Source organism: Triticum urartu, chromosome 5A (assembly GCF_056163025.1).
Source record: "Triticum urartu cultivar PI428250 chromosome 5A, HENAU_Tu73, whole genome shotgun sequence".
In the NCBI taxonomy this organism is placed as follows: Eukaryota; Viridiplantae; Streptophyta; class Magnoliopsida; order Poales; family Poaceae; genus Triticum; species Triticum urartu.
This window is the reverse complement of record NC_141877.1, coordinates 9,707,036-9,779,124: the sequence shown is the minus strand read 5'-3', so window position 1 is coordinate 9,779,124 and position 72,089 is coordinate 9,707,036. Positions and strand designations below refer to the sequence as shown.

The 72,089-nt window shown below is 44.4% G+C and overlaps 3 protein-coding genes across 3 annotated transcripts; all 3 read right to left on the bottom strand.

The window, feature by feature from the left end:
* Window positions 1–16,927: 16,927 nt before the first annotated feature.
* Window positions 16,928–17,911, bottom strand: LOC147967444 (uncharacterized). Its single transcript, XM_087522471.1, has 3 exons — window positions 17,828–17,911; window positions 17,456–17,738; window positions 16,928–17,363 (listed from the first exon to the last, which is right to left on the bottom strand). The coding sequence occupies exons 1-3, from the start codon at window positions 17,888–17,890 to the stop codon at window positions 16,945–16,947; spliced, it is 765 nt and encodes a 254-aa protein (XP_087378597.1). The 5' UTR covers window positions 17,891–17,911; the 3' UTR covers window positions 16,928–16,944.
* A 1,794-nt stretch (window positions 17,912–19,705) lies between these two features.
* LOC147967443 (uncharacterized) lies at window positions 19,706–21,712 on the bottom strand. Its single transcript, XM_087522470.1, has 3 exons — window positions 20,805–21,712; window positions 20,613–20,703; window positions 19,706–20,524 (listed from the first exon to the last, which is right to left on the bottom strand). Exons 1-3 carry the CDS (start codon window positions 21,710–21,712, stop codon window positions 19,706–19,708), a joined length of 1,818 nt encoding a protein of 605 aa, XP_087378596.1.
* Window positions 21,713–41,247: 19,535 nt separating this feature from the next.
* Window positions 41,248–50,395, bottom strand: LOC147967442 (uncharacterized). The gene is made up of 12 exons (XM_087522469.1): window positions 50,072–50,395; window positions 49,824–49,979; window positions 49,595–49,747; window positions 49,342–49,508; window positions 48,663–48,941; window positions 48,442–48,572; window positions 48,187–48,304; window positions 47,980–48,072; window positions 42,286–42,363; window positions 42,095–42,182; window positions 41,942–42,010; window positions 41,248–41,679 (listed from the first exon to the last, which is right to left on the bottom strand). Exons 1-11 carry the CDS (start codon window positions 50,277–50,279, stop codon window positions 41,967–41,969), a joined length of 1,515 nt encoding a protein of 504 aa, XP_087378595.1. The 5' UTR covers window positions 50,280–50,395; the 3' UTR covers window positions 41,248–41,679; window positions 41,942–41,966.
* Window positions 50,396–72,089: the final 21,694 nt, after the last annotated feature.

The window sequence follows — 72,089 nt, the reverse complement described above, 5'->3', positions numbered from 1 at the left end:
CATTTTGAGAAAAGTTTTATCTATTTAGGAAGAAAGAAGAGAAGGAACAAGGAAGAAGAAGAAGAAAAAGTTTTATATATGCAAAAGTTACCTTTTTAGAAATGTTTTATATATATAGCTAGGAAAGGAAAGAAGAAGAAAAAGAATGAGAGGAAAAAGGGAAAGAAGAAGAGGAAGAAAGGAGAAGAAGAGGAGAAATAAATAAGAAGAGGAAAAAAGAAGAAAAAAAGAGAAGAAGAAGACAGGAATAGAGGAGAAGAAGAGAAAATAGAATATTTTCTATTTTCTCTTCTTCTCCTCTATTCCTTTCTTCTTCTCCTCTTTTTTTTCTTTTTTTTCTTTGTTGTCGATATACCCTGTCCCAATAACTTCGTTTTGTTTTAGGATTATTTTAGTTTATGTTTAGTTTAGGAAGAAGGAAAAGAAAAAGGAGAATAAGAGGAGAGGAAGAAGAGGAGAAATAAATAAGAAGAGGAAAAAAGGAAAAAAAAAAAGAGGAGAAGAAGAAATGCATAGAGGAGAAGAAGAAAAAATAGAATATTTTTCTATTTTCTCTTCTTCTCCTCTATTCCTTTCTTCTTCTCCTCTTTTTTTTCTTCTTTGTTTTTCTTCGATCTTCTCCTCTATTTCTTTCTTCTTCTCCTCTTTTTATTTCTTCTTTGTCTTCTTATTTTCTATCGGGTATGTCGTTGTCGATACACCCCGTCCCGATAACTTCGTTTAGTTTTAGGATTATTTTAGTTTATGTTTAGTTTAGGAAGATGGAAAAGGAGAAGAAGAGGAGAGGAAGAAGAGGAGAAATAAATAAGAAGAGGGAAAAAGGAAAAAAAAGAGGAGAAGAAGAAAGGAATAGAGGTCCTCTCGCTCGACCAAAACTCTCGAGGACACCCAAACCCTAAAAAAACGATGTCGGTCTCCTACCCCCTCCCGCCGAGCCCCTACCCGACAAACTCTCTCGAGGCCACCCAAATTTACCAAGTTAAAAGAGTGTTGTCCTTGAGGCCACCCCAAACCCTTGAAGCGTTGCTGAGGCCACCCCAAACCCTAGAGAAGCAGCGTCAAGGCCACTAATATGATTCCTTGTTGTGATTAGCTAGCTAGTTCTACGTTTGCCACTAATATATCCATCTGTCATGTTTGAATAATAATTGCCATGTTGTAAATATTTGCAGAAACTATGGAGCACCCCCGAGACGAAGCAATAGAAGCGGTGTTGGGGGACATAATCGCACAAGGAAGTGATGTCGTTATGTCGTTTCTCAACGAAACTGATGGTCTGGAAGGACAGGGTGAAGAAGCATGCTATGATTATGATGGCTCCGGTGACACAATGCCGGTGCAAGAAGGAGACCTTGATGACGGCTTTGGTGACCCAATGCCGGTGCAAGAAGGAGACCGTGATGACGGCTCCGGTGACCGAACCGAGTCCGGCCAGGTATATATAATACTTAAGCCAGTGCTGACTAGCTAATTGATGCATTCATTGTTTTGGTATATGTACACATATTAATTAACTCTCGTCTTTCTTCTTTTTTTTAGCCCTCCGGATTGAGCACAACTTCGGTAAAGAGACGAGACCCGAAGAAAAAGTTGCGCTCGGATGAAAGGTTTGAGATCACAGCAATCGCGCGCGATGGAATGCCGACTGAACCCATCCGGACAAAGGAAGCATTTGCTGCTCAGTGCGGGGTTCTTGTTAGGGATAAGATCCCGATCAGTATCCACCAATGGTTAAATCCTAAGAATGAAGACCTTGAGGTGTCTTATGTCTCCGATATGCAAAAAGATGATCTTTGGACTGCGCTGAAGGCAAATTTCACCCTACCGGCAGAGGAGGATCCAAAGAAGCCAGTTAAAGAGCAATTGATCAAGTCTCATGCTCTTAAGAAGATGGCAGAACTATTCAGGAGGTGGAAGAATGAGCTGAAAACATCGTTTGTTGACAAAGACAAGACACCAGAATTCACCGGCCGGTATGAGAAGATTAGAGATCACTGGCCCGCATTTGTGGTCCGCAAGACATCGGACAAGAGTAAGAAGATGTCAGTGAAAAACAAGAAAAATGCTGCAAAGAAGAAGCATCACCATCGCACGGGGTCAGGTGGCTACCTCAAAGCCCGACCGTTGTGGGCCAAGGCTGAGAATGACCTGCTTGATAAAAGGGTCGAACCAGAGACATTGCACTGGCCAAACCGTTGCCGGACTTGGTTCTTCGGGGTTGGCGGAAGCTTGGACCCTGTAACAGGGAAGTGCGTTTGGACGAACGAGCAACTTCGAATACCCATCATGAAGCTTCAGGAGTATATCGCCGCAGCGCAGAAGGGAACGTTCGTTCCAGACAGAGAGAACGACGAGCTCACAATGGCCCTCGGGAATCCTGAGCACCCTGTACGGGCACGAGGCACGCCAGGCTCCGTTTCGTGGAAGGATGGCTTTCCGGACGCAGGCGGTTACAAATGCCAGGAGAGGAGGAAGAAAGTGGAGCAGATCCAAATTCAGGCGCTGCACGCAAGGGTACAAGCGATAGAGCAACGAGAAGCAGATCGCAACTAGCGACCTGCCGAAGCTTCCCCCGAAGCTACCTCACCATCTCAGCGGAGAAGTAGCGTGGCTTCCATCGAGCTATAGCATCTGGATCCTGTCTTCACGGCTCCTACTAGCTACCCCATGGACTTAATCACGGAGTCTCAAAATTTCCACCTTATGACGCAATGGAAGAATTTCAAAGTCAAGGCGGCTGTTGGCTCTGTTGCACCTCCTGAACCTGGCGCAACTTTTCGCTGCCGGCCGATTCCAGAAGGATATGCTAGGGTGATGGTGGATGAAATAATGGACGGATTTCAGGACCTTGAGCTTGACCACCCTACCGGTGAAGGGGAGACTCGGCTGGGTTCTTCTCTGAAGACTCCATGTGTCGTGGGTTTGTCACGGAAGATGTCCTTGTGAAAGGACTTAGTCATGGAGCCATCGCTACAGGTTAGCTTAAAGGGGTTAAACCGTACAAGGGGACACGGGGAGTTTTATACTAGTTCGGCCCCTTTGAGGAAGGTAAAAGCCTACGTCTAGTTGTGATTGGTATTGCTAGGGTTTCGAAGGCCAGGGAGCGAATCCGCTTTGTCTGGCTCTCGAGTTGTTGTCTATCCCTAAACCGCTGCCGGGTCATCCCTTTATATACATAGGTTGACGCCCGCCGGTTTACAGAGTCTCGAAGCCGAATCATAAATGTACAAGTTACATGACTAAGCCGGTTTACAGTTACAGGCTTTAACCCGCCTTTGGGCCTTGGGCCCCCATGAAGCGCGATCATCCCTGCATCTTTATGGGCTTCTAATCTTCAAGGAGTCAACCCGGCTACATAAGGCCTGAGGGAGTCCTGGATTAGGGGGTGTCTGGATAGCCGGACTATACCTTCAGCCAGACTCCAGGATTATGAAGATACAAGATTGAAGACTCCGGCCCGTGTCCGGAAGGGACTTTCCTTGGCGTGGAAGGCAAGCTTGGCGATACGGATATTTAGATCTCCTACCCTTGTAACCGACTTTATGTAACCCTAACCCTATCCGGTGTCTATATAAACCGGGGGGCTCTAGTCCGTAGGACAACATACACATCAACAATCATACCATAGGCTAGCTTCTAGGGTTTAGCCTCCTCGATCTCGTGGTAGATCTACTCTTGTACTACCCATATCATCAATATTAATCAAGCAGGACGTAGGGTTTTACCTCCATCGAGAGGGCCCGAACCTGGGTAAAACTTCGTGTCCCTTGCCTCCTGTTACCATCCAGCCTAGACGCACAGTTCGGGACCCCCTACCCGAGATCTGCCAGTTTTGACACCGACATTGGTGCTTTCATTGAGAGTTCCTCTGTGTCGTCGCCATCAGGAAGGATGCCTCGCCTCGTCTTTAAATACGGCACCGTTGCTAAGGGAGCTTTGGCTGTCGGCCAAACCCTCCGGCTAGGTGGTTTTCTTATGACCGCCTGTTCGGCCTCTGCGTCGACGATGACCTCTCTAGCCATCGAAAACAATCTTCATGTCGGTTTGGAACTTGCCGAGCAGTTAGATCCAATGGAGCTTTCTTCCATAAACGAGCTCTTGGATCGCTTCGCCGCCCTGGGAGTCGCCAAGGATTACGACAAGATTGGGCCTAAAACCGATCTGAGAGAGATTAACTCCCCCCAAGTCACCCATCACGTTGCCGTGGTAGAGGGACAGTGCAGCGACCCTTCGTCTATCTTAAGGACTCGCTACATCCAGATTCCCGATCCCTCCAAGCCGGATACCCGCGGAGGGGAGGATATCACTCAAGACCTGAACTTAGAGTCAGGCGACGGACTGGATTGATTGGACAACACCCAGGGGTCCAATTTTTCGAGTTCAGAAATTCCTCGGCCTCTGAGCATCAGATGGGGTGAGGCTCCGGATTTAACTCCACCCGCCCTCCCCAACATAAGTGATCTATCCAAAATCAGGCAAGAGCCCGACGAAACAGTACATCATTACTGGGCCAGATTCCTCCTGGTTAAGAACAGCCTAAGGGACTGCCGCGAGGAAGACGCAATCTCAATCTTCTGCAATAATTGCACGGACAAGGGAATACTCAACGCCATAAGTCGCCGTGATATTACATGCTTCGCTGACTTGGCATCCATTGTACGAAAGTACTGTGCGATGCAAAGCGCCTGGAAAACCAAAATAAAATTTTGGGACAATCCGGCCCTAAATACAAACCCAGTCCGAAATAAAAGGGTGCAGCATAACCAGACACCCAGGTCAAATACCAAAAAGCAAAAACCCTCTATAGGGCATGCAACCATACTGGAAGGATGGCTTAACGGACCCTGTAAAATTCATAGTACAGAGGACGCCACACCAACTCACAGCCTTAGAGCATGTTGGATACTCCGGCAGGTGGCCAAAATTGGCGAAAACCTCCTAATCCCGGAGGCCACAGAAAGCCACCCCAGAGACACCCATACGGTATTAACAGTCTTCAAGACTTTCGCATTAAATAATATGCGAAAAAGGACACTCTGCAGCCTTGCCAAAGTCTACCAAGTAGCAACAATAAACCCATGGAGTGACACGGCTATTACCTTTAACGCCAGTGATGAACCTAAATTCCGAACAGCCTGAGCACCAGCCACATTGGTCCTCAGCCCAATAGTGGATGGCTTTCGTCTTACCAAGGTACTCATGGACGGCGGCAGCGGATTGAACCTCATTTACGAGGAAACCCTTCAAAAAATGGAAATAGACTGGAACCGCATTGAGCGAAGCAACACAACCTTTAGAGGAATAATCCCCAGTCGGGAAGCGCGCTGTACAAGAAAAATCACGCTAGATATGGTGTTCGGCACGCCGGATAATTACAGGTCCGAAGAGATCACGTTCCATGTGGCTCCGTTCAGCAGTGGTTATCACGCTCTGCTAGGGCGGGAAACATTTACAATCTTCCAAGCAATACCCCACTACGGGTACATGAAGCTCAAAATGCCCGGTCCTAACGAGATCATCACTCTCTCTAGTGATCCGGACATAGCACTCCGCGCCGAAAACAAGACAGCCGCACTGGCCCTCGAGGCACTATCCGAAGCCCTAGCAGCTGAGGAACTGACTGCGCTGCGCTCTACGGTGAATAGGGACGATGTGGTACTCGACAAAAGATCCAAGTCCACCTCCTTTAAACCGGCGAACGAAATAGTCAAATTCCAAGTCCATCCAACGAACCCAAATAAAACAGCTTCCATCGAGGCACAGTTAAACCCTGATGTAGACGCCACACTGCGAGAGTTCCTACGAGAAAACTGGGACATTTTCGCCTGGCACCCTTCAGACATGCCAGGAATCCCACGCAGGCTGGCCGAGCACAGCTTAAATATCCAAACAGGATTCAAACTTGTCAAACAGGCTCTTCGGCGTTTTTCCGAACCTAAGAGACAGGCTATGGGAGAGGTGCTAGCAAAGCTATTGGAGGCCGGATTCATCAGAGATATAAAACATCCGGACTGGCTGGCAAACCTGGTGATGGTACCAAAGAAGGACAAATCCTGGCGCCTGTGCGTTGATTTTAAAGACCTTAACAAGGCTTACCCAAAGGATCCCTTCCCCCTCCCCGCATCGATCAAATTATCGACGCTACCGCAGGACATGATTCGTTGTGTTTCCTCGACGCATATTCCGGCTACCATCAAATCAAGATGGCAGAATCAGACCAATCCGCAACGACATTTGTCACTCCATACGACCCATTTTGCTTCAACACAATGCCCTTCGGGCTCAAAAATGCCGGCGCAACATATCAGCGCATGATTCAGACATGTCTGGCAAGCAAGATCGGCAAAACAGTGGAGGCATATGTAGATGATGTGGTCGTCAAAACAAGACATGTCGAATCTCTAGTAGATGACTTGAGGCTCACATTTGATAACCTCCGAACATACGACATCAAGCTCAACCTGGAAAAATGCGTTTTCGGCGTTCCAGCCGGAAAACTCTTGGGCTTCATTGTATCCGGTAGAGGAATCAAAGCAAATCCATCCAAGATCCGAGCTCTGTCGCAACTGGATATCCCAAAGGACCTCAAACAAATACAAAAGTTAACCGGATGTGTGGCGGCTCTAAGCCGCTTTATCTCCCGCTTGGGAGAAAAGGCCCTACCCCTTTATCGCCTCCTTCGGCGCACCGAACACTTCGAATGGACGGATGCAGCCACGGCCGGACTCGAGGAAATAAAAGCCATACTTGCAACAAACCCAGTCCTGGCCGCGCCAAATATTGGCGAACCGATGCTATTATACATTGCAGCAACACATCACGTTGTAAGCGCAGTGCTCGTCGTCGAACGAGAAGCGGACGGACACAGATTCCCCCTTCAAAAGCCGGTCTATTATGTGTCCACTGTCCTCACTCATTGCAAATCACGGTACCCGCATTATCAAAAGATCGTGTATGCGGTATTCATGGCATCCCGGAAGCTACGACACTACTTTCAAGAGTGTTCAATAACAGTAGCCTCGGAAGTACCACTTAACGATATTATAAACAACCATGACGCAACGGGCCGGATTGCAAAATGGGCCATTGAGCTCCTCCCGTTCGACATAACTTATAAGCCACGGCGAGCCATGAAGTCGCAAGTCTTGGCCGACTTCGTCGCAGAATGGACGGAGGCCGAACTCCCTAAAGAGTATGGCACATATTCAAATTGGATCATGCATTTCGACGGCTCCAAGATGTTGGCCAGACTGGGCGCTGGCGTCGTTTTGATGTCCCCCACAGGAGACACAGTTCAATACGTACTCCAGATTATGTACACGGACTCCAACAATGCAGCCGAATATGAGGCCCTTTTGCATGGTCTCCAGATGGCAGTATCCATGGGCATTCAACGCCTAGAGGTGCGCGGGGACTCGAACCTCGCAATATCCGAAATAAATGGAGACTTCGATGCCAAGGATCCAAAAATGGCAGCTTACCATAACGCCGTCCTAAAAATGTCAGCTCGGTTTGAGGGGCTTGAATTTCACCATATAGCTGTTGGAAATATGCCCTAGAGGCAATAATAAAATGGTTATTATTATATTTCTTTGTTCATGATAATTGTCTATTGTTCATGTTATAATTGTGTTATCCGGAAATCATAATACATGTGTGAATACATAGACCACAACACGTTCCTAGTGAGCCTCTAGTTGACTAGCTCGTTGATCAAAGGATAGTCATGGTTTCCTGACTATGGACATTAGATGTCATTGATAACGGGATCACATCATTAGGAGAATGATGTGATGGACGAGACCCAATCCTAAGCATAGCTCAAAGATCGTGTAGTTCGTCTGCTGTAGCTTTTCTGAATGTCAAGTATCATTTCCTTAGACCATGAGATTGTGCAACTCCCGGATACCGTAGGAGTGCCTTGGGTGTGCCAAACGTCACAACGTAACTGGGTGACTATAAAGGTACATTACAGGTATCTCCGAAAGTGTCTGTTGGGTTGGCACGAATCGAGACTGGGATTTGTCACTCCGTATGACGGAGAGGTATCTCTGGGCCCACTCGGTAATGCATCATCATAATGAGCTCAATGTGATCAAGTGGTTGATCACGGGATCATGCATTACGGTACGAGTAAAGTGACTTGCCAGTAACGAGACTGAACAAGGTATTGGGATACCGACGATCGAGTCTCGGGAAAGTAACGTACCGATTGACAAAGGGAATTGTATACGGATTGATTGAATCCTCGACATCGTGGTTCATCCGATGAGATCATCGTGGAGCATGTGGGAGCCAACATGGGTATCCAGATCCCGCTGTTGGTTATTGACCAGAGAGTCGTCTCGGTCATGTCTGCATGTCTCCCGAACCTGTAGGGTCTACACACTTAAGGTTCGGTGATGCTAGGGTTGTTAGGAAGACTTGTATGTGATTACTGAATGTTGTTCGGAGTCCCAGATGGGATCCCAGACGTCACGAGGAGTTCCGGAATGGTCCAGAGGTAAAGATTTATATATGGGAAGTTGTCATACGATCACCGGAGGGGTTCAGGGGGTCCACCGGGAGGGGCCACCTCTTCCGAAGGGCCTTATGGGCTGTATGGAGACGGGAACCAGCCCAAGTGGGCTGGGGCGTCACACCCCCCTAGGGCCCATGTGCCTAGGGTTGGGGGAACCCTAAGGGGGGGGGGGCGCCCCCTTGCTTGGGTTGCAAGCCCCCCTCCCCTTGGTCGCCCCCCCTCTAGATCTCATCTAGAGCGGGCCGACCCCCTTCCCCTTCCCCTATAAATAGAGGGGTGAGGGGAGGGCTGCATAGAACATCCAAGGCGCAGCCCCTCCCCTCCCCAACACATCTCCTCCTCCATAAGAGCTTGGCGAAGCCCTGCCGAAGTACTGCAGCTTCACCACCACCATGCCGTCGTGCTGCTGTTGGAGCCTTCTTCCTCAACCTCTCCCTCCTCCTTGCTGGATCAAGGCGTGGGAGACGTCCTTGCTCTGTACGTGTGTTGAACACGGAGGTGCCGTCCGTTCGGCGCTAGGATCTTCGGTGACTTGGATCACGACGAGTACGACTCCATCAACCCCGTTCTCTTGAACGCTTCCGCTCGCGATCTACAAGGGTATGTAGATGCACTCCTCTCTCCCTCGTTGCTAGATGACTCCATAGATTGATCTTGGTGATGCGTAGAAAATTTTAAAATTCTGCTACGTTCCCGAACAATAGCCCGGGAAAATAATCAGGCAGCAGATGTCCTGGCACGCATCGGCGCAAAACGCGATGTAGTCCCCCCCAACATCTTCTTGGAAAGGCTGTTCAAGCCATCCGTAGTATGGGAAGGGGAGCCGAACAATAACACCTCGGACCCAACCGCACTGCCCGACACTGAACATTCTGACACAATCGGGGGCTCTGCCAATGAAATAACACCTTCAGCCCACGTAATAATGGCCGTCATTGCCCCGTGGACAGAACCATTTCTCGCCTACCTCACTAGGCAGGAACTCCCCGAGGACCAAAATGAGGCACGCTGCATAGTGCGACGATCCAAAGCCTACAGAGTCCACGAGGGAGAGCTTTATAAGAAAAGCACTACCGGAGTCCTTCAAAGGTGCATCTCCGAAGAGGAGGGGCGGAACCTCCTGGCTGAAATTCATGCCGGACTGGGCGGTCATCACGCTGCAGCTCGGTCCCTTGTAAGCAAGGCCTTCCGTACAGGCTTTTATTGGCCGACGGCCCGGGCAGATGCTCAGGACTTAGTCCAACGATGCACCGGTTGCCAGCTCTTTGCAAACCAAAGCCATATGCCACCCACCGCCCTCTGAACTATCCCCATTACTTGGCCCTTCGCGGTCTGGGGGCTTGACATGGTTGGACCCCTTAAAGGCGGAACCCACAAGCAAAAACACTTACTGGTCATGGTGGATAAATTCACCAAATGGATAGAAGCCAAGCCTGTTAAGACGACCGAATCCGAACCGGTGATAGACTTTATATCCGGGGTCGTACACCGTTACGGCGTTCCCCACAGCATCATCACTAATAACGGCACGAACTTCACGGCCGATGAGGTAAAACTCTGGTGCAAAAACATGGGCATCAAGCTCGATTATGCTTCCGTCTATCACCCACAAACTAATGGCCAGGTCGAACGTGCAAATGGTCTTATCATGAGCGGCATTAAACCCAGATTAGTGCGGTCCCTCAAGGAATCTAACACGCACTGGGTAGAGGAGCTCGACTCTGTACTCTGGGGGCTGTAGACCACGCCGAATCGCACCACCGGATACACACCATTCTTTATGGTGTACGGCACAGAGGCAGTTCTGCCCTGCGACATAATTCAGACTCACCTCAAGTGCGCATGTATGAAGAAAGAGAAGCCGAGCTCGATCGGCAGGACAGCTTAGATGCATTGGAGGAGGAGCGTGATGTGGCAAAAGCCCGTTCCGCATTCTATCAACAGCAGGCTCGAAGATACCAAAGCAGAAAAGTACGGGCCAAAAACTACAACGTTGGCAAATTAGTTCTACGACTACCGGACAAGAAAAAGGACAAACTCAAGCCCAAGTGGGAAGGTCCCTTCATAATTGACCAAGTCCTAACTGGAGGAGCATACCGCTTGCGAGATGCATCGGATAACCGACTCGAGCCGAACCCATGGAACGCAGCCCGTCTTCGAAGATTCTATGCCTAGCGCCGGACTCTATGTTCGTGTCCTTCCTCTGTCCATTTTTTTTATATTTCCTGTCTTACATTTCTCTTCTTCTCTCTCCCTCTCTTTCTTATAGCCTTTAAAGGCTCATAAAGTGACGCGCTATCTGCGCTCATTAAACCTGGGGGCTTCTTTAAACAGAAGTTTTTTATACGGGCTTCATACCCAACACACCTGTCACACTTCCGCATGTACCTTTTATTCACCATTATATGCATCAATATGACTGGAGTTTTGGCCAAGCTGGGTTGCCTGGCTCCTGTGCTTACCCCTACGTTCCCGATTGTTCGGCTAGGTGGTAAAGGGAGCACCTCTGCGATTGTTACTACCGGGTCAGCCGGATGTGTACCTCAGACTGGGTGAAGCCGAAAGCTAGCGTTCTTAAGGGAATATTCGGTCGGTGAACTAAAGATGATCTTTTTTATTTTATTTATCTATATGACCCCAGATGTTTTTCCTGCGTTTCTTTTCGCAGCATGGACATGCACTTTAGGGCATGCCTCCCAGGGAAAGGAACCCCTAACGGAACTATTCTCCCTGGAAGATGTTTCTTACTAACCATGTAATATAACATAACTAGTCGGGCACTTGTCTGTTCACGCACTAATGACCCCTACGCCTGGTCTCCATGCATTCCCCGGTTCGTATATAACCGCATGGGAATTCGGACACACTCCGGACCGTCAGGTCCCGAGGCTGAAGCGAAAAGGTCGGCCATGACAAACGATCTACAATCAGGCTAGAAGGCATCATAAATGTCAATTACATTACATAGTCATTTTGACTGATTGTATTCCTCTTCAATACCATCTAGCAGGCTGTCTAATTTACAGTCCTGCTGGGAATACTTCGCGGCCAACTCTACTTGGCCATATACTAAGCTTACAGTGATCTCCTTCCCATCGGGCCCTACAGGACTGACCTCAGCCATATGGTTGGGGTCAGCCTTTGCGTATCGCGTCTTCACCATGGCCCAGGCCTCCCTAGCGCCATGACAGCAGGCTGATATCTTCCACAATCAGAAGCGCCGCCGTGCTCCCTTTAACTTCTCCGCAAGCTCTCCAAGACCTTCGGGCATGGAAACGGATGGCCACAGGGCCTGGGCGACGCCTCGCATCGCCTGCCAAACTCGATCGAGCAGTTGCGAGAGCTCGCGAAGAAGGTCACCCGTAGAACCGGGCATCTCCTCTGCAGGACGACCTATCAGCACACCTACAGACATTGCTCTGTTAGTCGACTTCCCCGCCAAACTTTCTTTCAAAAGGTTCGTTCAAGCACTTACTAAATATGCCGCGCCGAAGCCGCTGATTCTCCTTCACGGAGTCTGACAGCTGGGCACGAACATCCTTCATCTCGACGCCCAGCTTGGTGTTGGCATCTCGGAGATCGTTCTTCTCCCCCATCACCTTTAACATCACCCTCTCACCAGCCTTTAGCTGGCGTAGGAGGTGTTGCCTTTACGGATTCAATCTGGCGCCATCTGCAATTTCATTTGTCAGATTCGCACCAAAGCCGTGCTTTGCAAAATACTTATCTTTTGAAGTGTATATTACCAGAGGGGGTCTCCTTAGGCTCCCTTGCCGCGGCTAGAGCGGCCTCAAGTTGGGCTTTGCACTCTTCCAGCTCCTTAGACAGTAGGGAATTCTTTTCTGTAAGAACCTGCATAACAAATGATCCTTAAATCAGTTATTTTAACTGTTTCAAGTCTCGGTGGCTACTGCTATATATACAATTACCAAAATTTTCTTACCCGTATGTCTTTTACATATTGCTCTATGGCTCTGGTGAGACCATTTTGAGCGGCTGGGAGGTACGCATATCCCGACTTAAAGGCATCTAACGCCTCTTGGGAGAAACAAGTGTCGCGAAGAATTGTCCGGCGACGCCTGTGGTAAATGGCACTCTCCACCTCAGAGTTGGTGGCAGACAATCTGTCCACATCCTCCATCGGAGGAGCGTCCGGTGCGCGCCTTGTGTTCGGCCCCGCTTCCGGGCCAGGCTTTGGAGCCTGGCTGGTGGAGGCGCGATTGGCGGTCTCTCCGAATATAGCTCGGCGAGGTCTTTTTGTCCTGAAGAGAGCACAAGTGTTAATATGCCCTGAAAGTACGACACCTGGGATAAGGGGGTGCGCCATACCTTTGCGCTGACGCCCCGGTCCGGACTGCACCTCTTTTCTGCCCACGGGGCCCTGCGGCCCCTCGTTGGCTTGTCGCCGCAGGTTCGGCCCCCCTGTTTATGGGAGGCCGGGATTAGCCCTGGATAATCGGCCGTAATGGCCACCAGGGCGTTGTCCTTGCTCAATTGATAGAACACTCCATCAATCAGATCCACCGAAAACTCCGAATCCTCTTGCGAGTCCGGGTCGAGGGACCGTCCTGGGTCCTCGGGTTGTGGAGGAGAGCTGTTTATTTCTTTAACAGCCTGGCGCAGTTCCTGCGTCGAAATCACTAAGATTAAATATTTAAAAGTGGGGATATAAAACGGATGGGGAAGATGTGATCACTCACCCAGCTTGGAGGATTGTACATGGAAAATCCACCCTTTGGGTCAACGTAGAGAGAATCCTCCTCTTCTCCCTTGTACAAAGCGGACAAGGTCTTTATTAGAGCCGCAGCCGAATCCAGCCCCTTACGGCCATAGCGGGTGGTGTCGTCCTCCCCGTTGAAATCCCACATGGGGTGGCCTCTATACTGTAGCGGCTGCACCCCTCGCATGATGCATGCAGCCATGACCCCGATCATGGTTAGTCCGGAATGAGCTAACAATCTTATCCGGCCCATCAGGTAAACAACGCCCCTGTCACTTTCCCTCTGAGGGCTCCGTGGGCGCCAGCTTAGGCGCTTCTTTAAGGGAGCACTGTTGAATTCAGGGAGGCCGATCCGGACAGGATCCGGTAGCGGGACGTCTTCTATGTAAAACCATTCCGAGGGCCAGTCTTCGGACGCTTTCTTTGGGGTTTCGGACAGATAGCCGGTCCCAGCGATGCGCCATACTTTGGCTCCACCTACTTGATACATAGACCCCTTCTTGGAACGGGGCACGAGGCAAAATAGCTCCCTCCACATTCCGAAATGAGATTCAACACCCAAGAACAGCTCGCAGAGGGCTACAAAGCCCGCGATATGCAATACTGAGGCAGGCGTGAGATGATGTAGCTAGAGGCCGTAGAACTCCAGCAGCCCCCGGAGAAATGGATGGATTGGAAATCCGAGCCCCTTATTAAATAAGGGATGAGGCACACCCGCTCTCCTTTGGAGGGATTAGGGGCGCTCTCCGCTTGCTCTCCGCCGTTGTAGACGGTAAGACTGTCTCGAACCGGGATCATATAGGCCGGGGGGAGAAATCCCTTGGTCTGCAGTGTCACTAACTCGCTATGCGGGACGGAGCATCTTTCCCAATATCCAGGCTTAGGGCTGGAAGGGCGGGAGGAGGAGTCGCGACGGCTGGCCATGGTGGAATGGATCTTTGTCGAATGCGCTCTGATGAACACTCGCGGAGGGGGAAGGTGTGGTTTGGATCTAAATCCTCGTCTCCTTAAATAGGTCAGCTTGTTTGCGCGGCTAGGGGTGTGAATGTAAAAACGCTCAGACCTTTTATATTCATTTGACACGTGGGGAGCGACCATTATTGGGCGCAGAAGCCAAGGAGCGCAACATCTACAAGAAACCGGACATTATTCAACAGGTACATGGAATTTGGAGGAGAACCCGCCTTGCAATGCCAAAGACAATCTGCTCGCCGAACTCATCGTCATTGAAGCCTGGTTCGGGGGCTACTGAGGGAGTCCTGGATTAGGGGGTGTCCGGATGGCCGGACTATACCTTCAGCCGGACTCCAGGATTATGAAGATACAAGATTGAAGACTCCGGCTCGTGTCCAGAATGGACTTTCCTTGGCGTGGAAGGCAAGCTTGGCGATACGGATATTTAGATCTCCTACCCTTGTAACCGACTTTATGTAACCCTAACCCTATCCGGTGTCTATATAAACCGGAGGGCTCTAGTCCGTAGGACAACATACACATCAACAATCATACCATAGGCTAGCTTCTAGGGTTTAGCCTCCTCGATCTCGTGGTAGATCTACTCTTGTACTACCCATATCATCAATATTAATCAAGTAGGACGTAGGGTTTTACCTCCATCGAGAGGGCCCGAACCTGGGTAAAAGTTCGTGTCCCTTGCCTCCTGTTACCATCCAGCCTAGACGCACAGTTCGGGACCCCCTACCCGAGATCCACCGGTTTTGACAAGGCCGGTTTACCTCCAGTAGTAATATCCCCAACATTAGGCCCCAGATTGGTTTGAACTCGTTCATGTCAATCTTCTATAGTTAGAAAAATTCTTCCCTCATATCTTCACCTCGATCCTGTAAACCACCGTGACGTCACACTTCAAGATTATGATAAACCGTCCTGATGTCATCCATCCGTTGATGTCGAAGATTACCTTCATTTAATATGTCTTCAGCCATCGAGGCGACACCCTTATTAACTTATCCATTTTTGGGCTCCTCGATTCCCGCACTTGCCATTTCATCTCTTCGCCTTATAAATAGGGACAGCGGACCCCTTTCCTTTTCTTTCCTCTACCCATTCATCTCTTCTTCTTCCTCTCGACGACCCCGCACCCGAGCGCCGCCATCATCTTTGAACTCCGCCTCTGCTTCGCCGTTGGCCGCTGCATCAACCTGTTCGCACCAGAGTTCCACAGCGCCCTTCCGCTGCTTCCGCCATCGCAGTAAGTCTTTTCCCCTTTTTTTCTTAGATCCATTAGGGTTTCCTTGTTCTTCGCTATTCTTGAGGTTCATCAGAGCTTTCAGTGTTGCTCTTTCATGGCCTTTAGGTGAATACTTCGTATCTGATGGACTCCTTGCCGTAGCTAACCTTCCATTGTCACCACAAACCCTTATGCGCAAAGAACTGATCTAGTCCTTCATAAGTTGCTTCGATTCTGCACCCCTTCTAGATCCAATTATTTTTACTTTTCTATCTTATCTTAGATCCGAAAATTTCATATGTCACTATGAGATCTGTTCCTCCTTACGCCAACATAGGCGGTTTAACCTTGTATAAGTAGTCTATGCCATTAGCCCTCTGATAAACCGGAGGAGCATTTTACCTTCATAATTATGCTCCAGTTTAACAATGTCTGAGTAATCCTGCGCTAGTATTACCTTTTTCCCTTATTGCATTAGTCTCCGGTTTACACCATTTCACATATCAATATGTTTCTTACTCCCTTGTATCTTGCATATAATCATGCGTAATTTATAAAACGGCCTTTCATTTTCAGCTTGTTTGTTTCGCAATGGCCAAACAATTCATTGCCTGCAACTGGGCTCGTTCCTGGGTTACTGAGACTCAGTTGAATGAGATGGTTACCATCGGCTCCCTGCCTAAGAAAACTGAAATCAAATGGCGAGTTCCAGGAACAGAAAATCCTCCAACCCCAAGGCAAGGCGAGGTGGTGGTCTTTGTTGACCATATAGGCCGTGGCTTCAAACTGCCAGGGTCAAAGTTTTATCGAGATGTGCTTGCCAGCTTCCAACTTCATCCGCAAGATATTGGTCCCAACTCGGTTTCCAATTTATGCAACTTCCAGGTCTTCTGTGAAGTATATTTACAAGAAGAACCAACTGCAGAACTCTTCCGGGATTTCTTTCACTTAAACCGGCGCACAGAGTTTGTAAATGGCCCGAACACAGAACTTGGTGGTGTCTCGATTCAAAAGTGGAAAGAAGTTGAATTTCCTCATGCCAAACATCATAGCCACCCAAAGGAATGGAATCAAACTTGGTTTTACTGCAGAGACACTTCGCCTGAAGATGAAAATCCCCTCCCCGGCTTTCATGATCACAGACTATCCAATACTCACCCAATGCCACAACGCCTGAGCTCTTCAGAAAGGGCGAAATACGCTCCTCAACTCGCCAAACTCCGGGCCTTTATGGCAAACGGTTTAACATGCATGGACTTTGTGCACTGTTGGATATCCTGGAGTATCTTGCCGCTAAGCCGGTGTCCCGGTTTAATGTGTGAATATACCGGTGAGGTTGACGACCCTCAACGCCATTGCAACATCCAATTATCTGAGGAAGAAGTCACTGAAGGCGTAAAGAAGATTCTGAATGAGTCGGAACTGATCTGTAGTCAAACCGGTCTGAGTCCCTTCTATGCCAAGAACAAACCGCCTGCTGTAAGCATTATGCTGAACACCTTCTTAACACCTTCACTCCTCCTTCTTCTCCTTCATCAACCTGATGCGCTCAGAGTGGCGAATCCCAACGCGGATGTACTCCTCTACCACAATTGGCATGGTCCTGTCGCCAAGCTGTGGGATTGCAGGCGCCGCCACCATCACGAGGTCGTCGTCCGCCACCACCATCGCGAGGTTGTCATCCGCCACCACCATCGCGAGGTCGTCGTCCGCAACCACCATCGCGAGGTCTTCATCCGCCACCACCATAGCAAGGTCGTCATCCGCCACCAACATAGCAGGGTCGTCGTCAGCCACCACCCTAGCATGTTCGTCGTCAGCCAGAATAGGCTGCTCCTCGTCATCCCCGCTCTGCTCCTCGTCATCCCCGCTCTGCTCCCCGTCGTCATCCCCGCTCTGCTCCTCGTCATCCCCGCTGCTGCTCCCATTGCCTGGCCAAATGCAACAAAGTGTGAACATGGTGTTGTCATCGTGCAGGTAGAGGAAGCCAAAAGGACAGGAAGAAGAGAGGCAGAGAGCTTACTGGCATCGTCGTCGTGCTGGTAGTACATGCGGCACATGGTGTTGTCGAACATCTTCACGGTGAACATGGTGTCGCCGTCGTAGCGGAAGACAAGGAAGTACCCGAGCTGTAGCTCATGGGCGCGGGCGGAATGCTCCCAGCCGGGCCCTAGGTACATGTGGCCTTCACCATCAAACACCACCAACACTTTCCACAGCTTATGAAGCCCGCTGTCGGCCTCCCGCAGCTTCACTTTGTGGGGCTCACGGCCCGCGAGCATCTTCGCAAACTTGTCAGGCAGCCTCTGCAGCGAGGGTCAAGCAGTGGTTAATTGTGGCAATCAAGCACTAGACAGCAGAGTGATGATAAAGAAATGAGTGATGATAAATATACCTGCCTACTGCAAGATTTCTCAATTATGATCTCGAAGAACTCAAAACCTTCCAAGCCAGCCATCTCACTTCTACTCTAAACAAGCAATAGTAAATTAAACAACATGACTGGACAGAAATAGGAAACAAGCAGCATTGTAAACCTTCCATACTTGAGCATGTTCAGTTTAAAAGAATATAAACAAGCAAGAATGCATGCATGCATATCAAATGTTGGCATCTACTGCTGCTACTACTCTGCCCATATTCATGCAGGTCACTACACCTGCATATGCATGAATCCCACTGCAGCACAAGACTTGTCAACAAGAATAACCACAACAGCATGTTCAACCACAGAATTCAACAGCAACAGAATTCAACAGCATGTTCTGGCAACAGTAACAGCATGTTCACCATAGAATTCAACAGCAACAGAATTCGGTTAATTCAGTTAATTAACCACAGAATTCAACAGCAACAGAACAGCATGTCTACCACACTACCTACCACAGCAACAGTTAATTGCTGTCAGGTGACTACCAACAGAGCATAGATCCACCAACCACACTACCTACCACAACAACATAGTAATCAAACAGCAATTCAACCACACTAGATCCACCAACAGAGCATACTAAATCCACCAAGAACAATATGCCTAAATCCACCAATAGATGCCTAGTATGCATAACAAATCCTAGATTCTCAAACCCTAGAGCAGAAGAGAAAGGAGAGAGGATATGAAGCGAATGCCTTACCGCGGCGGAGTCCGAGAAGAAGTGGTCGCCGGCGGCGTAGGGCAAGCTGCGCGGGAGGCGTCGGACCAGCAGAGGCGCCGGGGAGGCGTCACCGTCACCCTAAAAAACATCCTAATCAAACCCTAATCCGGCGGCAAGAACCCTAATCTATCATAAAAGTAGATAGGAAGAGGAAGAGGAAGCGGATTCATACCCACGGTGACGGAGAGTCGGCGACGGAGAGAAAGAAGCTGGCGGCGGCGGTGGGAGAGGAAGAAGCCGGTGGCGGCGGAGAGGAGGAGCGGGTCGAGTGGTAGGAGGAGTGGAGAGGGGGAGTGGGGAAAAGAGTGGATAGGAGGAGGAGCGGGCCCAAATGTCAGCGAGTTGTTTGATACATTGAAAAGGGTGGGCATAGAGTACAAAACCAACAACCTCTTCCTAGCCCAGTGGTAGAAACCAAGTGAACTAAGCGCACGGTCGTGGGTTCGAGCCCCCGCGCGCGCATATTTTTTGGCCACGCGCATATTTTTGGTAGCTTTGGTACAATAGCAAAATGGCCCACTTGTCAGTGAGTGGGTCGAGTGGCCCACTTGTTAGTGAGGTGTGTGCTTGATACTTGACTAGTTTGATATAGTCAAAAGGGTTGGCATAGAGTACAAAACCAACAGCCTCTTCCTAGCCCAGTGGTAGAAACATAGTGAAAAAAGCGTATGGTCGTGGGTTCGAGTCCCGGCTGGCGGATATCTTTTTGCTCACAATGAAATGGGTTCAGTTGAAGCAAAATTCAGTTAAAATAGCCCAAAATTCAGTTAAAATTCAGTTGAAGCAAAACCAGACATCATCCACTTCAGTTCAAAAAAACTACTACAGCCATCAGGATCACCAATATCTAGATGATCATTTTGCAATCTTTTGCATTACAGGACAACATTTTGACAACATTCTGAGCACAACTTCATTTTGCCATCAGCTCCATGCTATAAGACCACACCACTACAGCCATCAGGATCACACCACTACAGCCATTAGGATCTTCAAGCATTTTGCTACCTGGAGATAATTGTAGTACATCAGGATCACCATGCATATGCACAAGAAGGAAAACTACAGAGAGTTAAAAGGATCACCAAGGAGACCAAATTTACCTTCATGTCCATTCGCTACTCATCGTCGTCGATACGAAAACAAGGAACTCTATGCCCACTCCTGTTTTCCTCATCATCACTACAATATTGCAGCATAGTATGATCAGTCCGGTTTTCCTCATCCTCGCTTTCATGTCCATCCTCTACCACCTTTCTTATTTTCTTGATGCCTTCAACTGTTGCAGCACCAATGATCACACGTTCCCGGTCCCTTCGCACTCTGCTTTGCACCGGAACTTCCATAGAGTCATCATCATCTTGCAACAGAACTTCCGTAGAGTCATCATCTTGGTATGTTAGTCCACCATCACCGGGGCCCTTTTCCACTTCAGTTTCAGTCACACTCCACAAGTGTCTGTGCTGAAAGTTTTGCACAACTCGCCATTTTCCGTGCAAAAGAGTGTCTAGCAGATAAAACACCATTGTTGCTTGTGTTGTTAGAATAAAGGGATCACTCTTATACCAGCACCTTGCAGTGTTGATGCTTTTGAAGTGGCCATCATATTTGACAAAAGAGTCTCTCCTCTTCTTGCTACCAAGCTCAAACCAGTCATAGCGAAATAAGACAACCGAGCGATGGATGCCTCCACTAGAGTTGTACTGCAACTCTACGATGCTTCTCAACTGACCATAGAAGTCAATGATCTCACCATCATGTGACCCCTCAGTGACGATTCCACTATTCTGTGTCTTCCTTTTTTCCTCGCGGTCAACGGTGTGGTACCGGACACCGTCAGCAATGCATGCTGAATACACTCTCACTCGCTTATCCGGTAAGCATGCCAAAGCAAATAGATTATCACTGACCTTCTTCTCCTCATGCAACTTTCCAATCTGCACAAATAAAACATTTAGCAAACAATGGTATTTAACAATGGGTGAATAACACAGAAAACATAAAACATGTGGCTAAAGATCTCACATGATTCTTAAACCACTTAGCAAACACCTTGGCAACCCTTTTATCAACATTGATATTGCTTTCTTCCTGATTTAACTCTTCCTTGCATTTCCTACAATGCCAACAAAACATGTGAATTAAAACATTAGGCTGGTGCCAACCCAAGCAAAATATATATATATATATATAATGAGTGCACAAGATATAACGTACTCGATATATGGTAGAACCTCGGCGCAATTGCTGAGCACAAACAAAACCATCTTGTCATACTCATCACCAGCCTCCAAGTATTGTGAGGCTCCAAGAAAGTTCACACCATGGTTGAAAACAGAGACATCACCACTTTGCGAATCAGACCGCTCTCTATTTCTGCCCGGCCGGTTCCATCTTGTTTCCACATCACCAAAGTATCTAGAGCAAAAAGTCAAGCACTCGTCAACGACATATGCTTCAGCAATAGAACCTTCAGGTCTTGCCGTGTTTCGCACATAACGCTTACAAGTAAGCAGCCTTCTTTCGATTGGGTACATCCAACCGTATTGCACAGGGCCTCTAAGCATTGCCTCTTTGGGTAAGTGCACCGCCAAATGGACCATCACGGTGAAGAAAGCTGGAGGGAAAATCTTCTCGAGCTTGCAAAGAATAATTGGGATTTCTTTTTCAAGTCTTTCCAAGACAGTTAACTTGAGGGTTTTGCAGCACAGTTCTCTAAAGAAATTTCCCAGCTCAGCAACCGCTTCATATATATCCTTGTGCATGATTCCTCGGAGGCCCGCCGGTAAAATCCTTTGGAGGAGGATGTGACAATCATGGGTTTTCAGTATTGAAAGCTTGAATCCATCAGAAGTAACACACTTTGCTAGGTTAGCAGCATAACCATCTGGAAATTTCACCGCTCTTAGGAATTCATAGAATGCAAGCTTTTGTTCTTTATTCATTGTATACCATGCTCGTGGAATTTCAAATGAATCTTCATCTTCATTGTGCTGTAGATGCAAATGTTCTCTTATGCCCATGTCCTCCAAATCAAGCCTAGAACTAACCGTGTCCTTTGTCTTCCCTTCAATGTTCAGAAACGTCCCTAGCAGATTCTCGCATATGTTTTTCTCAATGTGCATTACATCGAGATTATGCCTTAATTTCAGATCAGCCCAGTATGGCAGGTCCCACAAACAAGACCTCCGGTCCCAACATTGACCTTCCTCACGTTTTCTTTTCTTCGCCAGCTTTCCTGGTCTCACATCTTTCACCTTTTCAAGTTGCTACTCCAGCTCTTCTTTAGTGAATTCAGCTGGCTTGTCACGGGTTTCATTCTCACCATTAAAATCTTTGCTTCTTCGCCAGCGATGGTTTCGGGGAAGAAAGCGGCGGTGCCCAATATAGCATATCTTGCTCCTTATTCTCTTTGAGCAAGGGTCTTTGTCACAATGGACACAAGCCTGATAACCCGCTGTGATCCTCCCAGACAGAGTGCGCAGAGCCGGGAAATCATGGATGGACCATATGATCGCAGCACGTAGATTGAACTTTTCTTCCGGACTCAAGGCATCGTATGTAGGTACACCAGTCCAAAGCTGGAGCAGTTCTTCTACGAGGGGCTCCATAAAGACATCAAAATCCTTTCCTGGAGAATCTGGACCCGGGATAAGCAATGACATCATGAAGTTGGACTGATCCATGCATGCCCATGGTGGCAGGTTGTACGGCACCACAAAAACTGGCCACATGCTATAAGACATGCTCATGTTCCCAAACGGATTAAACCCATATGTGGCAATGCCAAGTTTTATGTTCCTTGGATCTGCAGCAAAATCAAAATGTATACGGTCAAACTCTTTCCATGCCTCTCCATCCGCTGGATGGCTCAGCTCATTGTCCACAGGTTGCCGCTTCAGCTTGTGCCACTATACCTCACGTGATGATTTCTTCGAGATGAACATCCACTGCAGCCTTGGTATCAAGGGAAAGTGCCTCAGTACCTTCTCCGGTATTGACTTCTTCCCATCAGCATCTTTCCACCTAGATGCATTGCATTTTGGACAATTGTCATGCTTTGCTAAATCCTTCCGAAACAAGACACAGTTATTTGGGCACACATGTATTGAAACATAACCTAACCCCAACCTGCGGATTATGCTCAATGCTTCATCATAAGATCTGGGAACACAACTATTAGGGAATTTCAAGCTCAAAAGACGGAGTATTGCACTGAATGCGGCATTGCTAATCCGGTAGAAAGACTTGATGTGGAGTAACTTCACGGTGAAGGTAAATCTTGAAAATTTACCCCCTTCATGAGCTGCGCGCTTCGCCTCCTATAACACCTCAGCAAACAACGATTTCTGTCCATCAGCACGATCTTAAGCATCGTACAAATCCTTCAATAGGTCAGGAATCCTATCATCTTCATGCCCATCCTCTTCCTCCAAAACAGCATTATCTCGCAAAACCTTTTCCATGAAATCAATGCCAGCATCACCACCACCCATCATATGAGGAGCCTCTGTATCAGCTTCAAAATGTTGAGGTTGTCTATCTAAAGGTTCTCCATGATATATCCATCTATCATATGTGCTGGACATCCCATTAAGAAGCAGATGATCTTCCACTCTTCCTTGAGCCATTCTTGAACGGTTGAGCCATTCTTGAACGGTTGAGGCATTCATGTCATTTCGAGATATAAAAAAGGTACTTCCTTCACAATGCTTCTAGGTGGACAAAAACTTTGGAAATTTGCCGAGGAAGATTTGCTAGGCAAATGGAGCTGAATTTTGTCATGCGGTAATGATTTGGATAGAAAAGAGTGCCCAAAAATTCCTAGGGCAATCAAGAATATATAAATAGCACTTCTTTCATAAAGTGTTGTTGTGAACAGAATAGGAAAATGAATATTGTTGAATTAGTTTTGAACGAGGCAAGGAAGGACTTTTACATATTTGATGAAGATATGACCCAAAGAATTTATGAGATTTTTTTGGGAATTTTGGGAATGACAGAAATATAGGTTGCTTTACAACCTAGGGCAAAAACTGCCACATGGACATGACACATAGGCAAAACTGATGAGGTGGCGCCTAGTCATAGCAACCCACCATAATTTACAAGGTTATGACCATCTATATTGGTCATGATCAGCTAGAAATAAGGCATCGGACTAGTGTTGTTTGCTTTATGACCATTTCGTGTAAGGAAACTACGACCTTTCTGACCAAAATGGTCGCAATGGTTTAGGGTTTGGAGCCCCCCGAACAGCTTTTGACCAATTGGTCTAAAATGGTCATAGATTTATGACCAATTCTTCCAGGGTCACTGACAGAAGGTCATAAGTTGACATATTTCTTGTAGTGAAATGGCTGGTAATTCCAATACTCGCGAGGAATTGTGTTGATAGTATGGCACCGCTTGAATTACTTTAGAAAGAGCAACTTATCCTTGAGAAAAGTTGGGAATAGGCCTTTGGTGCATTTGGTCGCCAACTTGTCCAGAGTCCCCTCCTCACCGGCTGCCCCTCGCCGCTGTTGCCACTGGCTGTTGTGTCACGGTGGCGGCGGCTTCCCGCCTGCCGAAGGTTGTGTGGGGTGGATTCATTTCTACTACATGCGCCGGAGGTGGCCTCACTCGACTGGGGCGACGACGGACTGCTCACCATCGTAGAGATGTCGGGGTGGTGGTCCCTGGGTGTGATAGCGGCAATTGGCTCCTCTCCTCGCTGTGTGTTGGGGGAGATGTGGTGGCCGCGGATCAGGGCATCTCTCGCCCAAATCTGGTTGTGGCGGCCGTGGTAGAGCTCGGTGGTGCGGTGGCTGGCTGTGGATGGAGTGGAGACTGTCCGTTGGCGCGGGAGGGTTGCCTTGAGGGCCTGGCACTGGATCTGGTGCAGCCATGGTCATCGGAAGGGGCCTGGCTGGTGCAGTCTTTAGCGGCGGTGCGGTTGTTGATGGCGTGGGCTGCTTCTGCTGCAGCAGCAAGGATAGTTGATGGCGGTGTGGTGGCGCCACACTTGGATGTAGGGAGTGGGGCTCCCATGGCACTATGAGGAGTCGTGATGGTGTTGCCAGTTGTGAGTTGACAAAGCCTGCTTGATCATTGTCGGTGGCAGTTTGGCCGGATTTGCAATGGTGACCATGGGTTTGGTGAGCTTCTGGTGAAAACCTAGGTCAACCTCGGCTGATGACGACTTCGGCGGCATCCTAGGACGTCGTTCTCTCCTTGGAGGTGTCCTGGCGAAGCCTCTTCGCCTCCCTTGTCATCTTGGTCTTGAGTTCTCTGGGAGAAAGCTTTAGATTTGACCTTGGTCAAAGCGGGCATCGACGATGGTCCTCGTCACTTCCCCCTTGCGGGTGATGCCTTCCTTGTTCGGTCTTGTCATTAGGTGGTGGCTCGTGCAGCTTTGTAAGCCTCATCGTTGAAGGAAATATGCTCTAGAGGCAATAATAAAGTTATTATTTATTTCCTCATATCATGATAAATGTTTATTATTCATGCTAGAATTGTATTAACCAGAAACATAATACATGTGTGAATACATAGACAAACAGAGTGTCACTAGTATGCCTCTACTTGTCTAGCTCATTGATCAAAGATGGTTATGTTTCCTAACCATTTACATGAGTTGTCATTTGATTAACGGGATCACATCATTAGGAGAATGATGTGATTGACTTGACCCATTCCGTTATCTTAGCACTTGATCGTTTAGTTTGTTGCTATTGCTTTCTTCATGACTTATACATGTTCCTACGACTATGAGATTATGCAACTCCCGTTTACCGGAGGAACACTTTGTGTGCCACCAAACGTCACAACGTAACTGGGTGATTATAAAGGTGCTCTACAGGTGTCTCCGAAGGTACTTGTTGGGTTGGCGTATTTCGAGATTAGGATTTGTCACTCCGATTGTCGAAGAGGTATCTCTGGGCCCACTCGGTAATGCACATCACTCTAAGCCTTGCAAGCATTGCAATTAATGAGTTAGTTGCGGGATGATGTATTACGGAACGAGTAAAGAGACTTGCCGGTTACTAGATTGAACTAGGTATTGAGATACCGACGATCGAATCTCGGGCAAGTAACATACCGATGACAAAGGGAACAACGTATGTTGTTATGCGGTCTAACCGATAAAGATGTTCGTATAATATGTGGGAGCCAATATGAGCATCCAGGTTCCGCTATTGGTTATTGACCGGAGACGTGTCTCGGTCATGTCTGCATAGTTCTCGAACCCGTAGGATCCGCACGCTTAAAGTTTAAATGACGGTTATATTATGAGTTTATGAGTTTTGATGTACCAAAGGTTGTTCGGAGTGCCGGATGTGATCACGGACATGACAAGGAGTCTCGAAATGGTCGAGACATGAAGATTGATATATTGGAAGCCTATATTTGGATATCTGAAGTGTTCCGGGTGAAATCGGGATTTTACCGGAGTACCGAGGGGTTACCGGAACCCCCCCGGGGGCTTAATGGGCCATAGTGGGCCTTTGTGGAGAAGAGGAGAGGCGGCCAAGGCAGGGCCGCGTGCCCCTCCCCCCCTAGTCCGAATAGGACAAGGAGAGGGGGGCGGCGCCCCCCTTTCCTTCCTCTCTCCCTCCTCTTTCCCCCTCCACTCCTAATCCAGCAAGGAAAAGGGAGGGAGTCCTACTCCCGATGGGAGTAGGACTCCTCCTGGCGCGCCCCTCCCCCCTTGCTCCTTTATATACGGGAGCAGGGGGCACCCTAGAGACACAACAAATGATTTGATCTTTTAACCGTGTGCGGTGCCCCCCTCCACCATAGTCCACCTTGATAATACTGTAGCGGTGCTTAGGCGAAGCCCTGCGTCGATAGAACATCATCATCGTCACCACGCCGTCGTGCTGACAAAACTCTCCCTCAACACTCGGCTGGATCAGAGTTCGAGGGACGTCATCGGACTGAACGTGTGCTGAACTCGGAGGTGCCGTGCGTTTGGTACTTGATCGGTCGGATCGTGAAGACGTACGACTACATCAACCGCGTTGTGCTAACACTTCTGCTTTCGGTCTATGAGGGTCCGTGGACAACACTCTCCCCTCTCGTTGCTATGCATCACCATGATCTTGCGTGTGCGTAGGAAATTTTTTGAAATTACTACGTTCCCCAACAGTGTCATCCGAGCCTGGTTTTATGCGTTGATGTTATATGCACGAGTAGAACACAAGTGAGTTGTGGGCGATACAAGTCATACTGCTTACCAGCATGTCATACTTTGGTTCGGCGGTATTGTTGGATGAAGCGGCCCGGACCGACATTACGCGTATGCTTACGCGAGACTGGTTCTACCGACGTGCTTTGCACACAGGTGGCTGGCGAGTGTCAGTTTCTCCAACTTTAGTTGAACCGAGTGTGGCTACGCCCAGTCCTTGAGAAGGTTAAAACAACACTAAATTGACGAACTATCATTGTGGTTTTGATGCATAGGTAAGAACGGTTCTTGCTCAGCCCGTAGCAGCCACGTAAAACTTGCAACAACAAAGTAGAGGGCGTGTAACTTGTTTTTGCAGGGCTTGTTGTGATGTGATATGGTCAAGACGTGATGAGATATAAGTTGTTGTATAAGATGATCATGTTTTGTTGATGTTATCCGCAACTGGCAGAAGCCTTATGGTTGTCTCTTTATTGCATAAGATACAAGCGCCAAATAATTGCTTTACTTTATCACTAAGCGGTAGCGATAGTCGTAGAAGCATAAGATTGGCGAGACGACAACGATGCTACGATGGAGATCAAGGTGTCGTGCCGGTGACGATGGTGATCATGACGGTGCTTCGGAGATGGAGATCACAAGCACAAGATGATGATGGCCATATCATATCACTTATATTGATTGCATGTGATGTTTATCTTTTATGCATCTTATCTTGCTTTGATTGACGGTAGCATTATAAGATGATCTCTCACTAAATTATCAAGAAGTGTTCTCCCTGAGTATGCACCGTTGCCAAAGTTCGTCGTGCCCAAACACCACGTGATGATCGGGTGTGATAAGCTCTACATCCATCTACAACGGGTGCAAGCCAGTTTTGCACACGCAGAATACTCAGGTTAAACTTGACGAGCCTAGCATATGCAGATATGGCCTCGGAACACGGAGACCGAAAGGTCGAGCGTGAATCATATAGTAGATATGATCAACATAAACGATGTTCACCATTGAAAACTACTCCATCTCACGTGATGATCGGTTATGGTTTAGTTGATTTGGATCACGTAATCACTTAGAAGATTAGAGGGATGTCTATCTAAGTGGGAGTTCTTAAGTAATATGATTAATTGAACTTAAATTTATCATGAACTTAGTACCTGATAGCATCTTGCTTGATTGATGGTAGCATTATAAGATGATCTCTCACTAAATTTCAAGATAAAAGTGTTCTCTCTGAGTATGCACCGTTGCCAAAGTTCGTCGTGCCCAGACACCATGTGATGATCGGGTGTGATAAGCTCTACATCCATCTACAATGGGTGCAAGCCAGTTTTGCACACGCGGAATACTCAGGTTAAACTTGACGAGCCTAGCATATGCAGTATGGCCTCGGAACACCGAGACCGAAAGGTCGAGCGTGAATCATATAGTAGATATGATCAACATAGTGATGTTCACCATTGAAAACTACTCCATTTCACGTGATGATTGATTATGGTTTAGTTGATTTGGATCACGTGATCACTTAGAGGATTAGAGGGATGTCTATCTAAGTGGGAGTTCTTAAGTAATATGATTAATTGAAATTAAATTTATCATGAACTTAGTCCTGGTAGTATTAGCATATCTATGTTGTAGATCAACAGCTCGCGATGTTGCTCCCCGTTTATTATTTATATGTTCCTAGAGAAAACTAAGTTGAAAGATGTTAGTAGCAATAATGCGGATTGGATCTGTGGTCTGAGGTTTATCCACATTGCTGCACAGAAGAATTATGTCCTTGATGCACCGCTAGGTGACAGACCTATTGCAGGAGCAGATGCAGACGTTATGAACGTTTTGACAAAAGCTCGGTATGATGACTACTTGATAGTTAAGTGCACCATGCTTTACGGCTTAGAACCGGGACTTCAAAAATGTTTTGAACGCCACGGAGCATATAAGATGTTCCAAGAGTTGAAATTAATATTTCATACTCATGCCTGTGTCGAGAGGTATGAGACCTCTGACAGTACTTTTCCTACAAGATGGAGGAGAATAGCTCAACCAGTGAGCATGTGTTCAGATTGTCTGGGTACTACAATTGCTTGAATCAAGTGGGAGTTAATCTTCCAGATAAGATAGTAATTGACAGAATTCTCTAGTCACTATCACCAAGTTACTAGAACTTCATGATGAACTATAATATGCAAGGGATGACGAAAGTAATTCCCGAGCTCTTCGCGATGCTGAAATTGACGAAGGTAGAAATCAAGAAAGAGCACCAAGTGTTGATGTTTAACAAGAACACTATTTTCAAGTAAAGGGACAAAGGGAAGAAAGGGGAACTTCAAGAAGAACGGCAAGCAAGTTGCTGCTCGAGAAGAAGCCCAAGTCTGGACCTAAGCCTGAAACTAAGTGCTTCTACTACAAAGGGACTGGTCACTGGAAGCGGAACTACCCCAAGTATTTGGTGGATAAGAAGGATGGCAAAGTGAACAAAGCTATATTCGATATACATGTTATTGATGTGTACTTTACTAGTGTTTATAGCAACCCCACTGTATTTGATACTAGTTCAGTTGCTAATAATAGTAACTCGAAACGGGAGTTGCAGAATGAACAGAGACTAGTTAAGGGTGAAGTGACAATGTGTATTGGAAATGGTTCCAAGATTGATATGATCATCATCGCACACTCCCTATACTTTCGGGATTAGTGTTAAACCTAAAATAAATGTTATTTAGTGTTTGCGTTGAGCATGAATATGATTGGATCATGTTTATTGCAATACAGTTATTCATGTAAGTTAGAGAATAATTGTTGTTCTGTTTACATGAATAAAACCTTCTATGATCATACACCCAATGAAAATGGTTTGTTGTATCTCGATCATGGTGATACACATTTTCATAACATTGAAGCCAAAAGATGCAAAGTTAATAATGATAGTGCAACTTATTTGTGGCACTGCCGTTTAGGTCATATTGGTGTAAAGCGCATGAAGAAACTCCATGTTGATGGGTTTTTGGAATCACTTGATTATGAATCATTTTGATGCTTGCGAACCATGCCTCATGGGCAAGATGACTAAGACTCCGTTCTCCGGAACAATGGAGCGAGCAACTGACTTATTGGAAATAATACATATTGATGTATGCAGTCCGATGAGTGTTTAGGATCGCGGCGGGTATCGTTATTTTCTGACCTTCATAGATGATTTGAGCAGATATGGGTATATCTACTTGATGAAACATAAGTCTGAAACATTTGAAAAGTTCAAAGAACTTCAGAGTGAAGTGGAAAATCATCGTGACAAGAAAATAAAGTTTCTACGATCTGATCGCAGAGACAAATATTTGAGTTACGAGTTTGGTCTTCAGTTAAAACAATGTGGAATAGTTTCACAAAATCGTGCCACCTGGAACACCACATCATAATGATGTGTCCAAATGTCATAACCGTACTATTATTGGATATAGTGCAATCTATGATGTTTCTTACCGATTAACCACTATAGTTTTGGGGTTATGCATTAGATACAGCTGCATTCACATTAAAAAGGGCACCATCTAAATTCGTTGAGACGACACCGTATGAACTGTGGTTTGGCAAGAAACCAAAGTTGTTGTTTCTTAAAGTTTGGGGTTGCGATGCTTATAAGAAAAGGTTTCATCCTGATAAGTTCAAACCCAAATCGGAGAAATGTGTCTTCATAGGATACCCAAAGGAGACAGTTGGGTACACCTTCTATCACAGATCCGAAGGCAAGACATTCGTTGCTGAGAATGGATCCTTTCTAGAGAAGGAGTTTCTCTCGACAGAAGTGAGTGGGAGGAAAGTAGAACTTGATGAGGTAACCATACCTGCTCCCTTATTGGAAAGTAGTTCATCACAGAAACCGGTTCCTGTGACGTCTATACCAATTAGTGAGGGAGTTAATGATGGTGATCATGGAACTTCAAATCAAGTTGTTACTGAACCTCGTAGGTCAACCAGAGTAAGATCCGTACCAGAGTGGTACGGTAATCCTGTTCTGGAGGTCATGTTAATTGACCATGACGAACCTACGAACTATGAGGAAGGGATGATGAGCCCAGATTCCGCGAAATGGCTTGAGGCCATGAAATCTGAGATTGGATCCATGTATGAGAACAAAGTATGGACTTTGATTGACTTGCCCGATGATCGGTGAGTCATTAAGAATAAATGGATCTTCAAGAGGAAGACGGACGCTGATAGTAGTGTTATTATCTACAAAGCTAGAATTGTCGCAAAAGGTTTTCGACAAGTTCAAGGTGTTGACTACGATGAGAGTTTCTCACTCGTATCTATGCTTAAGTCTGTCCGAATCATGTTAGCAATTGCCACATTTTATGAAATCTGGCAAATGGATAAACAAAACTACATTCCTTGATGGATTTATTAAATAAGAGTTGTATATGATGCAACAAGAAAGTTTTGTCAATCCTAAAGGTGCTAACAAAATATGCAAGCTCCAGCGATCCATCTATGGACTGGTGCAAGCATCTCGGAGTTGGAATATACGCTTTGATAAGTTGATCAAAGCATATAGTTTTATACAGACTTGTGGTGAAGCCTGTATTTACAAGAAAGTGAGTGGGAGCACTACAACATTTCTGATAAGTATATGTGAATGACATATTGTTGATCGGAGATAATGTAGAATTATTCTGCAAAGTATAAATGAGTTTTTCAAAGAAAGACCTCGGTGAAGCTGCTTACATATTGAGCATCAAGATCTATAGAGATAGATCAAGACGCTTGATAAGTTTTTCAATGAGTACATACCTTGACAAGATTTTGAGGAAGTTCAAAATGGAACAGTCAAAGAAAGAGTTCTTGCCTGTGTTACAAGGTGTGAAGTTGAGTAAAGACTCAAAACCCGACCACAGCAGAAAATAGATAGAGAATGATAAGTCATTCCCTATGCCTCAGTCATAGGTTCTGTAAAGTATGCTATGATGTTTACCAGTCCTATTGTATACCTTAGCATCTTTCTGGCAAGGGAGTACAATAGTGATCTAGGAGTAGATCACTGGACAACGGTCAAAATTATCCTTAGAGTACTAAGGAAATATTTCTCGGTTATGGAGGTGATAAAAGAGTTCGTCGTAAAGAGTTACGTCTATGCAAGCTTTTTATATCGATCTAGATGAATCTAAATCACAATCTGGATACATATTGAAAGTGGGAGCAATTAGCTAGAGTAGCTCCGTGCAGAGCATTGTTGACATAGAAATTTGCAAAATACTTACGGATCTGAATGTGGCAGACCCGTTGACTAAACTTCTCTCACAAGCAAAACATGATCACACCTTAGTACTCTTTGGGTGTTAATAACATAGCGATGTGAACTAGATTATAGAATCTAGTAAACCCTTTGGGTGTTGGTCACATGTCGATGTGAACTATGGGTGTTGATCACATGGTGATGTGAACTATTGGTATTAAATCACATGGCGATGTGAACTAGATTATTGACTCTAGTGCAAGTGGGAGACTGAAGGAAATATGCCCTAGAGGCAATAATAAAGTTATTATTTATTTCCTATATCATGATAAATGTTTATTATTCATGCTATAATTGTATTAACCGGAAACATAATACATGTGTGAATACATAGACAAACAGAGTGTCACTAGTATGCCTCTACTTGACTAGCTCGTTGATCAAAGATGGTTATGTTTCCTAACCATAGACATGAGTTGTCATTTGATTAACGGGATCACATCATTAGGAGAATGATGTGATTGACTTGACCCATTCCGTTAGCATAGCACTTGATCGTTTAGTTTGTTGCTATTGATTTCTTCATGACTTATACATGTTCCTATGACTATGAGATTATGCAACTCCCGTTTACCAGAGGAACACTTTGTGTGCTACCAAACGTCACAACGTAACTGGGTGATTATAAAGGTGCTCTATAGGTGTCTCCAAAGGTACTTGTTGGGTTGGCGTATTTCGAGATTAGGATTTGTCACTCCGATTGTCGGAGAGGTATCTCTGGGACCACTCGGTAATGCACATCACTATAAGCCTTGCAAGCATTGCAACTAATGAGTTTGTTGCGGGATGATGTATTACGGAACGAGTAAAGAGACTTTCCGGCCGCACCTCCCCCCTTGCTCCTTTACATACGGGAGCAGGGGCCACCCTAGAGACACAACAATTGATTTGATCTTTTAACCGTGTTTAGGCGAAGCCCTGTGTCGGTAGAACATCATCATCGTCACCACGCCGTCATGCTGACGAAACTCTCCCTCAACACTCGGCTAGATCGGAGTTCGAGGGACGTCATCGGACTGAACATGTGCTGAACTCGGAGGTGCCGTGCGTTCGGTACTTGATCGGTCGGATCGTGAAGACGTACGACTACATCAACCGCATTGTGCTAACGCTTCCGCTTTCGGTCTACGAGGGTACGTGGACAACACTCTCCCCTCTCGTTGCTATGCATCACCATGATCTTGCATGTGCGTAGGAATGTTTTTGAAATTACTACGTTCCGCAACAATTGTCTGTTAGATGAGTGCCCAACCTGGGGGCCACGGTGAAAGTCGGAGTGGCGGCTTTGGGTATTTCCGGTGTGAGGGTGTTGGCTTTGGTCGCTAGGGTGAGGAAGCTATCGACTAGGCTAGGACACAACCTCGGCGTTGGTGTGGACATCGGAGCGGTGGCTCTAGGATCCGAAGTAGGGTGGTAGGTTGTTGTCTCTTGTCACCTAGGTTTCCGTGTTCTTGGCTCGATTGGTGCACACCCTTGGGGCTGGCGTGTGCGCTTGTCACAAGCGGTATTTCCATGCAATTCCAAGTAAATTTGCATGTGCCAACTCTAATTTTCAAAATAACTTTCCGTTTTGTGTGCCTGTACCGCTAATGAAGCGGTAGGGGGTGGCCAATATTTTCCATGCTAGGTGGGTTATTCTAATCATGAGTGTTATTCATTTGTCATCACACGGGAGTGTGGCAGGTAATAGGAATGCCCAGTCCCGAAATGAAAAAAAATATGATGATAATAATAAATTCCTTGGAAAGTCTTGGTATGGAAGGCACCCGTGGATACGGCTAGCCATGGATTGTGTACGAATGGTGAAAGGGAAATAAACTTTCTTTTATGTTTGGGAACCGCCTATGATTTGTCTAGCATGGAAGATATTAGGAATTCTCGGTCGTTTTCATTGATAGGAAAATCATGCCTCTCAAAATAATTTTCTCTCATTTTAAGCCTTGAGCTCTGGCACCTCTGCGAATCTCTGCTTCCCTCTCCGAAGGGCCTATCTATTTACTTTTATGCTATTTTTAATTTTATTTTGAGTCTTCATCTTCTCTTACAAAGCACCAACTAGGGAACACTATTGTCATACTTGTGCATTGGATGTAGCTAATATTTGTGTGTGTTTCATGAATGGATCAATGATTGAGCATAATGGGCTAGGGATAGCTTTCTTTAGTTTTGATATTTTAAAAGACATGGTTTCTTTTTAGTATGCTTGAGTATTGATTCATGTCAATCATTCAAGTTCAAATGTCCATGCTACAAAAAAAAGTATATGATGAATATGAGAGGTAGAATTCCACATCAAAAATCCGTTTTCATTTTCTACTTTATCATGATGAGTTTTATGAGATGAGATAGTGTTTTATGATGCTAGGAAAAGTGGTTGAAATTATCAGGTCAAACTTATTCACTATGCTAGCATTCACACTTCATAAATTATTTCTTATATCATTTACCTACTCAAGGACGAGTAGGAGTTAAGCTTGGAGATGTTGATACGTCTTCGACGTATCTATAATTTATGAAGTATTCATGTCATGTTTACAAAAAAATTATATGATTTTAGTATGATTTGAATCGAACTAACCAGGACTGACATTGTTTTCAGTAGAACTACTGTGGTGTTTTTTTGTGCAGAAATAAAAATTCTCCAAATGCAATGAAACTTTTTGATGCTTTTTTGGAACAAAAGAGGCATTAGAAGCTTCGTGGGAGAAACAGAAGGTGAAGCAGGTGGCCACTACCCACCAGGGCACGCTAGGGGCCTTGGCCGTGGGCTGGGGGTAGTGGGCACCCTTTTGCCCATCTTCGCATGAAATAAACGCCAAAAAATCCTATAAATAGAGAAACCACCAGAAATAACCCTAGAAGTTCGACTCCGCCACCGCACGCCTCTGTACATTTGAAATACCATCTAGAGCCCTATTCTGGCACCCTGTCGGAGGGGGAAATCATCATCGGAGGCTATCTTCATCATCCTGGCGGCCGCCATGATGAGGAGGGAGTAGTTCACCCTCGAGGATAGGGGTATATGCAAGTAGCTATGTGTATGATTGTGACGCCCCCGATTCAATCATACACGCAAATGTGTACGATCAAGATCAGTGACTCACGGGAAGATATCACAACACAACTCTAGACACAAATTAAAATAATACAAGCCTTATATTACAAGCCAGGGGCCTCGAGGGCTCGAATACATCAGCTCGAATACACAAGAGTCAGTGGAAGCAACAATATCTGAGTACAGACATAAGTTAGACAAGTTTGCCTTAAGAAGGCTAGCACAAAAGCAACAATGATCGAAAAGGCAAGTCCTCCTGCCTGGGAGCCTCCTAGCTACTCCTGGTCGTCAGCGGTCTCCACGTAGTAGTAGGCACCCTCGAGGTAGTAGTAATCATCAGTGGTGTCGTCTGGCTCCTGGGATCCGACATCTGGTCGCAACAATCGGGTATGGGAGAAAAAGAGGTAGCAAAGCAACCGTGAGTATTCATCCAAAGTACTCGCAAAACTTACATCAGATCTAAACTAAGTATGCATCTGTATCAAAGGAATGGGCTATATCTGTGGACTAAACTGCAGAATGCCAGAAGGGAAGGGGAAAGCCTAGCCTATTGAAGACTAGCATCTTCAAGCATCTTGCAGCATTTAGAAGAGTACAGATCAACATAATGTAAAGTAGTAGTAGTGTTATCAACCTCGGCCAGAGATCCTTTCTCGACTCCCTGCGAGAAAGCAATCCTAGAGATCACCTCAAATATCCAGTTCTAGTTGTGTTGATCCGGGATACAACTCCAAGTGTCCGTTACCGTAGGAAAGGGTATCGATAGATGTTTTCTTCCCTACAAGGGTGCATCAACTTACCCACCACGCTCGATTAACTCCGGCCGGACACACTTTCCTGGGTCATGCCCGGCCTTGGCCAAACAATACGCCACAACCCGACCTAGGCTTAATAGAGAGGTCAGCACGCCGGACTAAGCCTATGCCCCCAGGGGTCATGGGCCATCTCCCCGGGAACTCCTGCACGTTGCATACGCGGCCGGTAAGCAGACCTAGCTACCTCCTTAAACAAGGCAGGAGCTTACGCAGTCCAACCTGGCGCGCGCCGCTAAGTCGCTGGCGTCTATTAAGCTTCGGTTGATGTATACGACGCAGAACACCCATACTATGCCCACGTGATGGTTAGTTCTATCAGGCCAGAGGCCCCTCGGATCAAATATCCAAACTGTTAGTGTGTTGGTAGTGCGGTCACGAGCATAGACTCACGAAAGATGTGACCCCGTCGCCCCGTCTCGAGTACTTGCGGCAAGGGCTAAGAATGCCCGGCCACGCCTCGTGTTCAACTCTCGGGTACCCTTCAGGTCAACCCGTCTCCACATCACTCGCGGGTACCCCTAAAGATCGACCCGCCTTTCCATGTAACAATTGTAAATTTATAGTAACCATAGTAACTGTGTGTCTAACAACAAGGGAAACCCTGAGGAACCAGCCCGGTGAATTCCACTCGATGTAATCATCAAGGTGAACATAAGAGGAACCACCCTCGAGGTTCACACTTAAGGGGTTGCACGACAGAGTCGTATCGGAAGTGGTTAAGGAGGAAATCACCCTCGATGACCACGACCTAATAGCTACACTACAGAGATTTCATCAGGAGTGATGTATGAGGTGTCACCCTCGGCACTCGATAGTAACTCTGCAGAGTCGTACAACTAGGGGGTGATGTGCGGTGTCGGGGCCTGGACGTCGATCACATTGATCGAGTCATTGAACATAAAGCGGGGCAACTAGGACAAGGTGGGGGTCACTAATGGATCTCTAACCAACCTATACTAAGCAGTTTAGAATAAGCAGGTAAGGTATGAAGGCAGGTAACAAAAACAGGCTATGCATCAGAGTAGGATCATACAGAAAGCAGTAGCAGTTCTAAGACAAGCATGAGAGGGAAAGAAATGGGCAATATCAAAATGCTCAAGGGGGTTTTGCTTGCCTGGAAGCTCTGCTGAAAAAGAAGAAGTGTCGTCGACGTAGTCGATCACAGGGGCGGCATCGGTCTCGGGGTCTACCGGAGAGAAGAGGGGGAAGAGACAGTAAATACAGAGCAAACAGATGCATCACTAAGCATTACATGACGATAGGCAGAGCTAGGGTTGTCCTAACGTAGTACTAAATGTTGCAGACGGAGGGGATAAACATCCGAGGATGAATTCCTGGCGTTAGACGAATTCCGGACAGGTGGAAGAGAGGGGACGGTTTCATGTTCAGCATTCTAGAGGCATGTGACAGGTGAATGGACCGCGCATTCGGATTCGTTGGATTTTTCTGAGCAACTTTCATGTAGAAAACATTTTAATCGGAGTTACGTTTTAATTTCTATGAATTTTCAAAGTTTAAACAATTTCCTAGATTTATTATTAAACTAAAATAGGGTTATTGCACCAGCATGATGTCATCATGACGTCATCAGTCAGCTGAGTTGACCATGGTCAACCATGACATGTGGGGCCGGTCAGTGCCCAGTCAGCAGTACAGTCAGCATTGACAGTCAACAGGGTCAATGGGGCCCATCGATTAGTGTCACATATTTAAAAAAAGGGGTGTTTAAATTAAGCTAACTAGGGGTGGGCCCCCACTGGCATAGAGTCCTCTGACTAACTAATTAGCTAATTAGGCCGCGCTTGGTATGGTTGTAATTCGATATAAGTGTATTTAACTTCCGGGTGTAACTTACCGGTCTAGACCTTTTTTCAGTTGGAAACCAAAACGACCGGCGGAGACCTGTATATTTTACAAGCGTATTCAGATGGAAAACGAGAATCCAAACAGGGCCTTAGGCAAAATTAATTAAGTTAATTAACTATCTAACTAATTAATTATTAGTAGTGTTTTGTTTTTCAAGGTGTGGCCCCGCGTGGTCAGTGGCCCATGGCCTAAGCGGGTCCTGGGCGAAGCGAGGCGGGCGAACGGGCGCAGCCACGGGCGCCCGACGGGGTGAGTCGGGCGCTGGCCGTGGCGATGTGCTGGCGCAGCGAGCAGCCATGGCCTGCGCGGGAGAGGGGGGCAACGGAGCGGGTAGAGCCGACGAGGTCCTGACGGAGCGGCGCGGCCGAGCGCAGCGGCGGCGGAGCAGCGCAGCAGTAACAACAGAAGACAGGGGAGGAGCGACGAGGGGGGAAGGAGCAGCGAGCGCGCGTGAAGGAGGATCAAGCCGCGGCCACGGGCAACAGCGGCCCACGGGCGCGCGCGCACGCGTGAGGCGCCACCAGGGCATGGGATGGGCGCCCACGGGAGCAGAGCTCCAGCCGCAGCCACGGCGGAGCGTCAGCCATGGTGGAACCAGCGGCGGTTACGGCTACAGATCCGACAGGGGAAGAGGGGGAATCGGGCGAGGGCCTCACATAGGAGCTCGTGGGCGCGTCGAGGAAGCCGAGGGAGCTCAGAAGGCGGCACATCTGATGACGGACGGCGGTAGCCGTGGTGGGGAAGACGGCCCGATGGCGAGGAAGCTGGGCATCCCGACTTGATTCACTAGTCGGGGACGAAGGAGACGATGAGGAGGATGCTCCTGAACATCTTCTTACGGCGCGGGGAGCACGGTGGTCATGATGGCGACGGCGGTCGTGGTGACGACAGCATCAAACTTGTGTGGGGGAGGAGGAAAACGATGCGGGGAGGGGAATGGTCGTGCTAGGGTTCTCCGAGGAATCGAGGGGGGATTTCTAGTGCGCCGGGGTGCCTGGATGGCCGACACGTCACTTTTCTATAGATGAAACCTGGTACTTAAATCATGCACAATATTTCAAGACCATACACAAGGTTTTACATCATCTGGAAAACTATAGCTATTTGTTTATTTTAAAAGGGCCAAAATAAATGTTGTTGGACCATTTATTAATTTTCTAGGATTCTATGTGTGAGTCTAATGAAGTTGAGTTCAACATGAGCATGAACAGTGGTATTTATACTAAAATCCGAACATTTTAGTTTGATAGATTGAAGCAATAATAATTGGGCTTGTCTTTTAAATTTGAATTTGAGGTCGGTTTGGAACAAAGTGATGATTAGCAAAAATTATCATGATGACATGGCACCGTTAGGGGAGATTAGTGTAGCATGATTCTCGGGATGTTACAATGATCTCTCTCTCTCTCGTTTTCTTGATTTGGCACGATCTTGATGTACCGCGAGCTTTGTTAATATAGTTGGATCATATGGTGTTTCTCCCTCTCTATCTTGTTGTGATGAATCGAGTTTTTATCTTTGAGGTTTCACTATTATCGGATTGAATACTTTTATGGATTTAAAAACACTTGATGTATGTCTTGCATATGAATACCCGTGGTGACAATGGGGTATCATGATTCACTTGATATATGTTTTGGCACTCAACTCGCGGATTCCCGAGGTGACATTGGGGTAATCTATGCATAAGGGTTGATGCACATTTTCATCCTACTTTCTCCGGTAGAAATCTTGGGGCACTCTTTAAAGTTCTTTATGTTGAATTCAATATTACGAATCTGACATTGCTTGATACATATTGTATAATTGACACGTGGATACTTGTAGTGACATTGGAGTATCTGGGTGACATTAGAGTTGGTTGATGCGTATCATATGGTGTTATTTTAGTACGAACTCTAGGGCTGTTCGTGACACTTAGAATAGCTCAATAGATTGATCGGAAAGGATAACTTTGAGGTGGTTTTGTACCCTACAAACAATTTCTTCTTAGATTCTCCGCTAGATAAGAACTTTGGAGTGATTCTTTATCGCACGTCGAGGGATGGTTATATAATTCAATTATGTTAACACTGTTAAGATATTGCGCTAGTGAAAATATGAACCCTGGACCTTATTTTCAAACATTGCAATACCGTTTGTGCTCCATTTTATCACTTCCTACCTTGTTGTTTTTATATTTTCTATATTACAAAAACCTATATCTACTACCCATACTACACTTGTATCACCATCTCTTCGCCGAACTAGTGCACCTATACAATTTGTCATTGTATTGGGTGTGTTGGGGACACACGAGATTTCTTGTATTTGATTGCAGGGTTATTTGAGAGAGACCATCTTCATCCTACGCCTTCAACGGATTGATAAACCTTCGGTCATCCACTTGAGAGAAAAATGGTACTGTCCTACAAAACTCTACACTTGGAGGCCTAACACGAGTCTACGAGAATAAGTTGTGTAGTAGACATCATATCCCTATCATAGAATTGGAACATCAAATTCCAAACGCTAGCATGTTCCAAACTACAAATGAAAAGTATAAACTTCAGGAAATGAGTACTCATTTCAAAGCATCATTCACAAACTACAAATTACATAGACTTAATCCCTATTTTCAAAACCCTAAATTCAGTCAAACAGGATAGCAAAATTCAATAAATTTGATAGAGAGAGAGAGAGAGCTCAGGTTCGTTTCGACCCAGCCGCTTCCGACATAGCAATCAACGTCCGTTAGCGCCGCACCGTCACCATTGTCGGCCTGAGAGGGATCAGCCAGTCAAAACGTGCTCAAAAAGTAGGTCAGTGTTTTTGCCATTGTCAAAAATTCGGTTTAATGCACAATATCACGAATTGTAAAGGGATGTTTTCGGCGATCGTGACATGACTAGCGGTTCTATGCATTTTACTCCCTCTTTCTCATTGGGACTCTCCCAGTCGAAATGGTACATGAGATTTACTAGCATAATCTCCATTGTAGCGAGCGCCAAATTTGCCTCGGGCCCATCCTTCGTTCGGATCCAAATGGCAAGTACTTAAAATATTGACCTTGTGGTAGGAAAACCTCTCCGGCATGAAATCCTCTAGTCTCTCCCAATGGTCCAAACGTTTACAATAATACTTCCTCCGTTCCAAAATAGATGGCCCAACTTTATACTAACTTTATTTGGCGGGTATGCTATATCCGTCAACTGTGGACTAGTGTGGGAGGAGTAAAGGTCCTGGTGGGTGCAAGCGCAGGGCTTCATGGTTGCCCTGTAGGCTGCTGAGGTCCCTCCTCGGTAATCATCCGCCGCAGTTGAAAGTGTGCACGCAATCTCGAATTGAAGACCTCGGTTAAATGAGAGGGTTCCAGAATTGGGGAGCTTGGTGAAATTAGAGACTCTTGCTCTGTTTTACCCTGCGCAGCAAGGGTGCACGTACACACAACGGGAATGAATTCGCAATGTAGCAAACATTTCGCTCTAGCATTGTTACCAACTTCCAGCTTCAATTCATCATCCACAGCGTACAGACAGGATGTGAGTCTCACCGAACTGAAAACAATTACGGAGTAGTAGCCAGTAATCCCTAAGCTATTCTGCTTCTGCAGTCTAAACATTACACTAGCATAATGACCGGGTTCAATTCATCATCCACGGCAGCTTCACTTGCATAGGGACAGGATGTGAGTTTCACAAGACTCAAAATAACTAGTAGCCAGTAACATACAGGTTCTGCTCTGCTCTAGCATACAGATTATGCTCTAAACTAAGCTGCTTCTACCGTTCCAAAGGTTTGTGTCTCGGAACACAGACACACAAAGATTATGTCAGAACTTGAATTTGCAATTGGCAGGCAAGGTTTTTTTTCCAATGACTCGTCCATGAAGGCCAGCAGCAGGCAAGCACCTACACAAAAAAAAAAACATCAAGGTTCAGTTAGATACAACTTTGAAGAGCATGCTTCGCCAGCGATCAGTGGTTAAATTTTGCCAGCTAAAAGATTGATCAAAATAGTGCGTTTTTCCCCCCAATGCAAACAGAGTGAGATAAGATAACAAATGATTTTTTTCATGAAGTTGTTTACGGTACAGGACAACCTCCTGTACAACCTTCGAATTTGAGTTAAAACATGTTGAATCTAAACTATGTTAAAAAGGAAGATGTTTACCTCTCTCAGGCCCAGCTCAAGAAACTTACGAGACTGGCATGGCTTCTTTTCCCATGATAGGGTAAGTGCCTACAACAAATAAAAACATCACAATTAGAGCAGATGTATCTTTGGTTCCTGCAAAAATATGACTTATAATAGAGACATGTTTACCTTCCACAATGTCTTCTCCAAGATCCGATACAATTGCAGTCAAGTTTCTAGTTCTCCGGCGATGTTTGATGGCATCAAATATGTTCACCTATAAAGCAATCCATAGAATTAACATACCGAAACATCTTTTTCATAGTGCTATGGTCGGCATGAATTAAGTTATTCATAGTTACAATATAGAATTAACTTACGGAGACATCTCTTTCAGCATATAACTCTTTTCCTTGATCAAAATGATCCCAGCATATGTCTATCAACATCTGCTCCAACTGGCGAAATTGCAAAAGTCAAGAGTGTCACATAAAAAATATAGAGAATATACCCTACAACCAAGTGTACTAACCCTCGCACCTCTCCCACTCCCTCACACAAGATTCTTTCTTATTCTGTGATTTTTGAAATACAAGATGGCTACAACTCTAAAGATCTTTCATAAAGAAACTTGTTATGTGATTTTTGAAATATACAGTGTCTACAACTCTAAAGATATTTCACATAAAAAGCACCTCCGCTAATCTAGCATACTCTATAACCCATACTTCAAACTCTGTAATATCAAATGAACAATATTATATGCTCCCTTTGAAGGAACATACTCCATATACTATCAAATGAATGACAGTTATGTATACACTTGTCATTATCAACAGAGTATCCTATGCTTCGTGATGCATATGCATACTCCTTTATTGAATTAATAGTACATATACCAGATACTCCAGCTAGATGTACAATTCAACATATTTACACCCTAAGTAATAGATACTCTTTGTAAATCTTAGCTACATGATACATATGTGCCAATAACAAAACATACACTTGTCATGGCCGACCGTAGGTGGGGCCATCATTATGGTGCAGGGCTAGGGCACAACAGCTGCAGCCTGATACTTCTCGTTACTAGAATTGTTGAGATAGGAAAGATCTGGAGTTTGTTAGGCAAGGTTCAGAGTTTTGTTAGGAATGGGTCTGATCCAACTTGGGGATCAAGTAGATGTTGTCCATATATTGGACAGTCGTGTAAGCCTTAAAAGGCATCAATCAAATAAAACCAGAAAACAGAGGTTCACCTACACCAAGCCTCTCGCCCACCTCTCTCTTCATGCTACGACACAACAGGCCCCTCACGACTAAGCTCTCCAGAGCTTGGGTCATGAAAACTTGGTAATGGAGCAGTCTTTCTTGGATACCCGTTGTCGGCGGCCGATGTTCAAGGCAATGGCTCCTTTTCAAAAGGAAGCCATCGATGGGGCACCGAAGGGCATGAAGCAAGATATTGCTAGCATCCAAGAGCAAGGGCCGGCAAACAGCCTAGCCGTCAGCGAGCTGCAGCAAGATGGCACCGGTAGTCTCCCGTCAACAACGGGAAGGACAATCTTGGCCTTGTTGCCAAGGTCAACGACACAGACGATGACTCACAAGGGACTCTTAGGTTTGGCAAATTGGGAGTTCCCAGTCTTTGATGGTCGGAAGACGCACTTCCCTGGTTGACTCGAGTAAAGTGGGTTTTTTAAGGGCAGGGTACTCCATAACGCAGCAAGGCGTGGCTAGCGTCATACCACCTGGCCGGAGGGCCTCACTACGGTACAGCTACCTCAAGCACGCGAAAGTCGTGCCACCATGGGAGAGTTTCAGCGGACAACTTAATACTCCCTCCATTCCAAAATATAGTGCGCCCGCGCTTCCCGAGATCCAACTTTGACCATAAATTTAACCAACGAGACCAACTACGGCAGGAGAAAAAATTATATAATTGAAAACTTCTTTTGAATACGAATTCATTGATATAATTTTTCCTCCCGCCGCAATCGGTCTTTGTAGTTAAATTTACGGTCAAAGTTGAAGCACGAGAATAGAGGAAGCACTACATTGTGGAATGGAGGGAGTAATGGTTTTCGTCTGAAAAGTTGTGACAAGACAGAGGAGAGAGGACGAGGACTAGGGTCCACCAGCTACTGCCGAACACACACCCTGTCGACCCACTCGCTCGTCTACCCGGTCCCTTACAGCTCCTGCCAAGGCTGCTATCAGTAGATACCTCAGGAATTGCACATGCCACCCTAGGCAGAAGGCCCTTCAAGTGCCTCACGACTACGGAGATGAACGACCGTCATGCCAAACTTAGCTTCAACTGCAATTAATAAGTTCGCACCTGGTAATTGTTGTAACAATTTTTTTTATCTATGTGGCTAAGAGGGACGATGGCGACTATACTAAGGACGTGGATGTAGAGGTCTCCCTTCACGCTCTCATCGGAATCTATAAAAGCTCAACGATGTAGCCGGCAGCTATCATCCGTGGAATCATCCTCGTCGCTCATCCACTATGGCTCCACCCACAATTTCCTATCAGACCAGGCCAACATGCGCAGTGGTGTGGAGCTTTCCCAACGTGCAAGCATGCGTGTGGTTGTGGTCAACAGCGTCAAGGTCATCTGTTGCGGGATCTAGTGTTGTTGCGGGATCTAGAGTGGCCTTGACGTATAGGTGGGCACACAACCATTCATCATCCACTGCTATACCCTTCCTTTGTAGAGTTACAACAAGGTGCTCAACGTATAGTGGCTCGGGGCTCTCTACGACCCATCTGTTGGGACACACCAAGCTCAAAAAGTCCTTTGGCATCATGACCATGTAGTCACGTTGCATAGGAAGGCGACCATGGGCGTTCATTCCCTTGCTTGCGAGGGGCAGGAGAACAACCCTGTTACGAGATTTTGAGGGCATGTTCATCGAGCCGTGCACATCACCTCTAGTGCAGTGATGTGATCACCGCATTCACCTCCTTCCAGGGACGGCTCCCGTGGTGGTGCATCCATATCACTATTGGACACCTCAAAAGGAGATTGAGCGGCAATGCGCCAATATGCTAGATCGGGGATTGATTAGGCGGATCCATTCCTAATTTTAGTCCCAACCCTTTTGGTCAAGAAGATAAGGTGGCTCACGGAGTTTCTACATCGACTACCGCGCCTAAACAAGTACACCATCAAGCACAAGTTGCTCGTCCCAGTGGTGGACGAGCTTCTCGACAAGCTCAAGGGTGCTTGCTATTTCACTAAATTGGATATCACCAAACCACAATGCATGTCAATGATATCCACAAGAAGATGTCTCGCACCCACAAGGGGCTCTTCACGTTTCTAGCCATGCCTTCCGGCTTGATAAACGCGACGTCGACATTTCAAGCCTTAATGAATGTCGTCCTTCGGCCCTTCCTACGAAGATTTGTACTTGTGTTTTTTTATGATATATAGATTTACAGAAAGTCTTGGGTTGACCACCTACGCCATGTACATGATGTATTCCAATTGATGTAGCAGCATCTGATGGCGCTTAAATGGTCCAAGTGCATTTTTGAAAGAAAAAAACAATGGCATACTTAGGGCACATCATCTCAGCAAAGGGGGTGGCTATGGATCCCGCCAAGGTTCAGAGTGCGATAGGCTGGTTGATGTTGTGAATCCTTTGACTGGCAGGCTACTACCGCAAGTTCATTTGCGATTTTGAGGCTATTGCGTAACCCCTAACGGCGCTCTTAAAAAAGAGGAGCATCGTTCGTCAAATGCATCAAGGACGGAGCAGACTAGCTCAAGGTGAAGGACGAGAAGATTAAGCATAGATGGCGGGAGTACTTCGACAAGCTGTTCAATGGGGAGAATGAGGGCTCTACCATTGAACTAGACGACTCCTTTGATATACCAGCAGGCGTTTTGTGCGGTGCATCCAAGAGTCTGAGGTCAAGGAGGCTTTAAAAAGGATGAAAGGAGGCAAGGCGATGGGCCCTGATTGTATCTCCATTGATGTGTGGAGAGGCCTCGGGGACATAGCGATAGTATGGCTAACCAAGCTTTACAACCTCATTTTTGCGCAAACAAGAGCCAGAACAATGGAGACGGGTATATTAGTACCAATCTTCAGGAACAAGATGTTCAGAGCTGTACTAATTACCGTGGAATTAAGCTGATGAGCCATACAATGAAGCTATGGGACAGTCATTGAGCACCGCTTAAGGACAAGCGTGGCCAAAAATCAGTTTGGTTTCATGCCTGGGAGGTCGACCATGGAAGTCATTTTCTTGGTACGACAACTTATGGAGAGATACAAGGAGCAAAAGAAGGACCTGCATATGGTATTCATTGACTTGGAGAAGGCCTTTTATAAGATATCGCGGAATGTCATGTAGTGGGCCTTGAAGAAACACAAAGTCCTAGCAAAGTACATTACCCTCATCAAGGACATGTACGATAATGTTGTGACAAGTGTTCGAACAAGTGATGGCAACACTGATAACTTCCCGATTAAAATAGGACTGCACCAGGGGTCAGCTTTGAGCCCTTATCTGTTTGATTTGGTGATGGATGAGGTCACAAGGGATATACAAGGAGACATCCCATGATGTATGCCATTTGCGGATGATGTGGTGCTAGTCCACGATAGTCTAATGGAGTCAATAGGAAGTTAGAGCTATGGAGACAAACCTTGGAATCGAAAGGTTTTAGGCTTAGTAAAACTAAAACCGAGTACATGAGTCACAGTTTCAGGACTACTAGGCACGCGGAGGAGGTTAGCCTTGATGGCCAGGCGGTGCCTCAGAAGGACGCCTTTCAATATTTGGGGTCAATGTTGAAGAAGGATGGAGATATTCATGAAGATGTGAACCATCAAAGCAAGGGAAAATGGATGAAGTGCCGCCAAGCTTCTGGCATTCTCTTATGACAAGAGAGTGCCACAAAAGCTAGAAGGCAAGTTCTATAGGACAGTGGTTCGACCCGCAATGTTGTATGGCGCCGAGTGTTGGCCGACTAAAAGGCAACATGTTAAACAGTTAGGTGTGGCGGAGATGCACATGTTGAGATGGATGTGTGGCCACACAAGGAAGTACCAAGTCCGGAATGATGATATACGAGATAGAGTTGGGGTAGCACAAATTGAAGAGAAGCTTGTCCAACATCGTCTGATATGGTTTGGGCATATTCAGCGCAGGCATCCAGAAGCTCTAGTGCACAGCGTACGGCTAAAGTGTGTTGATAATGCCAAGAGAGGTCGGGGTAGTCCGAACTTGACATGGGAGGAGTTTGTAAAGAGAGATCAGAAGGACTGAAGTATCACTAAAGAACTAGCCATGGACAGGGGTGCGTGGAAGCTTGCTATCCACGTGCCAGAACCATGAGTTGGTCGCGAGATCTTATGGGTTTCACCTCTAGCTTGTTGTTGTTGGTGATGACTGACTTTGACTAACTCAAGCAACGTTCACGGCGACACCAGTACTACACATGTCGATTTTCTAAAAGCAATTCATCGTTGACTATGACGCCTTCGGTTTGGGGTTGTGCTACACCAAGGTGACAGGGTTGTAGCCTTCTTCCGCCACCCTATAGCTCCACGCAACACCAAGCTCGTTGCCTAAGAATGAGAGTTGATTACCATCGTCCATCTAGTGCGCCATTGGCACCCATATCTCTGGGGCACGCATTTTGAGTGCAAACAGAACACTACAGTCTAAAGTATTTGCTTAACCAACGCTTGTCCATGATCCCTCAACATTACCACGTCAGCAAACTACTTGCACTATGTAGTGGAATTCAGTTCGGAAAGCTCAATACTAAGATGGCAAGCACCGTGAGGTTACCATTGAGGTTGACCAATGGGTGTGGCCTGATCCAATTGATGAGAACAACCATTGATGTTGAAAGTTGATCTATCCAAGCATGAATCAGGAAGGTGCTTCAACTAGCACGTCATTATTTAAATTATTTAACTAGGAATACAAAATTACTTGCTACCGATTATAGGATGTGGGAGATTAATCTAAGGTGGATTAGAGATTAACTAAACCCGAATGTACTAAAAAAATAAAATACAATAAATACACAATATACACACCTCAATTGTAGTAGAAATGTACTTTCCATTAAAGCTTTCAATAACATCACCCTCACGAATTCCAATTTTCTCAGCATGTGATCCTTTAGACACCTATTTTAAATTAGCATTGTTACATCATAATACGCATGTGAGAAACGGCTTTAGATGGAACTATTAACAAAAGTGGAAAAAATAAAAGAAAAATAAGCACCATAATATATATACCTGCTCAACAATAAGACCGGACTCGATGTTATGCTTACGTGTCATTCTCTCAATACAGATAGGATCTAAATGTTTTATTGAAGTAAACGTCATTCCAAGATGGAGGCGAGGCATACAACTACACCAAATAAAACGGAGATCAAATAAGTATCACCCAAATGTAAGAAAAAACATTATAGCGCTATTATCTTTACAAGACATTAGAATCACAAGAGTACTAACACATAATTGAGGAGAAAATGAGTGAATACATACTTGAATCTTCTCCAAAAATCCAAGCACTTGTGCAATAAGAACGAAGGTATGAATGTCTCCTTAATATGGTTGTTAACTAGACCCACAACTTTCCCTTCTAAATCAATGATGGGTCCTCCATCATCACGAAGCTATATCATTGCAGTAGTGACAAATATTACAATTTGTAATAATAAAATAGCAAGATTGAAGTACAAAGCATAAATTGAGATATAACGCACCAGTGAGGGACTAGATGGATCACAAGACAAATACATATAGTGACATCTCTCATACCAGGATGGAATCTTATAAGCCACCATACCATGAGTGGTACTAAGATTCAGACTTTCATCTCTCCCGAGTCTGAAAACATCTTGACCAGAACGCACACACTCGGTAAAAGTAGGCAACTGAACTGGTTTGTCCACTTGAACTTTATAAATAGCAAATTCATAATGCTCCTGGAGATAGAGGAGGCGGGCAGGCACAGCTGTGTTGTCCAGCAAGTGAACAATGACCTAAAACGGCGATGTCAAAAGTTATCACACTTCATTTTTGACAGAACTTATATTGACAAAAACATTTTTGGGAGATGCACCATTATGAAAATCAAACGCTAGATACTAGTTCATATTTTCTATTCTAGCAAAGTTGAAGATGATGTCACATTTTATTAGCAATTAGCTACATTTGACAACAGATACATTACAAATAATTTAATTTGAGAGGGAAGAAACAAACAAATAAAAAAAAGCAATAGTTGAAATGTGTTTTTCCTTGTCCAGTAGTGCAAGGCTCACCACCCAAATCTCAATCAAAAAGGAAACCAATGAAACATGCATTGTGTAGGTCCGGGTAGAATCATTCGGTGACAAGATTATAAAGAGACAAGTGAATGTTGAAAAGGATAAGGAGCACCTTAGCCTCACGATGATAATTGCCTGTCCACTGCACCTTCCACTCGAATGGGTTTTTTGGTTCTTTCTTTTCACGAATGAGCTGAGCGGATGTCAAAACAAGGGCGGTTTTGCTATGATCGTCCCTTTCAAACCATAAACCAGAACACTTGTTCAGCGGGTCATTCTCTGCAAATGAACCAAAAGTCATAAATATTTGGCCAGTTGTGAAATCAGATATTAATTTAGAAGCAATTAGGATGTTAAATACACACCGACAAATGATGAGAGCAAAATCACAGATTTAGCAGCAAGAAGTGTTGCATCCCTTGCTTGTTCAAGAATAGGAAGCAAGCGATGGGTCTTGAACAGGCAGGAGGGTGCTTTATAGCAGTGATGCTCCATAGTGAAGAGGTTAGCTCGACGATCTATGCAAGGAAAATTAAGATTAGGTTGGAAATTAACGATGACAAGAAAGAATCGGGGAGGAGAGGGGGCGTTTACCCCGTTCTGCTTCGTACTTGGCCTTGGCGTCCTCGAAGTCAGCGAGTACGTCCAGATCATCAACTAGGTCGTCGGGAATGTAGGGTTGGTAGATCGGGGGGCTGGGTGGATCGGAGGATTCCTCCGCCACGGACTCGACCACATCGTACACACGATCTACGGAAAGATCGACAGCATGAACAAGTAAACACCAATCTGTCATGACGACCAAAGGAGGAAAAGAGGTTGGAACATGGGGGTAAAATCACCTTGTTTTGCTTCCGATTGGGCTTTGTTGGGCTCGAAGATCGCCAAGTGTATCTCTGGATGGGAAGTCCGAACAGCTAGCTCGCCCGAAGATCTAGGGTTTGTGGAGTGGAGAGCTGTCCCCTCCCCCTCCTCTGCCACGCTTCGCCTCTTCGCTTCCCGCTCCGTCGTCTCCAGCTCGTCGCCGCGCATCCTGACGGCCCTCGACATCTCTCTCACCTCCGGCGCCGCCGCCGCCGCCGCTGCCGCCTCTGCACCAGACAGGCCGGAATACGGTTTGGGGATCGATGGGAGGGACTCGCGTCCGCGTCTACGGGTGGGTCCGTCTGTTTTTGTTTTTTTTTTCAAAACACACGAGCACGCATCTTTACACCTTGTATAATCATCCCATAACATAGGGAAAAAAAGTTGTTTCCCTCAAAAAAAAAATCATCCCATAGAAAAAAAGTGTCTGATTCTTTTTCTTAATTAATCATGATTCGAAAAAAATAATAAATATCCAATAGAAAAATCATAAGAGTTCATTCTCGACCACTCTATTTTGTGGTCTTTGTAGGTGTATTAGCTTGTTCATCGATAATTCAACCCGGAGCCCGGGCTTAGATGAGCTCGGTGAACAGTAGCGCGATTTAAGTGGTCTTTGTAGGTGTATTAGCATGTTCATGGACTTGACACATAAAAGATGATCAAGTGGGGGAAATATTCTATGCATCATAGTCGGGATATATGGAGTGTTTGATGTTTGGACATTTGTCAACTTGTTGAATTGAAGAACCAACACCGCAGGTGCATCGACGTTGTTCACGTGATTCCAACGAGACCAAAAACGCCAGAATCAATGTTCATATAAAAAATAAGCGGCGAAAATACTAAAGCTCTCGGAGGTCCTAGGTTCAGATTTTCATGAAGGGCTACGGTATGAGCGGGCCACAGCTCGTACCACGTCCTGACAACTTTGTACAATAGCCATAACTTTGTCAATTTTGCTCTAACTTCGTTCCGGTTCGTTCTTACGCGATCCTTGGCGAACAAGGATGTTTTGTGAGAGGATTTGGCTCTTGGTGCGAAGCACCCCATGGATGCCACCATGGTACCTACACCAAAAGAGCTCACGCACATGCTATTGAATCTGAGGTGAGCTCGATCCTCTTCAAAATACCTTTACATTCCAATGAGACACGGTTGCTACCTCAATCTAGAATGCTCAATGTGATTAGATGTGATGGAGACAAACATGGAGCGGCAAGGACTGAAGACCAAACTATCACGAAGAAAGAAGGGACCAAGAAAATGGAGCGTGAATGGCAAGACTTGAAGGCAAAGTTGGCTCAAGACCCTATCAGACTTTTGAACCCAACCTCTGAGTTGGCCTCTGACCAACGACATTCCTCTCTGGTACCCTACCGGAATGTTAGAGGTAATGCCCGACTTGGCCTCCGACTAGGGTCAGAACATCTGACGAAGCATCCGACGAGACCTCTGACTTACGTACTATCTCCGGGGTAGATACTTCGAAGTAATATCTGACCTATCCTCCGACAAGTCAGAACATCCGACATGTTTGTGTGCTTAACAATTGGGGAGATGTCCTTTGTACCCCTAGCTCGTCCCTAACCTCCAGCCACCTATATATTTCGTACATTTGTCATTTGTTAGGGTTAGCAAAGTATATTGAACTGAATTGAGAGAGCTTGGCTTATTGTACGTTCGCCTAGAGGGTCAAGTCCTCCTAAGGGAGAAGAATCTCTCAAGATTACCAAGCCTTCTAAGGGAGAAGGATCCCCATCATATGATCAACAAGACCACCCATGGGAGAAGGATCTCTCAAGATCATCAAGCCCTCATCTCCTTAGGATTTTGTAAGACTATCCTTGCTACTACTTCCCCTCGTTTTTCTTCTGTTCTTGTGGATGTCATGAGTTTTCTAATCTAATGGGTGTGTAATTGGATCTTGTCTTGAGTGTTCTTCATCTTGTTCTTGAGTTCATCCTTCTCCACCTCCAAGTGTGAAAGATTGAGAACCCTAAGGCTTGGCCCTACATCATCTTGGTATCATGAGCAAGGTTTCTCACACTTTGGAGCCCTCCCCATCCACCCCCTCTAGTCTAATTTTGCTTTGCTCTTTCCAATTTCGAAAATCTTCACCAAAAATGGACTCACCCAAATCCATGCTATTTCTGTGTTCTTGTGAGAATTTTGTTGATTTGGATCCGTGTTTTGGTGTTTGCAAGTGGATTTAGCTTTTCCCTCACGAAATCCCCCTCCCCACTACGATTTTTTTACTTTCGCCCTTCAAATCTCAAGATCCAGCCCGAGTTCATCTGCCTCGTATGGCAGCCGGAACATCCAAACCCAAGTTAGTTATTCTGACCCGGTCGTAACATCTAACACATTGCCTGACCTCGTGTCCGACTTGCACCAAGAGCTTTGCCAGGTGGGCTGATACGTCTCAAGCGTACATATATTTTCTTGATTGTTTAATGCTATTATATAGTCACTTTATAATACTTTTATATCATTTATGTTATTTTTCTGGACTAACCTATTAATTAATCCATGAGGCAAAACTTTTGCTTCCGTTTTGAAAAACAATAAATGTCCAATAGAAAAATCATAAGAGCTCATTGTTTTGTGGTCATTTTAGGTCGGATTGGGGCTCTCCCTCCAGAGGAATTGGAATCCTCCAGGCCGAGCTGATCTCATCCTGACCAAGGGTGAGCAGCACTTAACTACGCCCTGCGGCGGAAGATAGCATCTCCCTTGGAGCTCTGTAATGTTGCACATGGTGATGACGGGGGGCATCCAAAGCCTTCTCTTGCTAGGAGCCTTCTCCTTGGTTGCCTGAGCTCCTAGTGCCTTTCCCCTTGCCGGCCATCTCTTCAGGATGCAGGAGGGGAATGGGTCGAAAGGAGCAAAAGCAAGATGTTTTCCACGACTCTGGGCATTAGAGCTCGGGAGTATTTTGGGCAATGGAGCAGGAAAGGTGGCGTGGGGCAAAATGGATTCACCCATACATTTCTATAGCCCAGTAACAATACGAAGGGGCACCACGCCGCGTAGTAAATTTGCTCGCTCGCAATGAGACGTACAATATATATGCGCACGGTTCAAGGGATTTCGTTGGTGTGAGGTGTGCTTGAGATGCGTCGGTATTTTTCCCAAAGAGGAAGGGATGATGTAGCACAGCGATGGTAAGTTTCCCTTAGTGATGAGACTAAGGTTATCAAACCAGTAGGAGGACCATGCAACACTATGTAAATAGTACCTGCACACAAAGAACAAATACTTGCAACTCGACGCGTAGAGGGGTTGTCAATCCCTTTCGGGTAAAATAATATGATAAATTAGATTGAAAAGATGCGAAAGCGAATAAAACGCAGTAAGGTATTTTTGGGTTTTTGATAATATAGACCTGAAAGTAAAAGCAAAAAAAAAATAGATCTCAAAGGCAAATAGTAGATCGGAAAAGCAAATACGATGGAAAATAGACCAGGGCCGTAGATTTCACTAGTGGCTTCTCTCGAGAAATAGCACACGGTGGGTAAACAAAACACTGTTGGGCAATTGATAGAAAATCGAATAGTTATGACGATATCAAGACCATGATCATTATATAGGCATCATGTCCAAGATTAGTAGACCGACTCCTCCCTGCATCTACTACTATTACTCCACACATCGACCGCTATCCAGCATGCATCTAGTGTATTAAGTTCATGGAGAAATGGAGTAATGCAATAAGAACGGTGACATGATATAGACGAGATCTATTCATGTAGGAATAGCCCCCATCTTCTTATCCTTAATGGCAACGATACATGTGTGCCTTGCTGCCCCTTCTGTAACTGGGAAAGAACACCGCAAAATCGAACCCATCACAAAGCACGTCTTCCCATGGCAAGAAAAATCGATCTAGTCGACCTAACTAAACCAAAGATTCGAAGAAGAAATACGAGGATATAAGCAATCATGCATATAAGAGATCAAGAAAACTCAAATAACTTTCATGGATATAAATCTGATCATAAACTCAAAGTTCATCAGATCCCAACAAACACACAGCAAAAAGATTACATCAAATAGATCTCCATGAGACCATTGTATTGGGAATCAAGAGAGAGAGGAAGCCATCTAGCTACTGACTACGGACCCGTAGGTCTATGGTGGACTACTCACGCATCATCGGAGAGGCGCCAATGAGGATGATGAACCCCTCTGTGATGGTGTCTAGATTGGATCTCGTGGTTTTGGAACTTGCGGCGGATGGACCAATATTTCGTCGACTCCCCTAGGTTTTTTTGGAATATTTGGGTATTTATATAGCGAAGAGGTGGTGCGGGAGGCCAACGAGGTGGGCACAACCCACCAGGGCGTGCCTGGGCTCCTGGGCGCACCCTAGTGGGTTATGCTCCCCTCAGAGCACCCCCTAGGTGCTTCTTTGGCCCGTCAGGTGTCTTTTGGCCCAGAAAAACTCTACAAAAAGTTTCGCTGCATTTGGACTCCGTTTGATATTGATTTTCTGCGAAGTAAAAAACAAGCAAAAAGCAGCAACTGGCACTGGGCACTATGTCAATAGGTTAATCCCAAAAAATGATATAAAGTTGCTATAAAATGATTCTAAAACATCCAAGAATGATAATATAACATTATGGAACAATAAAAATTTATAGATACCTTAGAGACGTATCAGCATCCCCAAGCTTAATTCCTGCTCGTCCTCAAGTAGGTAAATGATAAAAACAGAATTTTTGACGTGGAATGCTGCCTAACATATTCATCATATTCTCTTCTTTGTAGCATGGACATATGGACTTCTAGATGATTCAAAACAATAGTCCAGTATTGACATAAAACTTTAATACTCAAGTCATGCTAACAAGCAACAATGTCTTTCAGAATATCAACACTAGTTATCCCTAGCCCATTATGCTCAATCATAGATCCATTCATGCAACACATCCAAATATTGGCTACACCCAATGCTCAAGTATGATAATAGTGTTCCCTAGTTGGTGCTTTATAGGAGAAGATGGGGACTCAAAAAAATTGCATATAGTGAATAGATAGGCCCTTCGCAGAGGGAAACATTGATTTGTAGAGGTGCCAGAGCTCAAAGCTTAAATTGAGAGAAAAAATATTTTGGGTGGCATGCTTTTCCTGTCAACGAAAACGACTGCGAGCTTCCAATATCTTCCATGCTAAATAAATCATAGGCGGTTCCCAAATAGAAAATAAAGTTTATTCCTTTTTCCACCATTCTTTCACATTCCACGGCTAGCCGAATCCACGGGTACCGTCCATACCAACACTTTCCAAGGAATTTATTATTTGATAACATAAAGTAATTTTCTTCATCATTTCAGGACTAGGCATCCCTATTACCGCCGTACTCTCATGCAATGACAAGTGAATAAACACTCATCTTGAGAATAACCTATTTAGCATGGAAAATATCGGCCTCCCCTCGCTGCCTCATGAGCGGTACGGGCACACAAAATAGAAATATTATTTTGCAAATTAGAGTTGGCACATACAAATTTACTTGGGACGGCATGGAAATACCGCATATAGGTAGGTATGGTGGACTCATATGGCAAAACCGGGTTGAAAGAGTTTGGATGCACAAGTAGTATCTCTACTTAGTACAAAATGGAGGCTAGCAAAAAGATTGAGAAGCGACCAACCAAGGAACGAAAACCATCATAAATGAACATTAAACATAACCAACACCGAACAATACAACACAAGTAAGATGTAATTTCATTGCATAATTATTCACTTAATGTGCATGCATAGGGAATCACAAACCTTAACACCAAATTCTTACTAAAGCATAATTACTCACCAACATAACTCATATATCACTATCTTCATATCTTAAAACTATTGAAGAGAATCAATTTTAATGTCCAATGATCTTCATGAAAGTTTTTATTATATCTTCCCTAGATATCTATCACTTTGGGACTATTTTCTTTTAAAGCATATTGTAACTGCAATTAACAAGCTCTCAAACAAATATAAGTGAAGAACAAGAGCACAAGTTTCTTTAAATTTTTCACTCTCAAAATTATATAAGTGAAGCAAGAGAGGATTTCTCCAAAATTCTAATAACTCTCAAAATAATCTAAGTGAAGCATGAGAGCATATTTCTTAAAAATAAACAGCACCACCGTGCTCAAAAAGATATAAGTGAAGCACTAGAGCAATTCCATAGCTCTAAAAAAAATTAAGTGAAGCATAAAGAGCAATTCTAATAGATCATAGCATGATTTTGGCTATCTTAAATAGGTGTGTCAAGCAAGGATAGATGACACAAACTAAAAAGCAAAAGAAGCAAAGACTCATATCATACAAGAAGCTCCAAGCAAAACTCATGATATGTGACGAATAAAAATATAGCTCCAAGTAAAATACCGATGGTCGTTAAAAGAAATAGGGGATACCACTCGGGGCATCCCCAAGCATAGTTGCTTGATACTTCTTGAATATTATCTTGGGGTGCCATGGGGCATCTCCAAGATTAGGCTTTTGTTACTCCTTATTCCTTCATCCATCGTGATCTCACCCAAAATTTGAAAACTTAAATCACACAAAACTCAACAAAACCTTCATGAGATCCGTTAGAGTAATACAACAAATCACTACTTTAAGTACTATTGAAAACCCATTCAAATTTTATTATTGTATTATATCTACTGTATTCCAACTTTTCCATGGCTCAAACCCTTCAATAAAAACCATAGATTCATCAAAACATGCACATAACACAATGAAAACATAATCTATCAAAAACAGAACAGTGTGTAGTAATCTGTACTACTTCGAAACTTTCTGACCTCCAAAAATTCTGAAAAATTAGGACACCGTGAAACATTTGTATACCAATCCATTCCAAAAAGAATCAATTAAAAATCATGTTCCAGCATTTTTAGTGATTTTACTACTGGACGCAAAAGTTTCTGTTTTTATTGGATCAAAACAACATTTCTCCCACATCATCCCAAAGGTCTTACTTGGCACAAACACAAATAAAAACACAAAAAACAACATCATAACAGAAGGTTAATGATGTATTTATTCAAGAACAGAAAGAAAACCAAAAATAAAAGGATAAATATTGGGTTGCCTCCCAACAAGCGCTATCGTTTATAGCAATTAAGCTAGGCTTTGAGATTTCAATGATGCTCACGTGAAAGATAATATTTGAAACACAAAGACAGCATCATAAAACATGTGACAAACAAATTTAAGCCTAACATAATTCCTATGCATAGGAATTATAAAAGCAAACAAATTATCAAGGCAAGCAAAACTTAACGTATGCAAAGAAGAAGAATAAAACATTGACAATCTCAACATGAAGAGAGGTAATCTAGTAACATGAAAATTTCTACAACCATATTTTCCTCTCTCATAATAACTATATGTAGGATCATGCTCAAATTCAACAATATAGCTATCACAAAACATACTCTCTTCATGATCCACATGCATACAAAGTTGACACCCATCCAAAATAGTGAGATTATCATCAAATAAAGTCATGACCTCTCCAAGCCTACTTTTATCAAAAAATTCATAATATTGAACATTCTCCAAATATGTGGGATCTAAATTTGACACTCTTCCAAACCCACTTTCAGTAGTACCGCAAACATATTCATCATGAGACTTAAATAAATTTTCAAGATCATAAGAGAAATCACCCCAATCATGATCATTACAATAAGTAGTGGTCATAGCAAAATTAGCATCCCCAAGCTTGGGTTTTGCATATTATTAACATAATTGACATTAATAGAATTTGTAATAACATCATTGCAATCATGCTTTTCACTCAAGGAGCTATCGTGAATCACTTTATAAGTTTCTTCTTTCAACACTTCATCACAATTTTTAGATTCACGAACTTCAAGCAAAACTTCATAAAGATAATCTAGTGCACTCAAATCACTAGCAATTGGTTCATCATAATTGGATCTTTTAAAAAGATTAGCAAGTGGATGAGTATCCATATCAATAACTTTTTTTAGCAGGCGAATATGCAAGCAAATAGAAGACACATGGCAACACATGCACACATATTTTTGGTATTTTCTCGAGGCAAAGCGACAACGCAAATAGGAACACAAGCAGGCAACAGATCTGGTGAGAAAAAGGAAAACAGAAAGAAGGCAAATAAAAAAGCAAACGAAGAAGACAAATAAAACGACAAATGATAGAAGTGGGGGAGAGGAAAACGAGAGGCAAATGGCAAATAATGTAAATTGCAAGGAGATGAGATTTGTGATTAGGAACCTAATAGATGTTGATGATGCCTCCTCGGCAACGGTGCCAGAAACTCCTTTGATGTGTGCTTGAGTTGCGTCAGTATTTTCCCCAAAGAGGAAGGGATGATGCAGCACATCGACGGTCCCTCGGTGATGAGACCAAGGTTATCAAACTAGTAGGAGGACCACGCAACACTATGTAAACAATACCTGCACACAAAGAACAAATACTTGCAACCCGACGCGTAGAGGGGTTGTCAATCCCTCCCGGGTAAAATAATATGGTAGATTAGATTGAAAAGATGCGAAAGAGAATAAAACACAACAAGGTATTTTTGGGTTTTTGATAAAAAAGATCTGAAAGTAAAAGCAAATAAAAATGGATCTCAAAAGCAAATAGTAGATCGGAAAGCAAATATGATGGAAAATAGACCCGAGGGCCATAGATTTCACTAGTAGTTTCTATCGAGAAATAACACACGGTGGGTAAACAGATCACTGTTGGGCAATTGATAGAAAATCAAATAGTTACGCGATATTGATACTTCTCCAACGTATCTATAATTTTTGATTGTTCCATGCTATTATATTATCAATCTTGGATGTTTTATAATCATTTTATAGTCATTTTATATCATTTTTTGGTACTAACCTATTGACATAGTGCCAAGTGCTAGTTGCTGTTTTTTCCATGTTTTTTACATCACAGAAAATCAATATCAGACGGAGTCCAAATGCCACGAAACTCCACAAAGAATTTTTGTGGGACAGAAGGAACACAATGGGCCCTGATTGTGCCTGGGGGGTGCCCAGAGGGAGGCACAACCCACCAGGGCGCGCCAAGAGGCCCAGGCGCGCCCTGGTGGGTTGTGCCCACCTCGGGTGCCCCCCGGACCGCCTCTTTGCTATACAAATACCCCAATATTCTAGAAACCCTAGGGGAGTCGACGAAATATTCATCCAGCCGCCGCAGAGTCCAGAACCACCAGATCCAATCTAGACACCATCTCGGATGGGGTTCACCACCTCCATTGGTGCCTCTCCGATGATGCGTGAGTAGTTCTTTGTAGACCTTCGGGTCCATAGTTAGTAGCTAGATGGCTTTCTCTCTCTCGCTGAATTCTCAATACAATGGTCTCTTGGAGATCCATATGATGTAACTCTTTTGTGGTGTGTTTGTTGGGATCTGATGAACTTCGAGTTTATGATCAGTTATATCTTCTTATATCCATGAAAGTTATTTGAGTTTCTTTGATCTCTTATATGCATGATCTCTTATAGCCTCGTATTTATTCTCCGATATTTGGGTTTTGTTTGGCCAACTTGATCTATTTATCTTGCAATGGGAAGAGGTGCTTTGTACACTACAAGAAATATGTCAACTTGTGACCACCACTATTGGTCACTGAATGGTCACAAATTTCCATTTGTGACCTTTTTGTGACCAAAAACATAAGGTCAAAAGCTGGCCGTCGTAAACTGACTATAGCGACCTTTCTTCTGGAATGGTCATAGACGTTTATGACCAAAATACGTCTACTGTGGCGTTTTGGTCACTAGCAACCTCCCCAGGCCACGTAGGCATCCAGCGTGGCAATCTGACGTGGCACAAGATTCAGCCCGGTCCAATTCTATTTTCTACATGGGCCTAGCCCAACAATTCGGCCTTTTTAATGTATTTTTTTCCTATTAATTTGGTTGACTACTTGGGCCAAGCCCACATTTTAGCCTTTTATCTTTTTTTTTCAAATGAGTCCAGCCCAATGTTTTCCAAGTTTTTCTTTCCTGGGCCTTGGCCTTTCCACATTCATTTATTTTCGTTTTACTTTTTTACCCAAAATATTTGTCCAATATAATTGATCCTTAGCCTCTTTAAGGTCCAACTCCAGACCATTTAAAGAAAATTTTGAAACCAGTTTGAATAACAATATGAATCAAGTTACCATGAATTAGCTGAATATTACGGAAATATCTCAGAATACACATTCTACAAATTTCCATCACATATGTACAGATTCAAGCAACCTACAACATGTTGTAGTCAAGCATTCAGGTGCGGGAATACTCTAGAACAGGAAGAATAAATAGAACAAGCCTATCTAGTGCTTCACAACGAGAAAACATTGTAATCTGCTTCTTCAAGTACTGCTTCTTCCTTTTGCAAAACATCTGGACATTCAAAAGAGAACAAAAAGTATGTCACTGATAGAAGAAATATTACACGGATACTTTTAATATAAAAACTAAAGACACACCAGTATTTTATCATTCTACTTATTATTATTTTAACAAGCTCATTCTACTTATCTGGAATAGGCATATTCATCAAAACAGGGAATTGAATTGGCACATATGACAAACTTAGCAAGAAATAAGCATTGAATGTTTCACATACACGACAAGGTTTAAAAACGATCATTCAAAGTTACAACAGATCAAAGTTCCATTTGAGTATATGGAACAATACTCATATTCAATCAATAAGCAACTATGTCAAAATTAATTCAGATTTACTAATGTGTGTGTCAAATGATACATGCATCAAGCATAAGGCCATCAAGCATCATGCCCTTATCTGTTCAACAAGACAAGAACATACCTGACTTTGTGTTGATATGATCGATGGTTCTGCAGTTGAACATCAGTCCGCATCATTGTTGATGATGGACGCCACATGTACTTGTCCATTTATAAGTATACCATGCAAAATGTTACACAAGCAGGTATTAGCATAAAGTAGAGCTTCTATAGTACATGTAAAACTTTAGATATGAAGGACCAAGAGTTCCGGAAGCAATGAAGCTCGCATGGATAAACCAGGACATGATGAAACAAATTATTCCTGGTGCATTTAAACAGGAATATGGTGTCCACTTCATACTACCACGTCATCATCAGGATTAAAACAACACATTGATACTCAGAGTGCTGGATGAGATAAATATCGATTGAAACCAATCAGAGCAGGGAGCAAAATAGATCCTCTATTTAATTGTCATAAGAATAGAAGCTGAAGGACAAAGATGAAGCACCCTTAGCTCAGTTTGCTAGCACACAGGCCATAAAAATCGGCTCAACATTCAAAAAGCACGACTCTAATCTTAATGTTGTGTGGAAACAAGACAAGAATTGTACAAGTTTAGTACTGTACATAGCAATGAGCATAACTTCAATACTCCATAGCAAATTTAGTCAGTTATCAAATCACCTTGTGGCTATACCACATGCTGACATCAATCACACACAACTGTTCTAGATTGAATCCCCACACACCGCATACATAAACCGAACTACTATACAGACATATCACATTTGCTTTCCCAGATGACAAAATGCAAGGCACAATCACGGATAAATCCACGGGCAGAGACCTAAGCTAGGAGAATCACCACCCGTACCTTGCCTATCTGCAACTTGTTGAACACATCCAGGAGAATCCTGTAGTTCTGGATCATGTCGTACTCCATCTTGGCATCGAAATTCACCTGCAAAACACCCCAAAATGAGCATAACATCGCAGCCATCTAAGCCAAGCCGCCTAAGCGCAACGCTCTAGAACAGATCAATCAGGCGAGAACGCCTCCTAACCTTATGCATAAGCACCAACCCAGGGTGAACTATGTCCAGCAGCTGGCATTGCACCGCCCCCGACACCGCCTGCGAACTTGATGATCCAGGCCCCCACGAGGACCACGTCATGATCCATGCGGAGCTCCACCTCCTGCACGTCTGATCCATGCTCCAGTGGAGGCTCGGGCTCCACCCTCGAATCCGGCGGCGCCTGCAGAAAGATAGAGAGATTGAGCGAGTCAAACAGAGAGAGGGGACATGTCCAATATACAAGTTATCATGGTCTATTAGCATTCGCAATAGACTAGCAAAATGCATTACCATTTTTGTTAATAAATATGCATCATGTTCAGGTACTGGTCATGCTATTGAAGCTGATCATTGTGACTAACACCAGCACGGTGCACGATTTCAGCAAATGCTGATTGACCAGTCACCTAGATCGGTATTGATTAACATTAACCAGATAAAAAATGTATAATGTGCATGCATGGCAGTAACAATCTTGCATATAATGTTTACTACACAAACATTTTTTAGCTTAAAAGTGGAAGAAAATTATGGGCTATTCTTTCAATCATGATAAAATGATTGATCATGCTCCCAAAATACGTTTGAGTGGCAGGACACAGCATAGGACAGGCCACTCCGTAATTGAAATACTGAACTGGGTTGTTAGAGCTAAGTGTAGTGAAACTAGCAGAACGACAAAGAAGACGAAAATATAAATACAAGGCCGACTGAAACATGGGTTTAGTACACAGGTACAGTTTAAAAGCAAATCAGATCAACTATAAAATCATGCAATTGGGTTTTACTTATCAAGGTAATATGATTTCAGCAAAATTATAACTGTCGATGAAAACTGAATAATAGTGCAACAGATTAGCTCTTAGCATGGAGGAACATCACCAAATTAAACAAGATGGTTGTTCAAGTTTCTATGCAAGTATTCATGATTACAGTTTGTTATCGTCGTCCAAATTCTCTAACATTTACAAAATTAATTAAAACTTCTGAATGTGCTACCACTGAAGCAAACATTGGTGCTTCAAGCATCAGGCCAGCCATCATTTACATATTTAGCAATGAACAAACATGATACATGCATCAAGCATCAAACATCTGAATGAAGCACGTAAACATACATACATGTCTAAATATAAGCAGCAGAAGCAAGTATATATATATATATATATATCCTCTTTCTTCCCCTACAGCCTCCACAGTTTCACCTCCCCGGACAGATTCATCAGTAAGAACCTTGCCTGCCAAAATCACACAACACATCACGAACAATAAATACATACAGGTTGTGCATACTCTGGAAGATTCAGACAAGGATTAGCTGATGCAAAGTTGTTGTCCTACAGTAACAGTTTGGCCTCACTGTTGCCACTGCTACATCCTAGGGTGAACATTGTAGGGTGTGCATACTCTGAATAGTTCAGCCACAAAATCATGCGACTTGGTCCTGCGATGGAGCCCAACGGCCGGCGACAGCAGGGGGCGGGGCGGAGTCGCGGCAGCAGGGAACGTGATGTCCCGGCGAGGGGAAGCGGGGGCAGCGACGCTGGTGAGAGGCGGAGGGGCGCGGCGTACGGGTGGAGCGCGGGTGGGGTAGAGGCGACGCCAAGGTACGGAGCGGCGGCACCAACCAGAGCGACTCACCATGTCCTTGCGCTTTTTCTTGAGGGCGCAGGTGATGCGGGGCCACCGAATGGCCACCGGGCGCATCCCGTCGCCGCCTCCCCCCTTGCCGACCTCCGCCTCCTCGCCCTCGTCATCCTCCGTGGGCAGAAGGTGGGCGGGGCTATTGGATCTGGCCGGAAGAGATGGAGGAGGCCGGTGAAGCAGGGGCAGCCAAGATCGACTGCTAGGGTGGGGAACGACGAAGCAGAGCGTACGCCGGCGAGCCATCCGGCCACGACGCCTTAGCTGCTAGGCTGCGGTGCATCTATCACCGGTGGGGATCGACTGCTAGGTGACTCGCTCGATCTGTTGGGGGAGAACAAATGGGGTGACTGGGACAGGAGGGGTGGTGGAAGGGGGATGGCCGTGGATGGGGGAGGAGGGGCGGCGGAGGAGCGAGACGTCCTCGTCGATCTAGATCGGGGAGTGGGGGAGAGACAGGCGGCGGTGGGTGTGTGCTTGGGGAGAGGGGGATTGGGTTGCTGCTAGGGTTTGGGTTGGGTTGGGAGAGGTGAATGATAGACGTTGGATCCTTCGGATGCGGACGGTTCAGATCGGCTACAGTGGAGTGATCCGTGAGAAGAGCCATGATTGGTTCAGAAATTTTGTGATTTAAAATAGTTTCTATATACTAAAACTAGGGGAATTTTGTGAAGCAACTATCAAAATATTTTACAAAATGGCACAACTAAATTTTTCACTCAAGTTAAACCCCATTTTATGGATGATCACCGATTTGCATGCATTTTTTTATCTTTTTAGATATTTTTAATCATTTTTCTTGTGGCAAAATTGGTTTTTTTGTGAAGAACCTATCAAATATTTGTTGTAAAATTGGACCAAATTGATTTTCTAAAATATTTAATATACAATTTACCAAATGGTTGGTTGTGAAAAATTTTGATCCACCTCTCATAAAAAAGACAAATTTCCATCGATTCAGCTAGAAGCGGGTTAAATTTGAACTGCAGCTGCCTCATAGTTTGCTCTTTATTTTCCCCAAAAATCATTTTTAGGTACGAAAGTATCTATTTAATTAGAGAAACACCAAAATTTTTCTAAGATTCAACCACTAGCTAGGAACGGTCAAGCCCGTCGTTTTGTCCGCATTTTGAAACGGGCATTAAAAATTCAAAAAAAATCAAAAAATTGGAAAACCTTCGCATTGTGTCATTATATGTGACCAAGTTACCAGGAAAAATAATAAACTTGTAATATGGTAATTCTTTTAAAAAATTGTTCTCAGAAACGAGCTATCATGTGTGGAGATCAATGGCTTTCAAGCCAAATGATCAATCTTATGGCCACATTCATGGCATAGTTTGTTGAAATGATCTCATATTGTGCACATGGGTGCATACTGAAATGGCAAACAATGTTGCCAAATGAAATTTTCATTTTCTTTGGACGAAAAAATCATTTTCCATTTTTTGAGTGCCCCAAACGAGGTTTTTTTGTGAAGAACCTACCAAATAATTGTTGCAAAATTGGACCAAATCATTTTTATAAAATACTAGGCCATATTTAATGCACAATTGACCAAATGGATGGGTATAAAAAGTTTTGGTCCACCTCTGGTGAAAAAGACAAATTTCTGCCGTTTCAGTTGGAAGCGGGTCAAATTTGAACTGCGGTTGTCTCATAGTTTGCTATTTATTTCTTCAAAAAATCATTTCTAGGTACAAAAGTATCTATTTAATCAAATAAACACCAAAAAAATTCCAAGATTCAACCACTAGCTAGGAACGGTCATTCCCGCCGATTTGACCGCATTTTGAAACGGGCATAAAAAATTCAAAAAAAATCAAAAAATTGGGAAACCTTCGCATTGTGTCATCATATGTGGCCAAGTTCCTAGGAAAAATAACAAACTTGTAATACGGCAATTATTTTAAAAAAGTGTTCTCAGAAACGAGCTATTATGTGTGGAGATCAATGGCTTTCAAGCCAAATGATCAATCTTATGGCCACATTCATGGCATAGTTTGTTCAAATGATCTCATATTGTGCAGAAGGGTGCATATTGGAATGGCAAACAATGTTGCCTAAGGAAGTTTTCATTTTCGTTGGACGAAAAAACCATTTTCCATTTTTCGAGTGCCCGAAAGGAGGTTTTTTTGTGAAGGAACTACCAAATAATTGTTGCAAAATTGGACCAAATCATTTTTATAAAATACCAGGCCATATTTAATGCACAATTGACAAAATGGTTGGGTGTAAATTTTTTTATCCACCTCTTGTGGAAAAGACAAATTTCCGCCGATTCAGTTGGAAGCGGGTCAAATTTGAACTGCAGCTGCCTCATAGTTTGCTATTTATTTTTTCCAAAAATCATTTCTAGTTACATAAGGACCTATTTAATCATAAATACATGGTTTGGTGGCGATACGTCGAGGTTTGGGCGGTGGCCGAGGGCCCTAACTCTAGAGCGCGTAAACTCGCATGCCCGTCGCGTGGTCACCGCGTGACCGTAATGTTGCCATGTGTTCTGGGCTGCCTAGGCATGTCTAGTGGGTTGGGCACTCCCCAGGTTGGTGCTAGGAAGAAAATTACAACATAAGATTCTCACGAGGAGACCGATCGATGCTCAAACATGAATTAGCAGCCAAGTGTTTGATTAGCGATACGGGAAATGCACATGGCCAATGGGCGTGAGTTTTGGCTGCGGATGATCATCTACTAAGGAGAATGTCTTCACAAAGTTTGAGCTCAAAAGGAGGATCCTAGGTGGTACTTGCTTTGCAAAGTACCACGCCGGACAAAAATATGAATGTTGAAGCTGGGCTCAAAATAATGAATGGAGTGAGCTGAAATTTTGTGGAGGATGGTTATTTGGGCATAGGAAAGGAAAATTGATACCATTTGGACATGCCAAAGTAGTACTTCCTTCACAATGCTCTTCTATGGACAGAAACTTGGGAAAACTAGTGAGAGAGATTGGATGAATGAAATGAGCTCAAAATTGGTGTAGGTAAGTTACTTAGGTATGGTCATGCGCTGGTAAATTTTCAGATCATTTGGGTAAGCCTAGCTAGTACTTACTTTACAAAGCTTCTCTCGAGGTAGAAACTTTGGAAATTTCCCGAGAAAGATTTACTAGGAAAATTGAGCTGAATATTATCATGTGGCAATGATTTGGGTATGGAAGAGTGCCCGAAAAGTTTGAGGGTAATAGGAGGGGTCTATATAACACTTGCTTTGCAACGTGCCAATTTGGCCATAAAATATAAATTGAACCTGGGCTCACATAGATGATTTGACTGAGCTGCAATTTGGAGGAGGGTGATAATTTGGGCATATGAAGGAACTGTATAAATTTCGTCTCATTTAGAGATATAAAAAAGGTACTTCCTTCACAATGCTTCTAGGTGGACAAAAACTTTGGAAATTTGCCGAAGAAGATTTGCTAGGCAAATGGAGCTGAATTTTGTCATGTGGTAATGATTTGGATAAGAAAGAGTGCCCAAAAATTCCAAGGGAAATCAAGAATATATAAATAGCACTTCCTTCATAAATTGTTGTTGTGAACAAAATAGGAAAATGAATATTGTTGAATTAGTTTTGAACTAGGCAAGGAAGGATTTTTACATATTTGATGAAGATATGCCCCAAAGAATTTATGAGATTTTTTTGGGAATTTTGGGAATGATAGAAATATAGGTTGCTTCACAACCTAGGGCAAAAACTGCCACATGGACATGACACATAGGCAAAACTGATGAGATGGCGCCTAGTCATCACAACCCACCACAATCTACAAGGCTATGACCATCTATATTGGTCATTAACAACTAGAAATAAGGCAGCGGACTAGCACTGTTTGCTTTGTGACCATTTCGTGTAAGGAAATTACAACCTTTCTGACCAAAATGGTCGCAGTGGTTTAGGGTTTGGAGCCCCCTGAACAACTTTTGACCAATTTGTCTAAAATGGTCATAAGTTTATGACCAATTCTTCGAGGGTCACTGATAGAAGGTCATAAGTTGACATATTTCTTGTAGTGGTAGTGGGTTCAATATTACGATGCTTGATCCCAGTGACAGAAAGGGAACCGACACGTATGTATCGTTGCTACTAAGGATAAAACGATGGGGTCTATCTCTACATAGACAGATCTTTTCTACATCATGTCATTGTTCTTATTGCATTACTCCGTTTTTCCATGAACTTAATACACTAGATGCATGCTGGATAGCGGTCGATGTGTGGAGTAATAGTAGTAGATGCAGGCAGGAGTCGGTCTACTAATCTTGGACGTGATGCCTATATAATGATCATTGCCTGGATATATCGTCATGATTATTTGAAGTTCTATCAATTGCCCAACATTAATTTGTTTACCCACCGTTTGCTATTTTTCTCGAGAGAAGCCACTAGTGAAACCTACGCCCCCCGGTTCTTCTTTCTCATATATTTGCTTTGCGATCTATTTTTCCTTGCATTTATTTTCAGATCTATTAAACCAAAAATACAAAAATACTTTGCTGCACTTTATTTTATTTGCGATCTATTTATTCAATATATTACAATTTTATCCCGTCCATGCATCGTTTCTGGCGCTGTTACCCAAAAGGGACTGACAACCCCTTTAACACGTCGGGTTGCGAGCTGTTGTTATTTGTGTGCAGGGGTTGTTTACGTTGTGTTGCTTGGTTCTCCTACTGGTTCAATAACCTTGGTTTCATATCTGAGGGAAATACCTACCGCCGCTGTGCTACATCATCCCTTCCTCTTTGGGGAAATACCGATGTAACTTCAAGCGACGTCAAAAGGAATTTCTGGCGCCATTGTCGGGGAGGATCTTCAACATATACCAGGTTCCTAATCACAAATCTCATCTCCTCACAATTTACATTATTTTCCATTTGCCTCTCGTTTTCCTCTCCCCCACTTCACAAAAATTTGCCGTTTATTTCGCCTCTCTCTTTTCCGTTCGCCGTTTTCTTGCCGGATCTGTTTTTGTGTGCGTTCTTGTTTGCATGATGCCTCAAAGAAAATATTATGATTTTCCTTACCCAAATATTTTGCTTGAAATTGAGAAGAGTACTAAGGATTATATGACTACATATTTTGAGCATAATAAGTACTTTACTGAAGAACTTAAGGAGCACTCCGTTGTGCTAGATGCTATTACAAAACAACTTGATGATATTAGTAGAGAAGTTTGCAATCTCCAATCTAAGTATGCTTTTGCCGAAAGTTTGCTAGGAAAATATCTGATGCACAAGTTACTTTAGTAAATCAAATGGCCGCTAAACCAATTTCGTTAGAGGATAAAAGTGATGAAGATCTTAAAGTAATTGGTGTTTCTTCTATTGATTCCTTGTTTAGTAAAATTAAGATTGATGAAAAAGGGACTGGAGAAGAGTCAACTTTAGGTAGAAGGCGTCCCAATATTTCGGAGGGTGAAAATCTTGTTGGAAAAACTAATAAAATTGGGTTTGAAGAGGTCAAAACTTTAGCTAGTGATGTGCCCACTCTTTTGGATTACAAAGACTTTAATTGTGATAGTTTCTCTTTGATGATTGTATTTCTTTGTTGCAATCCATGATAAATTCACCCCATGCTTATGAACAAAATAAAGCTTACTAAACATATTGTTGATGCCATGATGAAAGCTTTTGAAGAAAAATTGGAATCAGAAGTATCAATTCCTAGAAAATTGTATGATGAATAGGAACCTACTATCAAAGTCAAGATTAAAAATTATGAGTGTTTTGCTTTGTGTGACTTGGGTGCTAGTGTTTCTACAATTCCGAAATCTTTATGTGATGTGCTTGGTCTTACTAATCTTGAAGAATGTTCTTTGAATTTGCACTTGGCGGATTCTACTATTAAAAAGCCTATGGGAAGAATTAATGATGTTCTTATTCTTGCAAATATGAATTATGTGCCCATAGATTTTATTATTCTTGATATTGATTGCAATCCGTCTTGTCCAATTATTCTTGGTAGACCGTTTTTACGCACGATCAGTGTCGTGATTGATATGAAAGAAGGCAATATTCAGTTCCAATTTCCTTTGAGGAAGGGTATGAAACACTTTCCTAGAACAAGAATTAAGCCACCTTATGAATCAATCATGAGGGCATCTTATGGATCTCGCACCAAAGATGACAAAACTTAGATCCTTGCTTTATGCCTAGCTAAGGGCGTAAAACTATAGCGCTTATTGGGAGGCAACCCAATGAATAAATTTTATTTTTTCTTTTTATTTTCTGTTCTTGTGTGTTATCACAATTATGATACTATTATGATTGTGTTTTTTGCGTTTTAATTAGTGTCTGTGCCAAGTAAATCCTTTAGGATCTTCTTGGGTGATAGTTGTTTGATCTTGCTGAAAAAGACAGAAACTTTGCGCCCACGAAAATAATTTTCATAAATCACAGAAAAGTGATTTTGCCCTGCTTATTTTTGAAGAAGATTAATATACAAATTATCCTGATCGTCCTAATTTGGTAGAATTTTTGGAGTTCCAGAAGTACTCGAACAAATCAGATTGCTACAGACTGTTCTGTTTTGACAGATTCTGTTTTCTTTGTGCTGTGTGCTTATTTTGATGGCTCTATGGTTTTCTTTGATGAGTTTTTGCCATAGAAAAGTTGGAATACAGTAGATATAATACAAAAACAAAATAAGAATTGGTTTGATACAACACTTATAGTAGTGATTTATTTTTCTTACACTAACAAATCTCACAAAGGTTTTGTTGAGTTTTGTGTGATTGAAGTTTTCAAGTTTTGGGTTATCTTACGATGGATGAAGGAAGGATGGAAGAGCCTAAGCTTGGGGATGCCCCGGCATCCCAAGCTATTATCCAAAAATGAGCAACCAACTAAGCTTGGGGATGCCCCCGAGTGGCATCCCTGCTTTCTTCCAACAACTATCGGTACTTAAAGCTATCACTACAAAAAAATACACTTCCGTGGTGATACGTGTTTGTCACAGTAGGTCGTTTTTTTGTCATGCATGTACATCCATGACAAATTTATGACAGAATCAAGATAGTCATACCTGTGCTGTCGTAGAAGTGTTCCATGACATTACCAAAATTATCATCACGGAAGTGTCCACTTCCATGACAATTAATCGCGCGTCACAGAAGTGCTTTTGTCAAGGGTGACCGACACGTGGCATCCACCGTAACGGAATGCCGTTAAGCTATCGGGTCGGGTTTTGGATCCGATAACCCGTTAATAGCCCCGACCAATGGGGATTTTCCATGTGTAAAATCATTATTGGCTGGAGGAGACACGTGTCAACTCATCCAATGGGCGAGACACGCCTATGATATGTTGACACGTGGACCGGCCCATCAAGTTTAAATGGGCCGGCCCAACTGAAGGCCCACAAGATTTTGCGGACCATAATGGGCCGGCCCAGCTAAAGGCCCATGAGATTTTGCGGACCATAATGGGCTGGCCCAGCTAAAGGCCCACAAGATTTTGCGGGCCATAATGGGCCGGCCCAGGTAAAGACCCACAAGATTTTTTTGTGCCATAATGGGCCGGCCCAGGTAAAGCCCACAAGATTCTTGCGGGTCATAATGGGCCGGCACAGCTAAAGGCCCACGAGATTTCGTCGACATTAACGGGCCGGCCCAGCTGTAGGCCCACAAGATTTTGTGGACCCTAGTAGGCCGGCCCATTAACTGCCTGCCATGTTTTGGGCCAAATGTCGGGCCATATTTGATCCGGTCCATTAATGGCCTGCCACGCTCCGGGCCTAATAGTGGCCCATATGAGATCCGGCCCGTTAAAGGCCTACCACGTTCTGGGCCAAATTACGGCCCAGATCAGGTCCACCCCTTTAAGAGGCTTTGGGCCCAATTATGGCCCATATCAGATTCGGCTCGTCAACTGGACACTATGCTTTTGGGTCCACTTGCTAAAGGCCCACTTAGTAATTCATCCTAATATTAGTTTTGGCCTATTAAGGGCCCGTTTAACATTTCGGCCCTATATTAATTTCAGCCTGTTAAAAGCCCGTCATATAGTTGGGCCTAACTACGGCCCGGTTTGCATCCGGCCTGCTCGCAGCCGATATCTGATTAGGCCAAACAAGGACCGAGACAATCTTTCGACCTGTTAAAAGCCCGTGATTTGATTCGCACAATCATGGGCCGGGGTTCATTTCGGGCTGCTGCCGTCCCGTGAGCTGATCGGCACGTTTCAGGCCCAACCTACATCGTGATTGCATGACGGCCCGATTATGTACCGTAATTTTACGGTTTGGCCGGTTTACTACGAAGATAGCATATATATACAGTAAAATAACTACAACATCGTGAATAAGAAAAACTATACTATACAATAAAGAAATTACGGCATATTACATCCACTGGGCATCAAAGTTCGCCACTATGATAATAAAGCACAAGCAGACAACGGATGACATACACTGGGCATCAAAGATCGCCACCAGTGCAAATAAACACGCCGACAAAATAATATACAAAACCGACAGCACTTAAATAGAGTTCAAG

Excerpts from the sequence above, each read along its gene's own strand:
- LOC147967444 (XM_087522471.1), bottom strand. The coding sequence starts at position 17,890 with ATGGCTGGCTTGGAAGGTTTTGAGTTCTTCGAGATCATAATTGAGAAA. Across the intron at positions 17,739-17,827 it reads AGAAATCTTGCAGTAGGCAG|AGGCTGCCTGACAAGTTTGC; the intron begins GTATATTTATCA and ends CCCTCGCTGCAG. Across the intron at positions 17,364-17,455 it reads CCAGCACGACGACGATGCCA|GCAATGGGAGCAGCAGCGGG; the intron begins GTAAGCTCTCTG and ends GCATTTGGCCAG.
- LOC147967443 (XM_087522470.1), bottom strand. The coding sequence starts at position 21,712 with ATGCACATTGAGAAAAACATATGCGAGAATCTGCTAGGGACGTTTCTG. Across the intron at positions 20,704-20,804 it reads GAGGTTCTACCATATATCGA|GAAATGCAAGGAAGAGTTAA; the intron begins GTACGTTATATC and ends TTGGCATTGTAG. Across the intron at positions 20,525-20,612 it reads CTAAGTGGTTTAAGAATCAT|ATTGGAAAGTTGCATGAGGA; the intron begins GTGAGATCTTTA and ends TTATTTGTGCAG.
- LOC147967442 (XM_087522469.1), bottom strand. The coding sequence starts at position 50,279 with ATGTCGAGGGCCGTCAGGATGCGCGGCGACGAGCTGGAGACGACGGAG. Across the intron at positions 48,942-49,341 it reads ATTATCATCGTGAGGCTAAG|GTCATTGTTCACTTGCTGGA; the intron begins GTGCTCCTTATC and ends TCGCCGTTTTAG. Across the intron at positions 48,073-48,186 it reads CCGGTCTTATTGTTGAGCAG|GTGTCTAAAGGATCACATGC; the intron begins GTATATATATTA and ends AATTTAAAATAG.